The 71,840-nt window shown below is 40.8% G+C and overlaps 4 protein-coding genes across 7 annotated transcripts; all 4 read right to left on the reverse strand.

Moving 5' to 3' along the window:
• Positions 1-8,305: 8,305 nt before the first annotated feature.
• Positions 8,306-19,198, reverse strand: LOC125298467 (low-density lipoprotein receptor class A domain-containing protein 3-like). Of its 2 annotated transcripts, none has more exons than XM_048249220.1 (6): positions 19,024-19,198; positions 15,674-15,830; positions 14,883-14,984; positions 14,606-14,704; positions 12,805-12,851; positions 8,306-8,789 (listed from the first exon to the last, which is right to left on the reverse strand). In XM_048249220.1, the coding sequence occupies exons 2-6, from the start codon at positions 15,789-15,791 to the stop codon at positions 8,574-8,576; spliced, it is 582 nt and encodes a 193-aa protein (XP_048105177.1). In that variant the 5' UTR covers positions 15,792-15,830; positions 19,024-19,198; the 3' UTR covers positions 8,306-8,573. The 2 variants fall into 2 exon arrangements, with proteins under 2 accessions (XP_048105177.1, XP_048105176.1); XM_048249219.1 differs by having other exon boundaries at positions 15,662-15,830.
• A 2,494-nt stretch (positions 19,199-21,692) lies between these two features.
• LOC125298453 (CMRF35-like molecule 1) lies at positions 21,693-27,857 on the reverse strand. Of its 2 annotated transcripts, XM_048249201.1 has the most exons (9): positions 27,356-27,857; positions 27,103-27,198; positions 25,385-25,705; positions 24,000-24,083; positions 23,583-23,672; positions 22,688-22,792; positions 22,496-22,530; positions 22,255-22,395; positions 21,693-22,224 (listed from the first exon to the last, which is right to left on the reverse strand). In XM_048249201.1, the coding sequence occupies exons 2-9, from the start codon at positions 27,140-27,142 to the stop codon at positions 21,847-21,849; spliced, it is 1,194 nt and encodes a 397-aa protein (XP_048105158.1). In that variant the 5' UTR covers positions 27,143-27,198; positions 27,356-27,857; the 3' UTR covers positions 21,693-21,846. The 2 variants fall into 2 exon arrangements, with proteins under 2 accessions (XP_048105158.1, XP_048105157.1); XM_048249200.1 differs by having other exon boundaries at positions 21,693-22,395.
• A 12,630-nt stretch (positions 27,858-40,487) lies between these two features.
• LOC125298454 (CMRF35-like molecule 8) lies at positions 40,488-55,635 on the reverse strand. Of its 2 annotated transcripts, XM_048249202.1 has the most exons (7): positions 55,077-55,635; positions 52,431-52,751; positions 43,589-43,672; positions 42,531-42,620; positions 41,723-41,827; positions 41,525-41,559; positions 40,488-41,424 (listed from the first exon to the last, which is right to left on the reverse strand). In XM_048249202.1, exons 1-7 carry the CDS (start codon positions 55,114-55,116, stop codon positions 40,906-40,908), a joined length of 1,194 nt encoding a protein of 397 aa, XP_048105159.1. In that variant the 5' UTR covers positions 55,117-55,635; the 3' UTR covers positions 40,488-40,905. The 2 variants fall into 2 exon arrangements, with proteins under 2 accessions (XP_048105159.1, XP_048105160.1); XM_048249203.1 differs by lacking the exon at positions 43,589-43,672.
• Positions 55,636-65,919: 10,284 nt separating this feature from the next.
• On the reverse strand, positions 65,920-68,598 carry LOC125298456 (CMRF35-like molecule 1). The gene is made up of 4 exons (XM_048249205.1): positions 68,282-68,598; positions 67,605-67,703; positions 66,744-66,901; positions 65,920-66,671 (listed from the first exon to the last, which is right to left on the reverse strand). The coding sequence occupies exons 1-4, from the start codon at positions 68,589-68,591 to the stop codon at positions 66,081-66,083; spliced, it is 1,158 nt and encodes a 385-aa protein (XP_048105162.1). The 5' UTR covers positions 68,592-68,598; the 3' UTR covers positions 65,920-66,080.
• Positions 68,599-71,840: the final 3,242 nt, after the last annotated feature.

Raw genomic sequence — 71,840 nt, forward strand, 5'->3', positions numbered from 1 at the left:
AATTATCCATAGTCTAATTATCATTTTACTAGCGCTAATTTACTTACACAAATCTGTGTACACTTTGTGGCTCGAGTCCATGTCAGCACATCTACAGTGCTGATCATTTTATAATTTACCTGTGCCAGCTATCCATCTTGAGTAAAGATGGCTGCCAAATGAATGTATAGATTAAAGGTTTCATCAGTGATTGCAGGCCCCAAAAAGGCCCAAACATAAATGATCACATTCAGCTAATCTTTCCTAACGATCCGCTAGCTGTCTGCCTCATAAGCAGGTCGTCAAAAAAAACGTGTCTCTGTAGGCAGCCGAGGCTCTGAGATCTGCACACAAAAACTATTGCTACCAACAAGGGTTGGTAACGGGTTGGCAACCCACTCAAAGGCAAAATAAAGAGTTTCAATCAATAACCGACGAGAGTTTTAATTGCACGGGAGAGTTTTAATTGCACGGGAAGGACTTGCGAGCTAGCTCTCTGTTTTGTTTGAACATCGACAGAAGTGACGTATCCCCGCTATCGCTGATATATTTGCTTGTGTGTGTATAATTTTTTTTTTTACTTTGCCAAATGCCTTAGAATTAAGTGTGAATGTAAACCTAATGATCATGATGCAACTTTCAGGACGACGCAGGGAAAAGGAACATGGGACCACACAAAACCCCTCCACTCCTCTGGTGGCCAAGCTCCTCCCAAGACCTCCAACCCCACCCGGTACGGACATGTGTGTGTGTGTGTGTGTTGTGTGTGTGTGTGCGTGTGTGTGTGTTGTGTGTGTGTGTTTGTGTGTGTGTGTGTGTGTGTGTGTGTGTGTGTGTGTGTGTGTGTGTGTGTGTGTGTGTGTGTCTCCCATAGCTCCACCTGGTAGGGACATCAGCAAACACAGAACACATTGCATTATGTCCAGCTCCATAGCTTAAGAAACATTAAATAAATCACACCAGCATCACACTGAATACAAAATTATCATTATTTTCATTGGCTTTTTTTATTTTTTTGTACTTTTTTCACCCCTGTAATTTCCACATGCTTTATTATGATGGTGTAAATGAATGATGGAAAAGCCACACTTCCCATACGTTCATTTATAATGCACATTGTACATTATTATGATGTCTTCCCCTTAGAATTATAAGGTTCTAGCTGACATTTTTTGTCAAAACTGAGTAATTGGATTATCCTTAATCTGTGACACCTTAAAAAGATGCGGTGAGGTGTTTCTTGTAGTTGTATGCATTATATCTGAAGTGGTTTGTTCCGCTTATCAGTATCAGTATAACAAGACTTTGAAGCTCAATATCTCTGAACGACTCAGAACGTAGATACAGCCTTATAATTCTTAAGGGGCCGATGTGGTTGTGTGGATGCATGCAAACTAATGATTGTGCTTCCCTGGTTGTTGTTTGACAGGCATGCCTCTTACCATCCTCATCTCTATATGTGTGTTGGCTGCCTTTGTCTTCACGGCCACTGGCCTGACCATCATCCGGCTCCGTGGCAAACACACAGAGGGTGGGAATCACACAGCACTTTTTGGGGTTCATGTGGAGGGAAATTGTAAAGTATAATGTACTCTGCGTTATGCAGTCAAGCAGAGCCCCATAGCAGAATCAAGCCAGCAACCGTAGTCAGGGAAGCAAGGAAGCGAAAGCACATGGGTGCTGTTTTTTGTCAGTTACTTCTAAGGTGTGTGGGAGTGAGTTGTCCCCTCTTGATAACCATATATACCAGCTGCAGTACTAGTACTACCAGTAGCATTGCGTATATTATAAATGTCCAGGCAGTCGTCTTAATCTAGAGGAACAATCTTGTCATTCGGTTGCCATGATTAGTTGTTTTGAATGGGTTATTGATTTTCATTGGTTGTGTACATTATTTTTAAATAACTGCATAGCCATTAAGTAGGATTGGTTTGACTGTATCATGGAAGCAATGTCTGTGAACATGTTTTGCCGGATAATCATGTGTTTAAAATGAAGGACTCATACTTCAGTTGTGTCAAAATGTGATGTTTACCATCCTCTAATTTTCCTTTCAGGGACATACATCTCAAATGTCCCAGGAACCAAATTTGTGAGTTTTACCTTAATTATGTTTTTTGTTCTACACCAGTTGATTCATTGTTATTTGAATGGCATCACAGATTGCAGCTCTAGGTGAGATATTTGTGTCACTAATACCTGTATAAATGTTTGCATAGGCCATTGACGATTATGAGAATAATGGTCAGGATAAAAGCATCACCGAGTTGACTTCAGTCTACCAGAGCCAGCATCTCAACTTCACCCAACCTGATGCAGTTTACCAGCACCTGAACCCCAACACCACCCAACCTGATGCAGTTTACCAGCGCCTGAACCCCAACACCACCCAACCAGATGGAGTCTACCAGAGCCTGAACCCCAACACCACCCAACCTAATGCAGTTTACCATAGCCTGAACCCCAACACCACCCAACCTGAATCACTTTATCAAACCCTGGTCCACAACCCTGACCAGGGAGATTCAACCTACCAGAGCCTTCACCCCAATAGCACCCAACACAACCCTATTTACCTAAACCAGTAGCTCTGGCATAAAGCAGCTTACAGTAGAAAAAAGCCTTCCTGGTCTAAGGGTTGCTAGGCAAACCACAGCACAGCACATGGCTCACCTCGTCTCCCATCCAACTTGGGAGTTAGGCCCTCAAGGACAACACTCTTCTGAACTATCCTTTACATGCATACTTACATACTAAAACAGGAACATCTAGTCAAATGTACATATCATTGTTTAAGGAGGTAACCTGTGAAATGTTAATGTAAAGGCATATCCAGACTGTATATATAATATTATTGTTTTTTTTTTTTTTACATTCTATGCAACAATGAATATGTTCATATCACACAGTGCGTTTGCATTCACACTTCTCTAACCTTTACAGAGACAACAAAATCTGTGTTACAGTTAGAAGAGTATTCAGTATTTACTATTTATTAAATGCAGCAGAGCCATACAGACAGAACATATTCAAATACATGGCTTTGTGTGTGTGTGTGTGTGTGTGTGTGTGTGTGTGTGTGTGTGTGTGTGTGTGCGTGTGCATGTGTGTGCGCGTTGAAATGATCTTGTGTTTGCACAACATCGGTAACCGCCAGCGTCCCCTAGTGTCAAGTTGCAGACGGTGACGGTCACAGTCACCACGCCGCTCTGGTCTTCATCGCAGAGAGAGTATCTGCCCGTCGACGCGCACATTCCTCCGCGGGCAGACTCGATGACCTTGTGTGAGAGGCCGCTTTGGTCTCTCTGGAGGTACTTGGAGTAGGTTGCAAACCGCTTCTGGAAGGAACACAGCATGACGATCTCACCTCCCACCTGTCCATGCTCCTCCAGGATGGCAGCGTAAACTACGCAACACACACCTTGTGTAGAGTGGGGGGGGGGAGAGATAGAGAGAGAGAGAGAGAGAGAGAGAGAGAGTGAGAGAGAGAGAAAGTGAGAGAGAGTGAAAGAGTGAGAAAGTGAGAGAGTGAAAGAGAGAGATTTTAGAATTCTGGAGACAACAGGCAGCAGAAGAATGAGCTGCTGAGACAACTTTGGCTTTTTGCCAGAAAATGTATGTTTTGCTCCCAAATTCCAAATTCTACGATTGAAGACATTGAAGTAACCAACAGAGGCAAAAATCTGTGAAGGTAGGACCTCTGTACTACTTGACAAGACAGTGGAAATTGAATGAGAAGACAAAGTGCTAAACAAGCTAATCAACAGTAAATGTCAGTTATGGCCAAAGATTCTAGAGCGGAGCGCTCTAGAATCTTTGGTTATGGCTGTCGATGACATCATAATGGATGCTTCTTTGAAGAAAAATGAGCCCAAAGCAGAGGCATTTTTTAAAAATGAAGATGAAATGGAGATAACATATCCCAAAGACATTAAATTAATGGACAAAAAGAAAAAAATGAAGGAAGCACTAGTGAGAGACCACCCTGAGACCCTTCTCCTAGACTACAGTGGCCCAGAGAATAAAAGAGTTTGCTGCAACCTGCTGTTTTTCACTAAAAACACAGATGCTTGGCATTGCACACTTTTGACTGAAATGAACTGCATTAGAAAGGGAGGTATCTGTAAAGGCAGGCAACTGTCCCTTGAAAATGAACAGGGGGCAAGGCTGACCATCAACATATACCACAATGGCACAGTTCTGATCCAAGGACCAGAAGCTGGTCTCAGTGAATTTCAGGCTAAATTTGGACTATTAATAATAATAATAATAATAATAATAATAATACATTTTATTTAGAGCGCCTTTCATGTCACCCAAGGTCACTTCACAAATAAACAAAACAAAAAGGTTGTAAAATTATAGTCATCTCAAAAAAATAAATTAAAAGTAAAAATAAAAAAGTAAAAATCTAGTCTTAATCTATTGAAGAGAGAGGTCCAAAAGGTCCTGGAAAATCCTGAGAGAAAAGACCAAATCGATGAAAAGCCAGATGCCATCAAAGTGAGAATTGATGAATCTTGCCTCAACACACCCCTATACCAACCAAAGGCTCCCACTTCTCCGAGAATAAGAGCCCTACAAGACAACTTCTCTCTGCTGGAACAGGCCTACTTCATATTTAAAGAAGAAATACCAACAACATCTGCCAGCTCCAAGAGCGGGTCATCCAGATCAGCAACCCCAATGTGCAGCTTCAACAGCTATGCACTGCTATGAGGCAGCTGGAGGAGGCCAACAAGGAGATGAGGCGAGAGTTGACAAGTGTGAAACAAGAACTGTCCAAGAGAGAACAACATACACAGGCTCTGGAGAGTCAACTGGAGGAGATGAGGACCGAACTACATGTAAGGTCGTACACCTCTCTCACTAGCAACACCTCAAGCAGAGCACAGAAACAACATGTGACCTCACAGATGGACAATGCCTCTTCGTCTACACCATCACAGCATACCCAAAGTCTGATAGACGAAAAGGATTGTGGCAGAGAGGAAAGCTTACGAAGACCAAGTTCACTCATCGCAGGCAACTATTGCCTTAAGTTTCATTTAATAGTACTTTTCTGTTAATCTAGACTTACTTAATGAGAAGAAAATGCATTGGGTGTGTGTGTGTTGACGTGTTGCCAGAACACCAATCGTATGGACCCCAGGGCGATAGCACAAAATCAATACGTCTTACAAGGTGAAAATGTAGAAAGGCTAGATTCAGCGCTAGCTATCAAGGTAATCTCTCTGATCTAGAAAATATGATTAGACAAATTAGGAAAGAAACTGACCAGGAATTGAATCGTAATGTTAAACCAATGACCTTGCAACCGACTCTTGAATTAAGTTCACCTGAAAGCGTGGAAGTGAATGAATGTGTTGAAGCAGATGTTGAACAATGTGCAGGATTACTAAACCAGATCACCCTGACCTCAGAAATAGTTGATGATTATTGAATGTGAATAAAAGAATGGAAAAATAACCATAAATGCAAACAATGACCTCATAATAAATAATAAAGTGCGATGAATGAAATGTATCATTACAAGTACTTTAGTAGCCTGACCTTGTAAAGTCTAGGGAATTATGCATGTAAAGAATTGTATGTCTCAAACTGTGAAATGGGTAAAGTGCCTTAAACTGTTTAAATGAATGTAGTCAGATTGCATTGTGTGAAGAGTTAATGCCATACGTGTTTGTAACCTGTAAGAATGTAACCGATCTCTCTTGATGACTGTAAAAGTGTATGTTGCTAAATGTAATGTGTCACATGGTTATAATTGCCATTGAATGTAAACTGTTTGTGTAACCTCTGGAAACTATCTGTAAACCTGAATGTAATGTATCATCTCCGAAATGTAACCCGGAGAAGTATGTTAATGCGAGTCATCTTAAATTGTTGGTTAAGATCAGTGACTTCTAGAATGTATTAGCTACCGTGAGAATTTTCCCAGCTAACGTGAGAATATTCCCAGCCATCGTGGGAACTTCTAGAAGGTTCTAAACTGTCGTGGGAAAATATGATTGATTTGTCTCAGGCATGTGTGGGGGAGGGCAAGTCCACCTAGTATAAATAGGGGCCGAACCAAATGATCGGGGCTGCTTCTTCTTTTTTCCTTCCTTCAACTCGTTGGGTTTTTGCTTTATGATGTCGCGTGCGGTTGTTAGAATTCGTCCTCCGAAATTCGTTGAGAAGCAAAGTGTTGGACGTCGTGCCAGGCTGAGTCGCGGACCGAAACTCCGTGGAACCTGTTGCAGATATCAGACCTGCTACTCCGACAGAGAGTGACTGCAGAAGACAATCAGCTGACTTTTTCCCCTTTTTTGAGGACTTACTTTTTTCCTTCTATTCTCTTTTTCTCCATTTGTGGATTTACCATTTTTATTGTAATCTCTTCTCCATGTGTGGATTTACTATTTTCCTATTTTGTGGATTTACTCTTTTTATATTTTCTATAACATTGTAACCTGCAAGTGGATATTACACCGCATTTTGTAACATCACCAAAGTGCTGAAAAGTAAAGAACTCATTTAACCTTGGCATCCAATTCTTCAAGCAGTATTTTTGTCTTTTCTTGGTTTTTCTACGAATTCCAGCAGGAGGGTAAGATAACTGGTTTCTTCTGTGGTTATTCATCTGCTCTGTCTAAGACTTGGGTTAGTTGGACTAATAAAATTTCCATCCTTATAAAACCTGAGCAAGAAGTAGCCTATAACCTGTGTCTCTAGATAAATTCTAGGGTCAAACATCTTCGCACGTTAGCCAACTGTTCGAGACCTAGGCGTAGTCGCTCCTTATTTCATAAACATCTCAATAAATCCACCAGGCTTTGCATGTCTGTGTGTGTGTATGTGTGTGTGTGTGTGTTGTGTATGTTTTTCTAGATACATATTTGTATATGTATATCTATCTGTTTAGGTGTGTGTGTGTGTGTGTGTGTGTACAATTCTATATAAATCTGGATGTAAGTTTCATTTAAGTAAGTTCTTTTTTTTTTTAGATAATTAGGCCTATACTTAATTTTGATACAACCTAGCCTCAAGTTAACTTTGATTTAAGACAAAACATACATATTTCTTCATGGCAAAGACTAAAGATACACAATGACATCACTTAGAATTACTAGCTATAATATACAAGGGTTGTACTCATCTGCTTTTGGTGAGAAGAGTACACATCCTGACTTTGTAAATATTGTAAATAGTTCAGATATTGTAATACTGTTAGACACATGGAGTAAAGGAGGAGAAAAGTTTAACTCCATTCCACATTACAAGGAACTCTATATTCCTTCTGTTAAACATCCTAAAGTAAAATGTGGAAGAGAATTGTAGTATTGTTTAAAGATAATCTTACTGATCATATTTATCCTGTAAAGAAGGGAAAGTCACATATATGGATTAAGTTTAAAAAGGAGCTCACTTTCTCAGATTTTGACATCTATCTATGCGCCATCTATATACCCCCATATGAATCACCCTACTACTCTGAAGAAACCTTTGCAATTTTGCATTCAGAAATCATACAATTCCAATCTGAAGGATCAGTTTTGCTAATGGGAGACATGAATGCAAGAACAGGTACAGAAAAAGATTACATAAACCCAAATGGCTATGCATATATCACTGAAGCTCAAATAAATGAAAACAAATTTGAAAGATCACGTCAGAGCGCTGATAATATAGTTAACAAAAATGGCAAACAGCTGCTTCAGCTTTGTAAAAGCCTGGGTCTCACCATGACTAATGGTAGAATCAAAGGTGACTCTCTGGGTAGGTACACCTACTGCTCACATCTTGGTAGTAGTGTTGTAGACTATGCAATAACAGATATTGATCCAAGCTACATTAATTATTTTATGGTTGTGCCTCAAATTCCACTCTCAGACCACAGCCACATCACTCTGAGTTTAAAAACGAGAGTCAAACAAGAAACATCCCAAAAACATGAAACTAAACTTTATCCCCTGCCAACTCAATTTCGATGGGGAACTGACAGTGTGCTTCAATATGAGACTGAACTTAATAGTACCGAAATTGAAAACCTTATATACACATTTTTGTTCACAAAATTTCAAGAGGATAGAGAAGGCATAAATCTAGCGACAGAAAAGATTTCTGAAATTTTTAATTTAATGGCCAGCAAAATACTAAAAGTAAAGAAAAAATACAAGAAAAAGAAATCTAAACTTGTCTTGACATGCTGCCACTCTCGTCAGAACCGGAACATGTGTGTATCAAATGTATCCATATTTAGTTTGTTTGTTAATCCAAATTAAGTTGGGAAAAAAAATTAAGATGACCTTTCCCCATCAAAACCACTCATTACTCATAAACGTTAATGTCATATAAAATGTTTTATTTTTAAAATGATTCTCAGTGCCTGATGTGTAGGCTTCCTTTAAAACCTTGACCTCATTTCAGCTACAGTGAGCTGTGTGTGTGTGTGTCTGTGTCTGTGTGTTTGTGTGTGTGTGTGCATGTGTGTGTGTGTGTTTAATATGGTATGTCGTATGTGTGGTATGTTTGTTAAAATAATTGTCAGTGAATGTTTGAATCTAGGTATGAGTTAAGTAAGAGCGGAAGTTAAAGCAACCAGATCTAACTTAGAGACTGGCTGCATGCGATTGGCTAATGTGGGCATGAATGCATTGATAGACTGCAATTGATTGGTCCGTTTGGACTGCCAACTGCTGGTAAATGGGATACTGGATGCTCTCATAAACTGCATCACTGGGGTTGACAATTGGGTCCATTGTTTCATATTCGGACGACGTCTGTTCACCACATCCAGTTGAGTCGCATACATAATCATTTAAGTCCTGAAACAATAGAGACATGGATATACATTACATGGTTAGGTTATTTAGCTGACACCTTTATCCAAAGTGACTGACTGAAAATAACAGTAAACTTTAAGGTAACATTCAGAGAACATTAATTATAGTACAGCAATCATTATCATTGACACATAAACAGCATAGTTATCTGATTGCAAGTAGCAAACTGGTAACTAGAAATGTAATGCCAGAGGAATTACAATAGTGGATGGAAAGCTGCTGGCTTAATGTTGGTGGGGAGATTCCTGGAAAAAAACATTGAATCACTTAATCTTTGAGTTCATACAAACCCCCATACCAAAAAACCTTGTGTGTCAAGGCGTTCTTGAGATTTAACACTCAAGGTTTTTTTCACCTTGACATTTGACCTCCAACATCAATTCACTTTATCTTTGAGTCCATACAAACACTCATACCAAATTTCAGGCATGTATGTCAAGGCATTTTTGAGATATCGTGCTCAGAGTATTTATGGACTTGACCTTTGACCTCCAACATCAACTCACTTCATCTTTGAGTCCATACAAACACTTGTACCAAATTTGAAGCATATGGGTCAAGCCGTTCTTGAGATATAATGTGCAAAGAATGAGATATGGCTGTGATTTTTATTTTGACACAAGGGAAACACTTAAACAGGATGTGTAGTTTTAGGGAGCGCCAGATTGTATGCATTAGAAGCGGAGACAGTTGGATTCACAGGTGACACCTGTGCCAGTGTTCTGATTAGCCCGGGAACTTCTCTGGGAGCTTAACGAGTGCAGCTGGTTTTAGGCCATTATGACATCACAGCCATACAAGTCTATGGGGGGAAAATGAGCTTTTTGACATTTTTAACCCTTTAGCCGCCAGGGTTTAAAAAATATAAATTGGATTTTTACATCAAAATTTCAAAAGGCCATGGCTTGCAAGTGGTCAGAGATAAAGTCCTAATGTAAATGTGAAAATCATTGAGTATGACCAGAAGTTTATGAAGGGGGTAAATTTACTCATCTAATTTGCATAGTATGACGTCACTGGATGGCAACCACCGTGAATTATGCACATTTCAGTAAATACTAGATGTTGAACATATTTGAGCAGTTTTACTTTCTTTTTTTGTGATTTCACCGACATAACAAATGAACAGGAACACAGTCACATGTAAACCAACAATAGTAAACTATTACTATAATCACAAACCCTATGCTGCTATACAATAAAGTAGCCTGGTCAAATCAGTTCCATATCACGGGTGACTTTGAAGTTCTTCAGAGCCCTATTTTTACAACCCCTGCTGTCTATACCACGTCCATTACGGACACTATCACCACTATTGTCACTGGCACCTCCAGCTATGTTGGGCAGAGGGTCGAAATAAGCATGGTATGCTTAGTGAACACTGTCGAAAAAGACGCACCTCCATTCACAGACGCTCCGTGACTATCAGTCAATAGACGATCGATCATATTCTCCAAAAGGCAGATATTCTCCTTCAGAATCAGAATAGGTGAATAACAGACCCAATACTTCATCACACGTGAATTTTTTTTTCAACATTTGGTGTATTTCTGTTATAACTTTGATGTAAAGGTTATAACTAGATGTACCGCAGAGTGGTACAAAATATGACCGCCGTCCCAGTCCAGCATATTTTTTCCACAAAAATAGGTCACGCTGAAAGGCATATATGATTCTAACTGTCTCAATGAATTGCATTATGCACACTCAATTCTCACTGGTATCTGCTAGACAACAAGTACCAAACATGATTAGTTCAGATTTCACATGTAAAATGCATTTTATACAACCCCACCCCCATCTTGCCTGTTCATAATTCTGAGAAATTCTTGAATTGTGTGCATGTGTGTGTGTACATGTTTATGTGTGTGTGGGTGGGTGGGTGTGTGTGTGTGTGTTTGTGTGTGTGTGTGTGCATGTGCATGCATGCGTACATATGTCTACTGTGTGAGTATGTGTCATACGTATGATTACTGTGAATGTATGTGTGTGTGTGTATCTGTTTATGCACATGTGTGCATATGGAATGGGTTAACATGACCCCTAAGATAAGATAAGATAAGATAAGATAAGGATAAGATAAGATAAGACTTTATTGATCCCACAGCTGGGAAATGTACTTGTCACAACAGCCCAGTAGTATTTAAATGTACTTAAAAAAAAGTGGTAATGGAATGGGTTGACATGGCACCTTAAGACCAACATACAAAAAAAAGGTGGTCCTCCTAGGCCCTACGGTTCTCGAGATATTCACAGAAAACTGTGTCTGCCCTACCCTCCTTTCGGGGGGTCCAGTCCAGCGGGGGGGCTACAGATCAAAACGAAAAACGATGGCTCCATGCTATCCATGTGGGGCTACATGCCGGCCACCTACAGGCCAGTTGGAGTACAGTAACATAAATTAATTTATTGTATGGCCCCCCCATGAACGGAATTCCACGAAACTTGGCGTGCATTCAGAGGGTGTTCAGCATTCAGAGATCCTACACTTCCAATTTCGTGCAGTTTTGACTATGTTAGGTCACAGATACCTGCGATTACAACACCTCATTTTTACTTTTTTGTTTTTAACTAGGTGGCGCTACACATGAAATGAGTGGTTATGGAATGGGTTGACATGGCCCCTTAAGATCAACATACAAAAAAAATATGGTCCTCCTAAACCCTACGGTTCTCGAGATATTCACAGAAAACTGTGTCTGCCCTACCCTCCTTTCGGGGTCCAGTCCAGCGGGGGGGCTACAGATCAAAACGAAAAACGATGGTTCCATGCTATCCATGTGGGGCTACATGCCCACCAAGTTTCGTGTACCCCGGTCTTTCAGTGTCCCGCGCTTCGCTGCGCGACGGTCATAATAATAATAGGAAGAAGCCAGGAGATTTCAAGATAGTGGATTCCATCCACTATAATAAAAACTATTGACAGTTTCACGTCACACTGTCAGCAGCACCTTACGGTAAGTTAAAGTTGTGAATATGTGTGTGTGTGTGTGTGTGTGTGTGTGTGTGTGTATGAGCGAGTGTCTTTCTTCATTATCAGAACAGGATGTGTGTTTATATGTGTGTGTGTGTGTGTGTGTGTGTGTCTGTGTGTATTTGTTAACATGACTTGCCACAAGTCCAATGTTGACCTCTCACGTGCAGATGTTCTCACGAGATAGTATCTTTATTATGACCACCACGCAGCAAAGTTTTTTTTCATCCGTTTTTTGTTTGTTATTGTTGTTGTTTTTTTCGCATGAGTAATTTTCCGTCAAGGATTCCCTTGAAAGACCGGGGTGCACGAAACTTGGTGGGCATGTAGCCCCACAAGGATAGCATGGAACCACTGTTTTTCATTTTGATCCATCTACTCCCCGCCGGACTGGACCCCCCGAAAGGAGGGTAGGGCGGACACAGTTTTCTGTGAATATCTCGAGAATTGTAGCGACTTTTTTTTGTATGTTGGTCTTTTTTGTATGTTGGTCTAACCACTCATTTCATGTATAGCGCCACCTAGTTAAAAATGAAAAAGCAAAAATGAGATGTTGTAATCACAGGTATCTCTGACCTGACATGGTCAAAACTGCACAAAATTGGAAGTGTAGGATGTGTGTGTGTACTTGTTGACATGACTTGCCACAAGCCCAATATTGACCTGCCACGTGTAGATGTTCTCACGATATAGTGTCTTTATCTTCAGTTGTATGTTGAACGTATTTTTGTGCATGCGTACATGTGTAGCAGAACACAAATGTGTGTGTGTGTGTGTGTGTGTGTGTGTTTGTGGGGGGATTTAGAAAATTCTATTTTTAAAAATAAACATTTTGGTGACCACACAGGTTAAGGGGAGCCACTAGATGTCAGTAGAACACTGACATTTATTTTCATACATAACATGTTTTGAAATACTATCTTACTGTGATGCAATTTTACATGTTTTTATAGTATATGATTCAGAATTCATTATGTTTCATAAATGTGATTTAGAACAGTTCACAAAGTGCAATTCACTCACCACTCCAATAGTAGGTGGCTGAGAGATGTGTTTAAGTGGTGAGGCATCTGTCATTGAAAAAAAAAAACACAAAAATCAAAACAAATTAAACTGTAAATAATGTTGCAATTGATATTAAATACATATTATAAGTGGTCAGCCCAAACCAAAAGAGATACTTTGTTTATTATGCTTACTTAGGTTACAGTTTTTCTCAGTCACTTTTGTGCTTTTCTCACATCACTATTAACATTTGCACAGCAGTTAGTGCAGTTCTCAAAACAATTAGTGCAAACTGCAAAACCTAGTGGATAACCTGCAAAAGTAGGTCACTTATTTAAAATGGATATTCCATTCCTCAAAAGCAAGTATTCATGTCAATGAAAACTGCCAGTGTCATCAAAATGAGACACCATCGTTTATGAACAACATCGTCAAATGGCATTGTCACGTCTTCATTATGACTCTCAGGGCCAGATGTACGTACATTTGCGAACGTAGCGTTATCAGCGCCATGGACACACCGCAGATTGCGAGCGCTGTCAGACCCAAGTTTCCATCGTATTTATGTAAACTGCGCCTTTCTCTGCCCTTCTCCGCCCATAAACGCAATTCACAAACTGAATGGCAGCGCCTACAAGCGCAGTTGAATGAAGTTAACTGATGACAACATTAAAAAGAATCAAACGTTTAGCGATCATGAAATAATACCATACATGATAAGATGTCAACAAGCAGGGAGATAATGAAGATCAGTAGTTCTACTTAAACTACTTGTGCACGTAGGCTATGGAAGATTGGTCAAATCTAGCAAGTAAGAAAGTTTAAGTGTATGACGTGAAAGTGAAAGTAAGACATGCGAAAGGCCAACGAAAGTGGTTCTCTTATTGACGCATTGAACTGCAATGTGGATTAACACCTGCTTTTACAAGGCGGAAGTATTTAGGCGCAGAATAGACGTGCGCTTTCAGGAGCAGTCTTAGTACATACCGCGGAATACATATCTAGGCGCTCTTTACTCTTCCCCTCCCATCTTTTTACGCTAAACTCCCACTTTCCCCTGGATCCTCCCATGAATGCATATGCATGACATGACAATCGCAATCTGCCACTTTCAGCTCCCGCGACAGGCAGTTTGCGCTTTTACATCATTGCGGCCTGTTTGTACATACCTCGCAATGATTTTACACGCACATTGCGAAACAAATACGCCTGAAGTGGGTGCAAAAGCGTTAGTGCATCTGGCCCTCAGTGGTTTTCCAATGCAAAAAAGGTCAGAACTCGGTGACATACCTGAACATGCTCAAGACAGCACTATACACTACTTGTACGGCCATTTGAAAACTACAGTAAAGTTACACATTGCTGTAGTTAGGGGAGTAAGTGAGTACAAGACACTAAATATGTACATTTCACATTTTTACTGTATATGCTCTTTGCAATTCTACAGCATTGTGACAGAATTTGATAACTAGTTCAACAATTTTGGATTTAATGACTCAAGCAATGAAATGAAAACTATTAGTTTTATTGGGAACAACTATTCAGCATCCATAAGTATAGTTCATTTTGACTGACATGACATAAGCTAATGATAATGTTATAAAACAGCAAAGAATTGTATAAAAGCAACTGATACATGTCCAAAAGCATTTGCAATTTGTTCAGAGGAAGAAGAAATTGCTACTATGATGTGCACAAATGACTAAATATTGTGGAGGTTGAACTAATAGTTACGAGAATTTTCATTCTGATCTGAGAAAAGCGCCAAAGCGACTGAGAAAAACTGTAATAAGTATGTATATGTGTACTATATGCTTACTAAGGTTCTTCTTCTGTTTCCATTTGTAGAGGAAGAGGAGTATCACAGCACACACCACGGCAGCCAGACTCACTGAGCCGACCAGGGCAGGGGAGTTATCTACAAACACAGATTACATTCTCACTGTCCAATCCCAAATTTATTTCTTTTTATGTAGAAATACTGCCGGTCTATGAGTTCAAAAAATCTGTTTTGGGAACCAACAAACACGTCTGAGCATGTGCAACTCACATCGGGCAGTAACTCACATTAGGCAGCGACAGACATGTTTGTTTACCTAGCAACCATGGCTTCCCTGACACTGGTTGATGAACTGTTTCACTTCCTGCTGTCACTCTGCTTGTTGCCGTGCTTGCAAAATATGCTGGTGGTGGTTGGGCTGCATACCAATTAATCACCAATGCAATCCGCAGAAGAAATAAAACAAAGTCAATATATGTAACACTGTAAGTATTTGTAATGAAGGAAGTTATTTTTGAATTAGTATCATTGCATAGAGTTTACAATAGACATGTTGAATTATTACAAAACTGCTAAAACTATGGTATTATACTGTATGTTACGACTGTTATGATAAAGCAACACCAAAGAACTTTTCATCTGTTGCACACACGCTATTTGTTTATCACCAGCTCTGCGAATAAGGATGTCCACAGACAAGGTAGAACATGTTGCATGAGTTTATGAAAGTATGATGTATTGCGACATCAGATGCAAGTCAAATTTGTAGTTTCTTATGTCTCATTCCATCGAACTACAGATATGCTACCCGATCTGGCAAACTTACATAGTGCGGTTATAGCCGATAGAGGGCCGCGAAGCGAATGCAGAAGTGCCGTTCCACTGAAACGATTTTGGACACATTATTTTAAGGTACAAAACTATTTGGTGTTGCTTTAAAGGTAATATGGAAAGGTGCACTGTTACAAAAAATATTTCTCTGTTGATGTTACACTGTACCTACACACATACAGTATACAAATAGATAGATATAGATACAGTAGATAGTTGGATGGATGGAGATAGATATATAGATAGATAGATAGATGGACCAACAGGCAAATTTACCACAGCGTTCTAAGCTTTCATCGCTTTTGTCATCACAGTCAGGTTCTTTGTCACAAAGCCATGCCTTGGGGATACATTGCCCATCACCACACTTGAACTTGTGTTTAGTGCACTTCATCTCTCTGGATGGCAGTCAAGGGGGAAACTGTGAAGAGGACTTGAAATGAGAAAAAACGAACAGCATATTAACAGCAATATGAAACAGCATGTTAATAAGCTACATAGTTTAGTTTTAACTGATATAACATATTGATAGTGATTCAGCATAATGATAGTGATGCAGCATATTGATAGTGATTCAGCATATTTATAGTGATTCAGATTATTGATAGCTATATAGCATATTTATAGTGATTCAGCATGTTGATAGCTATATAGCATATTGATAGTGATTCAGCATATTGATAGTTATACAGCATATTGGTAGTGATATTCCATTACTATCAGCAATTTGCAAGTGTAATCCTAATCTTTCCATATATCAACACAATACAAATATAAACACAACCTAGCCTGACAAGACTAAAAACAACAACAACAACAACAACACAAACAATACTAACAAAAACAAACTCAATGCAAAGTATATTTCATGGCAGAACGTGACTTGGACCTCTGAGCGTATGACTGAACACCTAGTCAAGTAGCATTTTGATGAGTAAACATTGGTGAATATATTTGAATATAGTAGATCGATGAGCAACAAAGTGTGTTTGAGCGACATGTCATGCACGACCCTATGCAATTTTGACTGTTGACCCTGTGACCTCAAGCACCTTATCAGTTCATCAAGCCCTACACAAGGTTCTACACACGTGGCATGTTTGATTAAGATCCAAAAATCAAATTGCTTGGAATGTATTGCGCAAACACTATGGACACTTTTGATCTGATTAAAAACGGAATAATGGCTCAATTGGAACACCTTAACTGATCGGAGTCAGCCGGATTTAGCCTTGAGCTAAATGTTCTGTCCTGGGTCAACTCTCGTGGGTCCACTCGCCATGACACCATAAGTGGCATTTCTCAGTGGTGCCTGTCAGTGGAAAATGTGAGGACAGAATGCAAAGCGCAGCACCGAAGGGTGAGGTCATTACTTGGAGTTCCTCAAAACGATATACGTCCCTCCCACTCTGCTCAGCCAACACAGCTACCTTTGAGTTTTAATAAAGAGAGGCTGTTTCAAAGTGTACTGTAGGTTGCACATCACACTACTGACTATTTCTGACTAGGCGTTGCCACTATTTTCACAAAATGACAAAATATATATTTTTAACTGTACATTGGTCATTGGTAGCCAAAACAGTGACTTGATCCTGTACATTGGTCATTGGTAGCCAAAATGGCGACTTGATCCAGTAGATAAGATAACTGATACAATATATAGTGTTGTCTGATATTGCATATTCATAGTGATAGATCATATTACACTGAGCCTGATCCTAGTTCTAATATGTCAGCGCAAATATACAATGACTGACAACATATATTGTATATATGTATATATATACATACTGTATACAACTCATACCTTGTAGCCATATTGTAGATAAATGAGCAGTGTTTGAGTAGCATGACCTTATGCAACCTTTATCTTTTGGCACCGTGACCTTGAACACCTGATCAGTTCATCAAGCCCTTATAGGGATTAAGCATGGCATGTTTGATTAATATCCAATATTCAATTAGCTTGGATTGGAAGATATTGTGTCATCATAACAGACGATGCCTGGCATGCCCGCACAGATGAACGAGTGGACGCCAGTATGTCTGGGCAGAACCTGATCAATAACAGCTGTTTCCTTTCATGAGTTGTCTTGTTTGCTATTGTCCGAAATAGCTCAAAGCCCATTTTCCTTGACAACGGTCTGTTATACTTAGCAACGGTCTGTTATTGAGAAATATCAGACCACTGAACGTTGGGAAGGCCCATTCAAATGAATGGAGCATTCTGCAGCATTATGAAGAGCCGTGTAATAAACAGTACTACTTCCTATGTATCACATTTCCTAACTCCTTGAGAATCTTGAGAGCAAACCAAACTTCAGTGGTCTATTGCATGGGGCCCCTGATCTTGTCCTTGTTGACCAAGGTCATTGTTGACCTCATGTGGGGTATTTCTCAATGCTGCCTGTCTGTGGAAAATGCACCAAAGGGTGGAAAATGGGTTGAGGTCATTACTTGGACTTTGAGTTCCTCAAAACAATATGGACCCTTTCAAGAGAGTTCCATTATCAGCATCATAGTTGGCCCCACAAGACTTCCTTTTTAACATTCCATATGTTATCTTAATGCAGAGGAAGTAGATTGGGACCCAAATAGAACGTTCAAGCATTGTTTTTGTTTACCTTGTTGAAAGGGTCTATACATCCCTCCCACCCTGCTCAACTGCAGGCCGCAGCTACCTTTTTTTCATAGAGAGAGGCTGTTTCACAGTTTAGGTCACAGCTTCACACGATACAGCAGCCCTATTCAACTTGTGGCCCGCGTGGCAGATCCAGCCCGTTTAGATTTTTCTGCGGCCCGCAAGCTACCGTCAAATCTGGCTGCCATGCGTAGCCCATAGTATGATCAATAAAACTAAGATATCCTTGAACTTTGCATGGGCACACATGAAATGAATGCACCATCATGTTACATCGTCTGCTCTGATGGCCCACAAAGATGCACAAGTTGAATAGCCCTGCTATACAGACTAATTCTGGCTAGGTGTTGTCACTATTGTGACTAAATTAATTAAACAAAAATATGTTATTGACAGTTTTAATATTTTTATTTACTGATTATAAGTCAGCAGCAGGCTAATTACTTATTGATCTTGGCACTGTAAATGGTAAACAAACCTTTCTCTTCCAGCTAGTATTGCTTCAGGTGCACTGAAGGAGCTATTGGCTGGATTGTTAACTAGGATCAAGGACTGTACCTTTAAGTAAACAGGAGATAAACACACCCGTCCATCCAACTACCTGCAATGCCTGATAATTATGTAGATTTGTGATGCTAACTGTAGCTTTCAGCTGTGACAGATATACTGCTGTTGGTGTTTTCCATCCAAGTTCCAAACCTTTTTAGCAAGTTAGCTCACTAGTGTAAGACACAATATCCTTTCTGTCTCTTTATTGTCACATACATGATATGTATGGATTGAGAAAAAAACATAGACTAGTTTTCTACAACACTGAAGGCTGTATACCACTGCATGCGTAACCAGTAGTTTGAAGCAACGAGTAGATCAGGAGTAAAGTTGTAAAGTTATCAACAACCACCACAACTTTTTTGCCATCTCAAAGTGCTTACACATCAATCCATGACACCTTCAATTCACTCCAGCTATGTTGAAAAACACTTACCTCTGGATGAGTCTTGGCCTGACTGGATTATTTCTATAGTCGTAGTTATGTATTCTGGGTCGAAACACTTATGATTCACTTGCTCTGGGAGCCTGACTGCTATATCCTCCTCTATCTCTTCCTATCTCTCTCTCTCTCTCTCTTTCTCTCTCTCTCTCTCTCCCTCACTCGGTACTGAGATGCGATGTTGCTGACATCACATGTGTTACTGTCGCAATCATGAAGCTCGGTAGTGTGACCAGTTTCCTACCGCTGTTTATTTATAGCACAAACGGGTTGAAAGCTAATGTGTCTCATCTCGTGCTCTATAGTGATTGCTGCCGTAAACAGACACATCTTGTTTTTTTTATTCTCTACTTGTTCTCACACGGTAGCAGAAAGAGACATTTTAAAGAACGATGATGTAGAAATTCCCCTTTTCTCAAAGTAATGTTAATATAAGTTGCACAAATTGCCCCCCACCCCCCTTTAAAGTGACAGACCTAAATCAACAGTGGTGTGATAATAGTCTCACAATTAGAGGAATGGAGAAAGCCTGAGTGAAGTGAATGTATTGTATAGACCCTTTCAACAATAAAAACAAAAACAATGCTTGAACGTTCTATTTGGGCCCCAATCTACTTCCTCTGCATTAAGATAACATATGGAATGTTAAAAAGGAAGTCTTGTGGGGCCAACTATGATGCTGAGAATGGAACTATCTTGAAACGGTCTATAGTAATATAGAGACACCTGTGTCTGGTAGGTCCAGTCACTGATCAATCAGTATGGCTGGCTACAATTCCATGATGAAGACAAAAGAACACTCTAAACAACTCAGAGAAAATATTATTGGAAAGTATAAGTGAGGGGACGGGTACACAAATGTTCAAATCCTTCTTTAAGGAATGTAAGGAGTGTGGAGTCTGTTGCAATATACCATCTCACCGCTAGATGGGAGAATTTCCCCCAGGAATTTACCCATGAAATTACACTAAATGTAGCTTTAAAGAGCTTTTTGTGTATTATTGTAAAAAAAGACCAAATTAAATTGACCAAGATTCCATTTATAAAAGCAATTAAAGGGGGGATAGCTAAAAAGTGGTGAATATGTTTTATAGCCACTGTACCACAGATAGCCACACATACACATACTGATGTCCTTCCTAGTGGTGGTGAGTGTAATAAAAAATAAAATAAAATTCACAATAAAGCCACGTGTATCGTACTCCATGCTTTTATCTTTTATGTGGATGTGTATTGTGAGAGACGGCATACAAGCAGCTCAATGAGCTGAGCTCATAGTTAATAAATCGGATCCTGATAAACATTAACAAAAGCAGCACATACAATTACACTCAAAATCATAACTTGTGGACATTGTTGACAGAACTGTGTTAAGTAAATCCAACAAGGTCTTTTTGGGAGTATCCTGTCTTTGTTAATTACATTTGTCATGTCCTTGTAAGTTGTTATGTGAGAAATACATTTAAAGCTGGACTCAAATCTGGAAAGACATTCTCGCATGTCTCTTAATGGCTGGGCCCCAATTTTACTGCAACTCTGAAATGCTGCAATACTATTTGGTACATGGCTTTCTGGGTATATTAGAAACTGCATTCAAACAAATATTAATCTTTTTCATTGAAAATAAAACACCAGTCTGCCCTATAACTGAGTTAATTGTGCTTTTAACAATCGGACAGTTCTGCAACAGTTTCATGAAGCTAGATCTGACATGACATGTATGAACTTAACAGTGCTTAATGGCAAGGCAAAGCAGCATGAGATCAGTGTTTTGGACAAGTCAGTGATTGTCACTCTCATGACAGTGAAGTTCAATACAGTCTGGAAAGGCAACAGAATCCACAAGTTCTGATGTTTCTAGGACAGTTCAGTGAAACCCGATCAGTCTTTTATAGAAGCCCTATGCAGGTCTGGTTCCTTTGCTGTTTCTGGGTTTTCGCCTGATTTGGGCTCGCATTTTTTCACGACATAGCTCCCCCTGCAGCTTCGGTAGCAAGTGACTGCTACGCTAAACCCCCACTAGCTAGCGAGCTAGCCATCAAGAAACCAAGCTAAAGACATACAGGGCTCACAATACAAAAACGAAGTTCACCCAAGGGTAGGCTACATACAATTTCAACAGCAACAAAGCCAAGTCGGAGTCCGTTTTGCAGTCTTCTTAGAAACTACAATCTGAAAACTACATTTTAGAGCCGCGATTGGATACTTCCGCTGAGTTACATCCGAATTTGTTCGGACCGTGACCAGAAAGTTGCATATTCGGTTTTTCCGCGGAGAAGCACTAGGGAGAGACGAAGCACCCACCAAACGACCCAAAAAGTGTTGTAGAACCACCAGAACGACACTCAACCTGCATAATTAAGGTCATTTTTTCTAAAATTGTTGCATAAGGCTTCTTTACATGACCCTGGCCTCATTGTCTGTCATGACCTTAAGATTCAGACCACTCTTTTGGATTGGTCGGCGTTTATACGTCATGACAGTCATGACAATGGAAACTATTACAGTCCTTAATGGAAGTGCATGTTACACTGTTTCGTAACAGTCATTCACACGAGTCTGTGTTGGTCCTCACATGATACCTTTTTATGCCTTTAATGATAGGACAGTGGAGAGAGACAGGAAGCGAATGGGAGAGAGAGCAGAGGTGGGATCCGGAAAGGACCAGGGGCTGGAATTGAACCCGGGTCGCCGGCGTACGGTGCATGTGCCCCAGCCAATTGCGCCACAGCTGGGGCCACCAGGAGGTGTTTTAATGTTTTTCCCCACTTGCTATTGGCTAAGATCGCCCCCTATTAAAACAGCTCTAGCTGCTCTCTACAGGGGGGAGGCGCCACTTTTGGAGAAACTGACAGAGGCAGAATCAGAGCCAATTGGCTCATCCCTGAAGACAACCGTTGCGTATTCAGAACCATCTGGATTCTCATTGGCTGAGGTGAGGTTGCAGTAGATGGCAGGGTCAGACTGATGATTGGTTGTTGACGATACAGATGTTCTTGTAGGCAGAGATGGCATCAGATTGATTGCTATGGAGTTGATGACATCACCACCAGTGGCTGCAGTGGCAGGGCCAGGCTCATGCTGATTGGTTACTGAAGTCACACCCGAGTGCAGAGCCTGCGTCAGATTTGTTGCTAGGGAGTAGATGTCATCACTGGCAGTGGTGGGTTGAGGGAGCTGATTGGCTGCTTTATGGTGTTGAGGAAGATGATTGGCTGCTTTATGGTGTTGAGCAGGAACAGGAGCTGGAGGTGTTACCAGGGCGTAGATGGATGTCAGAGCTGGACTGCTCCGTTGGTCACTCTGGTCGGGTCCATCAGTGGCATGCGGAGATGTAGGCTGTATTTCTGAGTACACACACGAGTCCTAGTGGACAAAGAAATTAAATTAAAATCAATAAGTCTGATGACACACCACAAACATGCAGATGTAAAAGTGGTCACATTTAAAAAAGGGTTTTACTCACTGGTCTGATGTTTCCAGAAAGAGGTGTGGGTAATGCTAAATATGGAGTAAAATGTAGCCAGATCATGTTCTTTATTTAATCTTCATTGTCTTTATAAATGTTCTGCATATTCTTTGAGATAATCACATTTAAAACTTCATCTTGGTGTGTGTGTGTGTGTGTGTGTGTGTGTGTGTGTGTGTGTGTGTATACCTCTTTTTTTCTCAGCTCTTCTCTTCATCAGCCTAAAAGTCACTACCAGTAGAGCAAATATCACCACGGCAACAACAAGACCCCCAGAGAGATTAGCTAGATGGCCTGTGGGACAGCACAGCTGATCAACAACACGATTCTACCAGATCAGAGGTCAATAGGATATGCACAAACAAGAACAACTTTTAATACAATTATTATTATGCAGGATATTTGCATTGCCTGTGTGTGTTTGTGTGTGTGTGTGTGTGTGTGTGTGTGTGTGTGTGTGTGTGTGTGTGTGTGTGTGTGTGTGTGTGTGTGTGTGTGTGTGTGTGTGTGTGTGTGTGTGTGTGTGTTTGTTTGCATATGTGTGTGTTCAGCAACCAACATACAGCAACAGTTTGTGGGGTGGTAGGTTGAGAATGAGAGTATTGTGGTTGTGGTCTGTATAGTGACCAGGTGAGGCTTCACTGAGTGACTGAGAGGAGATAATCTCACATTTGGTAGTTTCTAAATTGGAGGGGGATTAGGGGAGTTTGTATATGCGTGTGTGTGTATTTATTTAAGTGTTTGTATACATGTGTGGCTGTATGTGTTTACATGTGTTTCTGTGTAAGGAAATTAGTAAAGGTTTTTGGGTAGGTTGAAATTACAGTATGGTCATTTTGGCTTCTGACGAGAAATAGGCATTGTGGCTGTGGTTTGTATAGTTGAATAGTAAGCGTGCACTTGAAAGCAAGTTCATGCCATGACCACAAGGTGTCATTATAACTTCTGCATGAAAGTGTGTGTGTGTGCGTGTGTGTGTGTGTGTGTGTGTGTTGAAGAGAGAGAGAGAGAGAGAGAGAGAGAGAGAGAGAGAGTCTGTGTGTGTAAGAAATAAAAAAGATAAATGTATTATACATGTCCTCACCGCCTGATGCAGCTGATGTGGGATCAGACTCTGTCCTCTCAGACTCTGTGATGTTGGTCAGCGGTGCAGTTGTTGTGTTATGGGTGGACACTGACACAGGAAGAGACATTTGAAATGGGAGATTAAAAATAGACACAGAACTCTAGGATGAGGAGAAAGAGAAGTGAAAGGACCACAGTGCTGCAGCTCTCTATATTCCCACAGTGTGTCTGGCTTAGTCTAGTGCCACCTCAGAATTGATCTCTAAAGATTAATGGTATCTGCATACGAATATTAAACATTTTCCCTATCAAATAAACCCTACATACTTGATATTACCGGTTATATCCTTGAATCAAATTAATCACATTTTTGTGTAACATCTTGTTAAAAAAATAATAATGACAACTGATTATTAAAGTAGCTGTATGAGCTTACCAGGTACAGTGTTGGAGAGAGTAACCGTGGTGACCTCTGCAGTGACTGTGGGAATGGCAGCTGTCGGTTTGTTGGCCTGTCTAACTAAGAGCCAGAAAGAGAGAGATAAAATGTTATGTGAAGTTCCTTATTGTCACACACACACACACACACACACACACACTCTCTCTCTCTCTCTTTCTCTCTCTCTCACACACACAGGCACAAATAAATGCAACCTTCATCTTCATCTTCATCTTCATCTCTTCATCATCAGCAGTGAGCCCTATATACACACAAGCAACACGGTGGCAGGAGAGCAGTGGGGCATTAAAGCAATGATCAACCTGTTGGGTCTATTCATGGATGAGTTCATGAAAAAGTTTGTTTTTTTTATTCACACAATCAGGGGTGTCAAACATCAGGCCCGCCAGTAGGATTCATACGGCTCCCCAGATGTTTTGGAAAAAAAAACATATTCAAATCCAGTTGTCTTCAACAATGTGTAATAAACAATGTCTTTATGATATGATACATTGATTAAATATAGCAATATAAACCATCCTCAAGAAGGCTGAAAAAATGGAAGTAGAGTATTTCAACAGGAAAAGAGCAGTGTATGACAGCACAAAGCAGTGCATAATTTGTACTTGTTTGCTCGTGAATGGGGAAAGGAGTATATCATTAAACAACACTCTGATTGATACCCATGCAGAAAAATGATAATGACCATGACAATAACGGCCCCCATGAGGTCTGCATAAACTGATGCATCAGGATGTAGTCACGCCCATTTCCAGGAATGCACAAATATTTTGTTTGTAGTACCAGTTTGCAACAATTATTAGTTAAGTTGTAAACATCAATAACAAAAATATTAAAAACTTTGGAAATAAAAATATTTTACGTACTCGCTTTCTGCCAGGACTTTTACAGGCTTTTCCCAAATCACAGAAGTAACTTTGATGCAGAGGTAGCTAGCAGCAGAGAGCAGAAGCCATAGGGCATTAAGCTTCTGGGGGTGTGTTTCACTCCAAACCATCACTTTAAGTCTATTTTGCGCTTCTCAGTGGTTTAAAAATAGTCAAGAGTCCATATAATAATAGTTCTATGGACTCTTGATTTAAGTCCAGATCATTGCTTTAAGAGGACAAGGATCCTTCGGGTGAGGATGTTGAGAAAACAACTATGTATTCACTCCTCACTCATTTTTTGCTCCTGATCCAGGCGATCAAACCAGACACAATTTAGTGCAAGCTGCATAGCTGTTTTACTATATCATAAAACACCAAGGAGCAACTAATACAACACAAATCATACCACAGAGTAGCTTGTTGGCTTCCATTATAATAACTGAATACTTCTAAGGGTTATCTAAATGTTACATGTTAACTTTTTTGACTTACCTACTGTGAGCTTCACTGAGGTGTACGTATCTCTTCCCCATGTGTCAACTCCACACCAATATATCCCAGCATCCTCTAGGGTCAGGTTATGGATGGTCACAGTGAACTTGTTGTCCTTGTTGTCCTGCAGAGACACTCTCCCTCTGTCAGTCCATTTTCTCTGGTCATGAGACCGGATGATTTCAACACGGTCTTTAAACTCTCCTTTCGTTAGGTATTTTGGGTAGGACTCATAACCCTTCTGATATGGACAGTTGATGACAGCATTTCCTACCTCATGTCCTCTCACTGTGATCTCCTTACAGCTCACACAGCTCAACACTGACAGACAGACAGAGAGATAGATGGGGAGATGAAGAGAGAGAGAGAGAGAGAGAGAGAGAGAGAGAGAGAGAGAGAGAGAGAGAGAGAGTTTACAGTGATGTTGTAAGTAACATCACACTATTTCCATGAGCCTGGTAAAGACCAGGTCCATATTTCATTTTGCATTAGCCAGCTACTAAAGGCGGTATTAGTGTAGTGGTTAAGGAGCTGTGCTAGCATGTAGTCGCCTGAAAGTTGAGGATTCAATTCCTGTTGTGCCCTTGAGCAAGGCCGTTAATTCCCGTTGTGCCCTTGAGAAGGTCGTTAATTCCCGTTGTGCCCTTGAGCAAGGCCGTTAATTCCCGTTGTGCCCTTGAGAAGGTCGTTAATTCCCGTTGTGCCCTTGAAAAGGCTGTTAATTCCCGTTGTGCCCTTGAGAAGGTCGTTAATTCCCGTTGTGCCCTTGAGAAGGCCGTTAATTCCCATTGTGCCGTTAATTCCCGTTGTGCCCTCGAGCAAGGCCGTTAATTCCCGTTGTTCCCTTGAGAAGGCCGTTAATTCCCGTTGTGCCCTTGAGCAAGGTAGCCTCGTGAGACCATCCTGATCTCGCATGCTTCAGTTTTCCACTCACAGATCAGTATGGCATCTTTCCAATAGAGAAAATTTGGAGCAGTTCACCAAACGAACGGCCAATCAGCGTTGGTTTTGAGGCGGGTTTAGGTGTGACGTAACTAACAATATGACGGCATCCAGATGAGATGATAGTAGGTAGCATGCAAGTTTTATTCGAATTAGAAATTAATCCTGGGGAAGCTGTGAAGCTATGAGTCTCAGCCATGCAGCTGGGAGGAAGGAACGACACAGACATTCTCCACGGCCGATTCCAGTTCATAATGGAGGAATATACTTTCTTCAGAAGTGTAGAGCCTACCGTGAAAACTTGGTGGGGATTGTCGTTGATGAGTTTCATGTCGCATACAAATGGTAAGTTTAAAAATGTTAACGTTAGTCATGTTACCTAACTTAATTGTATGTTAAACGAAGGCATTAGAAGAAAACTTATAGACAGACTGATAGACAGATGGTTTATCCAATCAGCTAACCAGTATTTTCGCCCCTTCCCAAAAGTTCTCCAAAGGAAAGTTCCCAGATGGACATGCAGAGCAAATGCGAAGCATCCATCTGGCGGAGTCAGGTTATGAGCAAGGCACTTAACCCTAAGTTTAATTGAAAATGTAATACCTTGTAATATAGTTGACATACTGTATGTAAGTCACTTGGGAAAACAGTGTCTGCTAAATGATTATATGTAAAGGTACCACACACACACACACACACACACACACACAAAAATAGGCACACACCACCATACTCTCTGTCTACCAACAATGGCATGATAATATTATAGCTCTTACCAGTAAGGGAGAGGAGTGTGAACTTGCTGGAGGTTTTCATTTCAAATATATCTTCTTCCTCACTGATTTAATCCATAGCAGTCTCACCCTCTAGATCTGACCAACAATCGTCACATACATCATGAATCAAATATAGTCTCTGAAACAATTATTATTATTATCATTTTTAAAGCTCATCAAAAGAAATGTTACAGATCTGTCTGCTTTCAAAACAATCTCTGGCTTCTCTTTCAACTCTCTCCAGCCAGCTCACCTTTGCTTTGCCACAGAATGGTATTTTATCGTCCTATCAGCTCGATGTCCAGATCGCCTGGTGATGATGGCACCTGTGTCCCCCAGTCCTCCTGTCTGAGCTGAGGAGAGTCCTTCTTGATGAAACGTGACGCCTGATTGGTTCAGTCACCCTGAGAGGTGGCCACTACCATCTCTGTTGTGTATTTCCTCTCTTTACTAAACAATTCACTGCCTTAGACGATTACCACTGACTCACTCTCTCTCACTGACCTCATCAGTCTCTTTGTTGTCCTTATTTTGAAGTAGGTTTCTGTACCACTCCCTCCACTCGTTTTACCGTCCCCTATTTTTTATCTCTCTCACTTTCACTCTCTCCCTTTCTCTATATCTAACAATGTTTCTCTCTCTCTCTTCTTCTTCTTGTTCTGAAGTGTGTCTATCCACTAGCCATTCGTCTCTCACACCTTCTTTTTGAACAGCTTCTTGACCGCTAGTCTACCCAACACAGCACTCTGCACCTTGCTCTCAGTGCATCTCTCTCTCTCTCTCTCTCTCTCTCTCTCTCTCTCTGATGTCTGACTGGTTACACACTAACTATCTGTCATATGTCTCTTGTTGCTCTGTGTCTGTGTTTTGTGTCTTCCGTTCTCTTCACAGTTTCGGTGTCAGAAGGGGATGTGGGGAGGAGTGTGAACTGGTCGCTGTTCTCTCCAGCCCATGTTCATCTTCATGGCTAATAACCACCAACATGACCTTCAGTCTAATAACTACCACTGACGTGAGGTAAGAATTATCAAATGATCTGAGCCAATCAGAGAGAGCTAAGAGCGGGGCAATTGGGCTTGGAGTTTTATTTTCCACTCAGAACAAAGAAACTGATGATGGAAATAGACATACAAATCGAACATGTTTTATGTTTTATGTTTTATTGTGTTTGTGTTTGTGTGTCTGTGTGTGTGAGGGTGTTTGTGTATGTGTGTGGGGGGGTGTTTGTGTGTGTCTGGATGCATTGTGAAGACTGTTGCTCCAGGAAGCTTCAGTTAAACTATAAAACCACAAGGTATTCTGACCAAACTGCTGCTGGTGTAGCTCTGCTCTGTCCTTTAGCTGCAGGGGCCTTCAGTTAAACCACAGGCTATTTTGGGGGAGAAGGTCTGTTCAGTACACACACACACACACACACACACACACGCATTCGCACTTGGACAGGACAAGGTTTGTTCAGTACACACACACACTACACACACACACTACACACACACACACACACACACTCTCTGTCTCTCTCTCTCTCTCACTCTCTCACACACACACACACACACACACTCAACACTTGAGGAGGCCAAAACATAACGGCTGTAGCGAAACTTTACAGTTACAGTTTTTTTTTACAATTGCTTAAAGACTAAAATCAAAAGTATCCCACAGTTAGTGAAACTTTAACACTCAAGGAGTAAAATGTCAGCCCAGATTTGCACAACTATAACTGTAAACTAAAAACTCAGTCCTACACAACAGGTGAGCCCTTGTCAACTACAGAAATTGAAAGCAATTTAGCACATAGAGGAGTCAAAGGCTGGGAATTAGTGTGTGGTTTTGCAGATTTGGTATGGGAATATGGTATTATATGGGGTAATGTGGTTATAGTGACATGTTACAGTTACAGTTACAGTTTTTTCTGAATGCTTAAACACATTTTTTGTAACTATGGCTTTTTTTGCAAAACTCTACACACAAATGGCAAAACCACTTACTGAGTTCGCAAAACTAAAAGCACAAAAACTGCTTTGCACACACTTTGCACAACTGTAGGCACAATGGCTATTATTTACACTATTTTGCCAACTCTCTGGCACACTTTCTCATGTGAAAACTGTTTTAGATAATTAGTTCACTTTGCAATCAGCCTAAGCACTATAAATAAGCCACAGGTAATGTACAATGGGTACAATGGAGTGAGCAGGAAGAGTGAGAAGAGAAAGAAATAGCCCTTTTACAGACAAAAAAACAGTCTACTGTACATGTGGGGATATTGTCATGTCAGGCCTGGATACATCATTCCAGAATATATTTTTCCAGGTGCCTTGGACTAGGACATTGCATGTGATGTAGACAGAATTTTGAGAGAGACGACCCGATGTAGACTGATTTGTTTTGTCTCAGTGAAATGCTATTTTGTGTTTTGACTTGGAAAAACACACTTGTGTTTGTTTTGATGTGTGTAAATAAACACTACAGTAATACTTGAAGTTTGGATCCCTGTATGTTTACAGAACTATGACAAAAGTATGACCTCAAACTGACATAGTCTACCTTGTGCACAGAGAAAGCAAAAGCCAGATGTGTTTTTTATTCATACCATCAGTGTGTTGTTGGCACATTGTGTGCTTACTATTGTGATGGCTTATGTTTACTGTTAGATACGAAAACACAATTTTTACGAAGGTGTGAAGAGTTAAGCAAGGTGTGTTAGCTTTTGCAAGAGAACTACAATGTTTTGCTGATTGGGTGAGAGGTTTTGCCATTTGTGTGTAGAGTTTTGCAAAAAAAGCCATAGTTACAAAAAATGTGCTTAAGCAATCAGAAAAAAACTGTAATATAATTTGCACAAATTCCCCCGCTCCCCCCTTTAAAGTGAAAGTGGTGTGCTAATAGTCTGTTTAAAGTGACAGACCTAAATCAACAGTGGTGTGCTAATAGTCTGTTTAAAGTGACAGACCTAAATCAACAGTGGTGTGCTAATAGTCTCACAATTAGTGGAATGGAGAAAGCCCGAGTGTAGTGAATATACATTGTGTAGTAATATAGAGACACCTGTGTCTGGAAGGTCCAGTCACTGGTCAATCAGTATGGCTGGCTACAATTCCATGATGAAGACAAAAGAACACTCTAAACAACTCAGAGAAAATATTATTGAAAAGTATAAGTGAGGGGACGGGTACACAAATGTTCAAATCCTTCTTTAAGGAATGTAAGGAGTGTTGAGTCTGTTGCAATATACCATCTCACCACTAGATGGGAGAATTTCCCCGAGGAATTTACCCATGAAATTACACTATATGTAGCTTTAAAGAGGGTTTTTTTTTGTGTATTATTGTAAAAAAAGACCAAATTAAATTGACCAAGATTCCATTTATAAAAGCAATAAAAGGGGGGATAGCTAAAAAGTGGTGAATATGTTTTATAGCCACTGTACCACAGATAGCCACACATACGCATACTGATGTCCATAGTGGTGGTGAGTGTAATAATAAATAAAATAAAATTCACAATAAAGCCACGTGTATCGTACTCCATGCTTTTATCTTTTATGTGGATGTGTATTGTGAGAGACGGCATACAAGCAGCTCAATGAGCTGAGCTCATAGTTAATAAATCGGATCCTGATAAACATTAACAAAAGCAGCACATACAATTACACTCAAAATCATAACTTGTGGACATAGTTGACAGAACTGTGTTAAGTAAATCCAACAAGGTCTTTTTGGGAGTATCCTGTCTTTGTTAATTACATTTGTCATGTCCTTGTAAGTTGTTATGTGAGAAATACATTTAAAGCTGGACTCAAATCTGAAAAGACATTCTCGCATGTCTCTTAATGCTGGGCCCCAATTTTACTGCAACTCTGAAATGCTGCAATACGATTTGGTACATAGCTTTCTGGGTATATTAGAAACTGCATTCAAACAAATATTAATCTTTTTCATTGAAAATAAAACACCAGTCTGCCCTATAACTGAGTTAATTGTGCTTTTAACAATCGGACAGTTCTGCAACAGTTTCATGAAGCTAGATCTGACATGACATGTATGAACTTAACAGTGCTTAATGGCAAGGCAAAGCAGCATGAGATCAGTCTTTTGGACAAGTCAGTGATTGTCACTCTCATGACAGTGAAGTTCAATACAGTCTGGAAAAGCAACAGAATCCACAAGTTCTGATGTTTCTAGGACAGTTCAGTAAAACCCGATCAGTCTTTTATAGAAGCCCTATGCAGGTCTGGTTCCTTTGCTGTTTCTGGGTTTTCGCCTGATTTGGGCTTGCATTTTTTCACGACATAGCTCCCCCTGCAGCTTCGGTAGCAAGTGACTGCTACGCTAAACCCCCACTAGCTAGCGAGCTAGCCATCAAGAAACCAAGCTAAAGACATACAGGGCTCACAATACAAAAACAAAGTTCACCCAAGGGTAGGCTACATACAATTTCAACAGCAACAAAGCCAAGTCGGAGTCCGTTTTGCAGTCTTCTTAGAAACTACAATCTGAAAACTACATTTTAGAGCCGAGATTGGATACTTCCGCTGAGTTACATCCGAATTTGTTCGGACCGTGACCAGAAAGTTGCATATTCGTTTTTTCCGTGGAGAAGCACTAGGGAGAGACAAAGCACCCACCAAACGACCCAAAAAGTGTTGTAGAACCACCAGAACGACACTCAACCTGCATAATTAAGGTCATTTTTTCTAAAATTGTTGCATAGGGCTTGTTTACATGACCCTGGCCTCATTGTCTGTCATGACCTTAAGATTCAGACCACTCTTTTGGATTGGTCGGCGTTTATACGTCATGACAGTCATGACAATGGAAACTATTACTGTCATGGAATTTACCTCGACATATTAGACACAAGAACCACAACACGTAGTATTGGTTTGCTCACAGACTCTTGGCGCCACGAGGAGAGAGTGCTAGTGAAAGGTTTGAAACCCCTCACCATCAGTCTCTGAACCTGCAGCCCAAAAGCTATCTTTTTATTGTACAGATGCACACAGAAAAACAGGATGCCATACATCTATCTCCTTCAGCTTGATTTCCTCAAAAACCCACGCACAGATGTACACAGAGGCGGGGGCCTCTTCCTATGCGTCCCAACTCGAATTCTGTGTCCTTGAAACTCAGCATAATATTTTTGCTTACAGAGGTGATTTATATATCTACTTACACAAGTGTTTTATACAATGATAATAATAATTCCTCTACATTTCCCTCCTGTTTATTATTGGTAACTTTCACAATCATCTGTTCCATTGTAACATCTCCAATACAGGTTTTCTGTAACAACTTCATTGCTGATCATGTCAATTAATCATTACACGTCACTGTTGTCCTCAGCGAGGAGCTTATATGCCTCTTCTTGCAAAAGCAAAACATTCATTTTAGCAGTTACAGTCTTGGTTATAAGCTGGCAAAAACAAGGTAATACACATGTTGTGAATACACAGAATAAGATTAATACAGCAAGTATAGGAGCGCATATTTTTAAAATGATCTGCAGCCAAGTACCGGACCTAAACCATGAAAGAGGATTCCATCCTTGGTTAACCGTATCAGTAATCATTGCTTGTTGTACATTTTTCATTTGGTGCAAAGCTTCAGTAACATCATGACTGTTCGCCTCATCCGGAATGTATGTACAGCATGTATCATTCAGCATTGCACAAACACCTCCTTCTGCAGCTGCCATTAGGTCAAGCACCAATCTATTTTGTATCAACATTAAGCGATAGCAGATATTTCAACATTTTGTTTCTCATCTACCTTAATAGATGAATTTACAAACAATCCAATTCTGTATTCTTGTGTTTCCATTCTTAACAGTAACTTCCCAACCCCTACCCAGGGGAACAGACTTAACCATTTTATGACTAGCAGACCACAACTTATGTTCATCAGGGACATCCTTTCCCCAAATAGGATCATGTGGTTTCACATCTACTACAAATCTGCAGTTACGACGGTGGTGGGTAGTCTGAGTTATAATGTAAGTGTGGTCAGTCAGACGCACCGGAGCACAAATTCCTACCCACTTGGATGGAAGATTTAGGTAGACTTTGTGGCCACACATCCAATAGATACCGTCTAATGGGGTCGTACCATCAGGACTAGGCAAAACATAGTCACTCCAACACCTGCACCTGGTCTTATTTCTAGGGTTGGGCCATGGACAGATATCACCACCTTCATCAAAACTTCTACTTTTCTTTTGACCTTGCATCACGCACATTTCCATAGGAACCGCTGTCTGACGACACCTATAGAGAGGCAAACTCCCCACAGGCACTGAACCATTTCTGAAGAAACACAGCGGGAATATTGTTCTAGGTCTAACAGTGGCATAAGGGGTCAATGTTACGTTAGACTATGTACTTCAAAGGGTATGTCACCGCACAGGATTCACTGATAGAGTAAGTGCCATTGTCATGAACGGTTATGTGGGATGTTTTATAAACGCTAAAAACATCTTGTTCGATAGACGTCCGTTCGTCCGGATTTTGGCGACTGTTAAACGGGGATGAGAAGCAGATATTGGCATCATAGAACATACATAACAGTCAGACACATTATTCAAATCAGCTAACATTTGAGCATAGCGATACCACAAATTCAAATGATACACATGTGTTATGTTGTAGGTATGCAGATCTTCAGACAAAACCCATCTTTTCCATCTTCTGTATTGGCTTCCTTTTGTCTCTCACAAAAAAGTCATTGTTCAGTCCTTGTAGCAACAGTCTCAGTAAGGTGAGGGCAAAAACCCCTCCGAGGACCAACCTCCACATCAAAGGCCCGTGACCCCCAGGCATCGTCACTAAACCGTGGAGGCTCTGTAAAAACACTGACGTTGAGACGACTAGATTCTATACCTCTAGACCCCTTTGTAGTCAGATTTCCTCTCCACAGCGGTTGACTCTGCAGCTGGAATGTCCCGTACCTTACAATGCGAGATGTGTGTCCAAGAGATTGACGCGCACCTTCACTGCAGTAGGGGTGGCTAGAACAACCTGGTGTGGCCCCTGCCAACGAGGTTCCGCCCAAGATTTCCGCTTTATGAATTTGATGAACACCCAGTCTCCTGGTTTCACTTTAGGGTCCTGTGGAAAGAGAGAGAGAGAGGGAACAGTATTCGTGTCTACACATTTTTTAGACGACAGAGTCTTGATCAATTGTCCCACTACTCCTTCATCATCATCAGGCGTAGACTTACTACAAGAGAAATCAGGAATGGTGTAAGGTCTGCCATACAGCATTTCAAACGGGGATAGCTGTGTGGCCGCATTAGGTGTTGTTCTCATACTTAATTGTACAATGTCTAGACAATCTGGCCACTGCCATCCCGTCTCAGCCATTGTTTTTCTTAGTTTCGATTTAATCGTCCCGTTATTTCGTTCCACTAAACCCGCAGATTCCGGGTGATAAGCAGAGTGTCTTTTTAGGTCAATACCAAAATGTTCACCAATTTTGTCAATTACCTCATTAACAAAATGTGTTCGTTATCACTGAATGAGTCTGGGCACTCCATGGCTTGGGATAATCCGCCTACAGAGTGCTTTGGCTCACGGGCAGCAGCATCAGGCGTGCGACATGGGAATAACTTCGACCCACTTAGAGAACACATCTATCACCACCAACACATATTCTAGGTTATGAACTTTGTTCAACTGGATGAAATCCATGTGTATTGTATGAAACGGATGTGGGGGTGAAGGGAATTGTCCTCTCTTTGGTCGCATGTCCCTGTGAATTATTTTTAATGCAGATTATGCACTGGTGGCAAAAGTTTTTGAGTGGGTAGTAAAACCAAATGTAGTATAAAATTCACGTAAAACTGTACACATTCCACCCGATGACACATGGCAGCGGCCATGTGTCACTAAAGCTGCCCATTTATACATAGATTTAGGTAAGACTGGTTTGCCACTTGGACCGGCACGTAGATATTGTCTTTTAGGTAGCACCCATGTTTCTTCCATAGGTCTCTCTCTTTAACAGACGCTTGTTGCTGTCGTGTTTTGTAGGATTTCGTCAGTTTCCGTTTGCAAGAGGAACACGCCTGTGGCTTTCCTTTGCACATTCATCTGCCAGGGCATTTCCTCTTGAAACAGTATCAGTTTTGTTGGTATCGCTTCACATTTACAAATGGCAAGCTTTTTTGGTAATTGAAGAGCGTCATATAATTTCAGAAGTAAGTCTTTATGTTTTACTGGTTTTCCAGTAGAGGTTTTGTAATACGTCTTTTCCAATGTACACAAAAATGTGAGACGAGCAAAAGCATATTGACTGTCTGTGTAAATTGTTACTTCCTTTTTGCAAAAAGCTCACATGCTCTGGTTAGGGCTGTCAATTCAGCTGCTTGTGCAGAGTATGAAGTGGGCAAACGTTTTGCCTCTATTTTTGTAGTTAGGGTAGTCACTGCATAGGCTACTTTATTTACACCACATTTATCTTTTTACGGCTGATCCGTCGGCCGAAAATTATTTCACCTTTTTAGCGGTTGATCAGTTAAATCAGCTCTAGGTTTCATGTTCGTTTGTGTTATCTCCAAACACTTATGCTCCACCCGTCCTCAGCTGTTGGCAACAGAGTGGGCCGGGTTCAGCACAGTCTGGCTCGATAGTGATGTGTGGTTGCGATAACAACACTGTCATGCCACGAGAGGTGTCTTGCGGGAGATAAGAATGACATGTTGGTTTGTAACAGCAGTAGAGACAGCATGTGGAACTTTCACAGTCAGTGGGTGAAAAAGCACGACTTCAGCTGACACTTGTACTGCCATTGCTGTGGCGAGTACAGCCTGCACACACACGGGGCCCTCGCCACGGATCAGTCGTGAACTGTAAAATGCCACTGGTCTATTTTTTGCTCCCCACTGCTGTGTCAAAACAGAGGTCATGAAACCATTTTTGTATCGACCATTTGTGTGAGCGGCTTAGTGTAATCAGGCAAGCTAAAACAGTGGATCCAGCAATTAATTGTTTTATGTTTTCAAACGCAGTTTCAGCCTCCTTAGTCCATTTTAGTTTATCGATGCGCAGCCATAGGTTCGTCAAAGATTAATGCTTGTAAGGGGGCGTCTTTTCGCATAGCTTGGGACCCACATTCGACAATAGTTACAGAGCCCTAAAAATGACATCATTTGTTTCTTTGTCATCGGTTTTGGTGCTTCTAATATTGCTTTTTTACGGCTAGAATGCACATGTCTGCCATCCTTTGTCAGTGTGTGTCCCAAATACTTTACTTCAGATCGCCACAATTGCAATTTGTCTTTGCTCACTTTATGTCCGGTTTTGTGCAAATATTTTAGAAGTGCCAGTGTATCAATTTTGCATTTTTCTTCGTTAATTCCAGCTATGAGCAAATCATCAACATAAGCCAAAATTTGACTTCCGCAGGGCGGGATAAACTTTGCCAAGCAGTTATGTATTGCTTCGGAAACTCACAATACCCTTGGCTTAGGCGTGTAAATGTGTAACGTTTCCCTTCAAATGTGAATGCGAACCAATGTTGACTGTCTTTATGGACGGGGATAGAGTAAAACGCGTTTGAAAGATCTAATACTGAAAATACTTTAGCTTCTGGATTTAATTGGTTCAACAGAGTATGGGGATCAGGCACATTTGGAGCGCGAGCTATTACTGCATTGTTTACAGCTCGGAGGTCTTGTACCATGCGCCAACCAGTAGATGGGGCCGCTTTCTTGACAGGAAATATTGGCGTATTACACGGTGACTTAGGGCATGGCACAATAACCCCAGCTTTAATCATTTCTGCTATCACAGGTTTTATCCCCGCTTCTGCGTCAGGTTTAAGGGGATATTGTTTTTGGCATGGATAATAACCTGTTTTTGCTCTAATTTGCACGGGCTCTATGTCTTTAATCAGACCCACGTCCGTAGGTCCTTTTGACCATAAGCCTGACGGAATTATTTTTAGCGCTTGATCCTCAGCCTCTGTCAAAACCATCAATCATGTCTCTGTTTTGTCATGTAGTATTACTGTTGGTGTAAAAGTCACCACATAATTTAGACTGGTGCGCCTCCAACCAGTGGTGGGGCTTTTTTCAACATCTTGGCTTTCAGTTCCCCAATCTTGTATTTGTGTTACAAAGTTCACATGTTTGTCTAGACGTGACTGTTTCTCACTTGGGCTAGTGGACAGCTGCATGTGGGGTTTCAGTTCCCAACTCATCAGTTTCTCTTGTGGGCGGTGGCAGAACTGCTTGACAAAAGATTCTCTGTCCAACCAACACAAATAAGTCAAAGTCACCCTAGTGGGTCCTAGTTTATGCACTAGTTTGTCATACTCTGGGTCTGGCCCAGGTGTAGGTTTGCGTCTTAGGTCAATTCTTAATTCGTCAGGGGGTATCAGACTAGCCAGTGGGTTAATTCTTTCCTTAACCTTTTGTACTATCGTCTCTATTGTTTTTCCTGGGTCCTGGTGCGAAGGTTCTAGGGCCCAGACGTAATACGGCGTATTTTTCCCCTCGACTAAGTGTATGTCAATTTCATCACATGTCCTAGCCTCCATACCCCCCTGTAGATTTGGATAGATGGCTAATTTTAATTTTACCATTAAATCTCGTCCTAACAGGTTGTAGGGACAGCCAGGGGCCATGACTACAGGGGCGAAAACAGTGCTTCCTGTTTCTGTCAGCTTGACAGCCACAGGCTTACTAAAATATTGTTTTTGCACATGACTGTTGGCTGATTTTACGAGAATAGCTTGATCTGTTTTTTGCAGGCCATCTATGTCTTTCATTACAGTTCTGCATGCTCCAGTATCACATAAAAAGATTACAGGTTTGCCATTAATATGTATCACTTTCTCTGGTTTTTCATATAAACACACATCAGCTAAGTCTAGAAATTCTTCACATATTTCTAGCTCTTCCCCTTCTCCATTTCCTAGTCAATTGTCATATTGATCCTGATCATATTTTTGTCCTTTCTTATCCTCACTGGGGCAGTCACGGGCCCAATGCCCTCGACCCCCACACTTGTAACACTTGTTACTATCATCACCCTCATTCTCATAATCTCTACGTCCTGGCTTATTTTCACCCTGTCCTCCTCTTCCTCTGCTATTGCCTCGGCCTCGGTCACGACCTCGGCCTCTGCCTCGGCCTCTGCCTGTTTGTCCTCCTGTTCCTTGCACTGCCGTTACAAATGCTTCTACCAATTTCCCTGATTCTTTCTTTTCCTTCTCTTTCTTCTTGTTTTGTGCTGTCTTCTCTGCGTGTTTAGCTTGTTCCATGATCTCTGGCATAGCTGCTGTCCTAAAGGAGACAAAATGTTTTTCTATCCAACCTTTTATCTCTGGCCTGAAACTCTGGAGTAATGCTTGTTTTAATTGTTGTTCATAAATTTTCTTATTGTCTTCAGTATCTGTTTTTAAACCACTATAGGCTTTAAACACTTTTTCAAATCTGTCTCTAAACTCCCAAACGTCCTCATTATCTTTTTGTATTGTGGCATATATTTTGGTGTAATCGCAATGTTTTTTGAACACTAGTCTACATTTATCCTCTAAGTTCTGAACTTGTTGATTTAGTTCCATGGAACCGGGGGCATATGCTGTACCACCTGTATGGGCTACAAAACTGTCTTTCACGCGGCTCCAATCGGAGCCCATTTTACAGCGGAACATCCTTTCGACCTCGAAACCATTCAGGTGGTACACAAGTATTATATTTTTTCATTTAAATTAGCAGAATTAGCCGATCTGTGCTTTGTGAGAGGCTACTCCCTCAATTGCCTTCTTCACGTCCTCTTGGGTCCATGTCCTGTAGACATGCATTATTGACGGTTGTCAGCACTTTCTTGTTAGCCTGGCCTAAATGTTGGATTAGGTAATTCTACCATTGGGAACGCGTTTATTTTAGGGCGGCTGTGGAGGCCAGCTTGGCGTTTTGTCATCATAATCAAAATCATCAAGCGTCATCGTCATACAGATGTGTATGTGCAGCGACTGGTGTTTTTCTTCACTTAATACTTTTCTCACCCCTCCGTCCATCCTAGGGGACCAATCCCACATCGGGTTGTCTTTAGTGCGCCGTGACCGTGTTTTGGGGGCTTCTCTATCTAGAGACCGTCCTCGTCTCAGCGAGGGATACAGGCGCTAATGGAGTCACAGTGGCGGACAGTGACCACAGAGGCATTACCCACAGCTGCTTGTGGTTGTGGTCCGTTGTGGGGAGGTGGTGAGGTGCAAGGCATATTGTCTTCTTCTTTTACATAGCTTCACGGTACATTTTTTTCCGTTCTTTTATTTTATTTTCGCGCTTTCTTGCTTCCTCCAACCATAATTTAGCTGCATCAATTTCTTTTTCGAGTGGTGCATCATTATGTCGCGTAACAATTTCTAACAGCCAGGAACTGTTAATTTGCCTTCAAATTCGAACTTATCTTTCCATCGTGTTAGCCAATTTTCAATTCCTGGGTGAATTTTGGCCATAAATTTGGCATCGCCTTTCAAAGCATTTTCTTTGTCTTGGGTATTACCCATTTTTACAAATAGGGGGTTATACTGTATCGTCCTGAAATGGGCAAACAACAAATCTAGAAAGCAAGCTTCTAGGCCCAAGGCGTTAACCTAGGGTCCGGCTTTCTTCTGGGTGTTTTCCACATATTCTGTTGTTCGTTTTAACTTACAGATAATCCCCTCATTCACTCACATTCAAACACATTCAAAACTTTCCCTTTCTTGGGAGACTTTTTAGGCGGGTTCGAACCCCCTGTAGTACTCTCCGATAAACTCAGGTGGGACTCCAACCCCCCTGTAGTAGCTACTTAGTTTATCGTTAGGCCTATTTTAACAGTACTGTATACAGAAAAGAGCAACTTAATGCGATCTTTCCCTTTCAAACATAGTCCCAGACTAGTTTTTACTCACGCTGTTATGGTTCTGCTCTGTTGCTATTCGGATCCCGTCAATCCAGTCCAGGGCCTGGTCGCCCGTCGGTTGGCCAGCCGCGAATTCACCGTACTGGGCTTTCCACGGTCCCCGGACCGCGGGCTGTGCACAGTCTTCAACTTCCGACGATCAGTCCCAGGAACTTGGGTGTCTTGGGATCCGGCTCGAAAGGACCAAGTAATGTCATGGAATTTACCTCGACATATTAGACACAAGAACCACAACCGTAGTATTGGTTTGCTCACAGACTCTTGGCCCACGAGGGAGAGAGTGCTAGTGAAAGGTTTGAAACCCCTCACCATCAGTCTCTGAACCTGCAGCCCAAAAGCTATCTTTATTGTACAGATGCACACAGAAAAACAGGATGCCATACATCTATCTCCTTCAGCTTGATTTCCTCAAAACCTACGCACAGATGTACACAGAGTGGGGGGCCTCTTCCTATCGTCCCAACTTTCGAATTCTGTGTCCTTGAAACTCAGCATAATATTTTTGCTTACAGAGGTGATTTATATATCTACTTACACAAGTGTTTTATACAATGATAATAATAATTCCTCTACAATTACAGTCCTTAATGGAAGTGCATGTTACACTGTTTCGTAACAGTCATTCACACGAGTCTGTGTTGGTCCTCACATGATACCTTTTTATGCCTTTAATGATAGGACAGTGGGAGAGACAGGAAGCGAATGGGAGAGAGAGCAGAGGTGGGATCGGAAAGGACCAGGGGCTGGAATTGAACCCGGTCAGCCGGGCGCACGGTGCATGTGCCCCAGCCAATTGCGCCACAGCTGGGGCCACCAGGAGGTGTTTTAATGTTTTTCCCCACTTGCTATTGGCTAAGATCTCCCCCTATTAAAACAGCTCTAGCTGCTCTCTACAGGGGGGAGGCGCCACTTTTGGAGAAACTGACAGAGGCAGAATCAGAGTCAATTGGCTCATCCCTGAAGACAACCGTTGCGTATTCAGAACCATCTGGATTCTCATTGGCCGAGGTGAGGTTGCAGTAGATGGCAGGGTCAGACTGATGATTGGTTGTTGACGATACAGATGTTCTTGTAGGCAGAGATGGCATCAGATTGATTGCTATGGAGTAGATGACATCACCACCAGTGGCTGCAGTGGCAGGGCCAGGCTCATGCTGATTGGTTACTGAAGTCACACCCGAGTGCAGAGCCTGCGTCAGATTTGTTGCTAGGGAGTAGATGTCATCACTGGCAGTGGTGGGTTGAGGGAGCTGATTGGCTGCTTTATGGTGTTGAGCAGGAACAGGAGCTGGAGGTGTTACCAGGGCGTAGATGGATGTCAGAGCTGGACTGCTCCGTTGGTCACTCTGGTCGGGTCCATCAGTGGCATGCGGAGATGTAGGCTGTATTTCTGAGTACACACACGAGTCCTAGTGGACAAAGGAATTAAATTAAAATCAATAAGTCTGATGACACACCACAAACATGCAGATGTAAAAGTGGTCACATTTAAAAAAGGGTTTTACTCACTGGTCTGATGTTTCCAGAAAGAGGTGTGGGTAATGCTAAATATGGAGTAAAATGTAGCCAGATCATGTTCTTTATTTAATCTTCATTGTCTTTATAAATGTTCTGCATATTCTTTGAGATAATCACATTTAAAACTTCATCTTGGTGTGTGTGTGTGTGTGTGTGTGTGTGTGTGTGTGTGTGTGTGTGTGTGTATACCTCTTTTTTTCTCAGCTCTTCTCTTCATCAGCCTAAAAGTCACTACCAGCAGAGCAAATATCACCACGGCAACAACAAGACCCCCAGAGAGATTAGCTAGATGGCCTGTGGGACAGCACAGCTGATCAACAACATGACTCTACCAGATCAGAGGTCAATAGGATATGCACAAACAAAAACAACTTTTAATATTATTTTTATGCAGGATATTTGCATTGCCTGTGTGTGTTTGTCTCTATCTGTGTGTGTGTGTGTGTGTGTGTGTGTTTGTTTTCATATGTGTGTGTTCAGCAACCAACATACAGCAACAGGGTAAACTCCCATTTGTGGGGTGGTAGGTTGAGAATGAGAGTGTTGTGGTTGTGGTCTGTATAGTGAACAGGTGAGGCTTCATTGAGTGAATGAGAGGAGATAATCTCACATATGGTAGTTTCTAAATTGGAGGGGGTGTAGGGGAGTTTGTATATGTTTGTGTGAGTATTTGTTTAAGTGTTTGTACACATGTGTTGCTGTATGTGTTTACATGTGTTTCTGTGTTAGGAAATTAGTAAAGGTTTTAGGGTAGGTTGAGAATTACAGTATGGTCATTTTGGCTTCTGATGAGAATAGGCATTGTGGCTGTGGTTTGTATAGTTGAATAGTAAGCGTGCACTTGAAAGCAATTTCATGCCATGACCACAAGGTGTCATTATAACTTCTGCATGAAAGTGTGTGTGTGTGTGTGTGTGTGTGTGTGTGTGTGTTGGAGAGAGAGAGAGAGAGAGAGAGTAAGAAATAAAAAAGATCAATGTATTATACATGTCCTCACCGCCTGATGCAGCTGATGTGGGATCAGACTCTGTCCTCTCAGAGTCTGTGATGTTTGTCAGCGGTCTGGTTGTTGCGTTATGGGTGGACACTGACACAGGAAGACACATTTGAAATGGGAGATTAAAAATAGACACAGAACTCTAAGATGAAGAGAAAGAGAAGTGAAAGGACCACAGTGCTGCAGCTCTCTATGGACCCTTTAAGGAGAGTTCCATTATCAGCATCATAGTGGACCCTTTCAAGAGAGTTCCATTATCAGCATCATAGTTGGCCCCACAAGACTTCCGTTTTAACATTCCATATGTTATCTTAATGCAGAGGAAGTAGATTGGGGCCCAAATAGAATGTTCAAGCATTGTTGTTGTTTTTGTTGTTGAAAGGGTCCATTCTCACACTGTGTCTGGCTTACGGTACGTGTCCATTATTGCGGCTCGTAGACGCTTGCAGACGCCTAGCCCTCTCTCCCGTCGCCGCTTGTGGGCGTGTATAGGCTAAAGTGTATGGTGTAACGTTTTAATTTTTGTAATTACACAATGCCACAATGCTTAACGGCTTCGCCACTAATATATTTTCATAAAACCAACACGATTATCAGGGGGAACAAATATTTCTGGCAGGCTATTGTTCCGGACCGGAAGACTAGAGCAAAGGAAAGAACTTGTTTACCTCGCGTTAACCGCTCTCATTTGCATAAACTTCTTGACGCACCGCCTCTGTTCAAATGGCCGCACCGCCTTCCCAAGGTGCATTGCGGAAGCGTAAACCACGCCTTGCCGCTCTCCATAGGAAATGAATGGGCTACAGTATGTGCGGCGCGGTGGGCTTTGCCGCGATAATGGACACAAGCCGTTAGTCTAGCTCAGAATTGATCTCAAAAGATTAATGGTATCTGCATACGAATATTAAATCAAACATTTTCCAATCAAATAAACCCTACATACTTGATATTACTGGTTATATCCTTGAATCAAATTAATCAGATTTTTGTGTAACATATTATTGAAAAAATAATAATGACAACTGATTAATAATGTAGCTGTAACTGTATCAGCTTACCAGGTACAGTGTTGGGGAGAGTAACCGTGGTGACCTCTGCAGTGACTTGGGGAATGGCAGCTGTCGGTTTGTTAAGCTTGCTCACTAAGAGCCAGAAAGAGAGAGATAATAATGTTATGTTAAGTTCCTTATTGTCACACACATGTATGCACGCACACAAAGAAATGCAACCTTTGACTTCATCTTATTTCATAAGAGCAGTGAGCACTATACACACACAAGGAACACTGTGACAGGAGAGCAGTGGGGCATTAAAGCAATAATCAACCTTTTATTTACACATGTTAAACATCAGGCCCAGATGTTTTGGAAAAAAATATATTCAAATCCAGTTGTCTTCAACAATGTGTAATAAGCAATGTCTCTATGTTGAAATGATAAATTGATTAAACATTGCACTGCAAAACATCATCAGGAAGGAAGATGCCGGAAAAACTGACAAGAAAACATGGAAGTAGGGTATTTCAAGAGCAGTATATGACAGCACAGCAGTGCATGATTTGTACTTGTTTGCTCATAAGTGGGTATAGTATCATCAAACAACACTCTGATACCCATGCAAAAAAATGATAATGACCATGACAATGATGGCCCCCATGAGGTCTCATCCCAACAAATCCGGCCCACTATCTATATGAGTTTGACACTCCTGACCTAGGGTCTACTTCTGGATGATGACAAGTTAAAACTGTTATGTATTGGGGTAGTTCTCATGTGCTGACCACCGTAGTTATAAGAACTGCAGTATTCTAAGTTGTTGATGTATACCAGCCACCGTAGTTATATTAGGAAGAGTCCTGTTGTATGCTCGAGCTTAGAGAACTCGGCCGAGTGTGTTATGCTTGACTGTAATGATGCAGTTTTCTCTAATAAAAGTTCCTGAACATTAAGCCTGGTGTCACCTCTTCACTCTACTACAACAGACATAACACAAACATTCATTTGTGAGCAAAAATATGTTAATTTGAGTAGTTTTTTAATTAGACTGCTGTTTGAATTTGCAATGAAATGGCTTATAGGTTGTAGCAGCGGGCATTGGCTACGTCAAAATAAATCGGTATTTATAAACGGAGTGTCTATTCGTACCCCTGGTACGAATAGCCTTGGCCACACAACTGGGCTATTCACACCCTGTTACATAACAACAAAAACATGTTGCTTGCGTGCCCAAAAAACATGGCCGACATTCGTTTTTTCGTCAGCAGAAAGTGAAGAATTCTGAACGGTTTCAGCACTAATATCTGTTCAAATTAAAGTTGAGATGGAAAAGTTGTGTTTTATTTTCATAATCTTTGTTCAGTGAACACATACAACCGTCAGTTTGTTAGCTAAGGGACCGTTCGTTATTTATAAACGGGGCCACCGGAGGAAAATAGGAGAGGGTCATGTCTTTTCATTCTTTGTTGAGGGGAGGGTCACCTAACTTTTTTTGTCTAGGAGTGGGGTCACCCATCTTTTGTATTAATGAAAACAGCAAAAAATCAGAGTGGCTTGTTTGATTGTTGATTTCTGTTGCCATATAACCTTCTCTTTTGTTCCATAGCTCTGTCAACATTGAACAATGAAAATAAGGGAGATTTCCCGGGTTTCTCACGCAAAATACGGAAAATGTCAACATCCATCCCCATTAACGTTGGAAGGGTTGGAGCAACAAAGTAGTCTACTTTATTCACGCCTAACAGTCTATATCCATTTGGTCAACTTTATCCAGTCCTAAAAAAGCTAAATTTAACTTTGGTTTACTTGTAGTTTACTGTGTAGCCTAGCCTAACTTTAAACAGTGTGCATGCTTATAAAGCATACTTGTGCTTCATTCATCCACACATCCAGCTCCTAACGTTTTGACAAGCATTTCTACCAATTGACCTTGTTCCTGCCCATCTCTAGCTTTGCTGTCTCCATCCTTTCTGTTTTTGTTGTTTGCAAAAAAAATATATATAGTAGGCCCTATTTATTGGTAGCCAGCAACAAGTGCAATTTGTTAATCGCTGTCATTCTCTCTCCTGCCAACAAAAATGTGTTACGTTCCAAGTAGCAGTGCGTAATTCTGCTTCATAAAGTTGAACAAATACATTGGTCATATAAATAGCCAGTTTATGGTCTACAGTGTAGAGTTGGTTAGTTATGGTAGGCCAACTTGGAGTGAATATGGGGGGATTTCTTTGGCTCTTAGCCTGGCAGGTGCGCCGCGTAGACATAGCCTCACGGCCCGAACACTGCAAGCGCCAATGAATCGTGCTCTCACGACAACCACGTTGTTAACTTAAATAGGCCTACTGTAGGTTAACATCACTCTGAGTTCGCATTCAAGCAGGCAAAACGATGATTTGAATACATCTGTTTCTCTGGAAGGGCAAGGGGTAACAACAGGACAACATAGAGACAGGCCAGAATGCAGGACTAATGTTGAGAGTATTACAGTAATATGGGATATTCTACGGGAAAATATTAAAACGGCAAGACAGCGGGAAAAGTTAAAATGATTGGCCTAAACCCGGAAAAAGTTGGCATGTTAGGTATTTTTCGGTCCCTGTGATTATTTGTGAAATTGTGCAAACGGCCTTTTCAAGTCATTTGAGAAAGAAGGAGTGTAGCAAGCTCCCAAATTGACGCTCGCCTGAGAAATTGAGTTTTGGATAATGATCAGCTTCGGCAGCTTTACAATGACTGAGGAAGCCTAGAGACGAGTCCATAGCAACAAGTTCATATGTTGAATTTGTTATTACCCAGTGTGCTTTGTTGAATGGTCTCAATGTTTTATTGTTTTATTTCATGTGAATACTTACTAGAGGAGTAACTTATTTCAAGTAGGCTAATGCAGTTGCAGGAAGTGTGCATTTAGTTTCCATGCTTATTGTGTTTCCACAACAATGTTAGTGAGTAAATCTACTGAAATGGCCACCATCTTGGTGAAGTGTGATGTGTAACATAGACATAATATACATAGACGCCGCATCGACCGCTACTCCTTACTAGCGCTGACGAGATTTGGAGCCACCATCTTGGACCGGTCTTCTACTCCACTCAGTGTAATCTGTTTGGCCGGTGAGATGAGCTGTCAGCGCACTTAATTCATCTATATAATATCTATAATATCTCACTGAATACCGAACAGATTCTCACGCGTTTTTTTTTGCTGCAAAGGTCATACATGTAGCTATGATACAGGACACATGATTTAGCGTATTTTAATATTCATAGTGGGTTTAACAGTAATAGAATATTCTGATATATGATATAAAGTGACCTGACGTCCGATATTAAAACTGGGAACATAATCCATGTTTGACAGCATAGACAAAACTAGTTTGATACAAGTTTAATGAGTTAAATATAGTTCACAGTTGACAGAAAAGTTCCATCAACAGCATTATTCACAGTCCACAGAAAGGTTCCATAAACATTTAAGTGAGATCAGTGCCATTCAGACATCTGAGGGGTATTCCAAGTAGGCCTATGTGGTTTAGTGACAAACTTGGGTAAATTGACTCAGAATAAGTTGTAAACCTCCCAGTAGAAAAGCTGTATGATACAGGAAACATGGTTGTGTGTATTTTAATATTCATAGTGGGCTTAACAGTAATAGAATATTCTGATATATGATATATTATAAAGTGAGGACATCCAATATAAAAACTGGGAACATAACTTTTGACAGCATAGACAAAAACTGGTTTGATACAAGTTTTAATGAGTTAAATTTACAGAACAAAATCCATTAACATTTTCAGTTCAGTGCCATCAAAAATAAAGTGATGAACAGACATTGGTGTGGCATAAAGGAAATGGAGTAACTGGGTTCAATATCAACAGCATTTGTTAGACAAGTTCCATAAATATTGTAAAGTGCAAGTTTGTAGGTTTGTTTCTGATCCTTAAAAAACAGACATTGGTTTGGCATAGTAAGTGTAACAGTTCATCAATTCAAGACAAAAAGGTGACTTGTCACTTGTACAGTGTCAATGGGTTCATCAACAGCATCTGTTATTTACAGTTCACAGAAAGGTTCCAGCCCCAATGAAGAGATTAAATAAAAAGGAATTAAGAAACATTTTAGAAACTGCTAAGATCAACCCGTTCATTGCAATCAGTAAAGAATCAGGCTCAGTGAGACAGAGTTACCGTCATGCAGTTGGTTCTATGATTTCGACAACTGGTGCATGTCATTTTGTATGTTCCCACCTTGCTAAAATTGCTTGGGTACACTTTGGCTGAGAACAAAAGTGCTTCAGACAGCAGGTGGGCAAATAAGATGGCATAGTAAACTGGGTAAACTCCATAAAAGAGGACTGAGTCAACCAGACGATGGGAAAATGGGACACAGAGTGGCAAATGCAGGTGATGAAGGTGGAGCTCATAAATCAAACATTCAGTCACAGTGTAGCAGATGCCCTGCAGTACTGCAATGAAGAGCTGCACCTTCCTCAGTTCCAGGGGTGTGAGGAGACCGTTCAGTTCATTCACAGTCTTCTTGAACAAGGCAGTTGTTCTGGAGAGATACAAAATAATAAATAAATGAATGAAAAGGAATTTGAGAGGCATCTTATTCTTGTTAGGGTAAATGACATGTGAATAATACAGTGTTGTGCAAGCTACTTCGAAATTTTAGTGAGCTAAACTATCAGTTACTCTGCCATGTATAAAACGCTACACAAAACTACCACCCAGTCAAATGTATTAGTAGCCTAACACAAACACAGCAGTAGGCTAGTTCACTACATAGGAAGCTACTTTAAATTGTGCTAATTTCACATGACAAAGAAAAAGTGTAGCTTGTCTGGCTAAGCTACTTGATAAATAAAGAAGTTGAGCTATTGAAAAGTTACTTTATTCAGGAAATAGTGAGGCTACCACCAACACACTTAGGCTACAAGTAGCAGCTAGCGATTGCCCAATAGGCTAGTCTGTGCCACTTGTGTGTAAATTCGCCGCCAAATATAGTATGATTTATTTCTACAATAGCCTTCTTGTGTCAGTTGTAATCTAAGTCAGTGTTATGGAATATGACTTATCAAGTCTCAGTTCATTGCCGAGTGAACACCGAGTAAACATAGCCTAGCTAGATGGCTACGATTTTCATACAGTAATATCAAAGATTGCTCCTTCTCAGCTCTCTGGTAATATTCTATTCACAAAATACAACCAATGAATACGGTTATGTTAAATCTTACTTGTGAAAAGTAAATCCCCCGAGTATGGTCCGCCGATTTGAGAAGGAACATGCTGCACAGTGCTGTCATCTTCTGTCTTCTGCTGCAACGCAACGAGGAGTATGACTGGTTCAAGATGGCGGCCGCATTTCTTGTTTCCAGCAGCCAATGCGGCGTCTATGTATATTATGTCTATGATGTGTAAGATCAGAAAGCAGAGGGTGAGTTTAGAATGATTATTGACGTTGATGTGTTTTCATAGCGCTTTATAGCGTGGGTGGAAGATATTGACAATTGGCCGGGGAGGATCATGTCTTTTTTGAAAAGACTGCTGGAGGGTTGTTGAAAATGTTCTTGCAGGCAGGGGAGGGTCATGCAACTTTTGATTGAAGCACTCAAAATCCCTCCAGTGACCCCGTTTATAAATAATGAACGGTCCCTAACAGAAATTTCGTGAATATGACATGCAGGCCTATAAACTATAAGTTTACCTGCAAACTTCAATTTCTTGTCAAAGCAGATAGTGCAGTGATCACAGGCAATGGCTGGCACGTGGCAGACCGGGGTTCGATTCCCATGTGATGCGTTTTGGCGGAGTGAGTGTGCATGTGTACCAACGTCTCTGGAGAGAAGACACGCAATTTGAACAAGAAATTGGTTCTCAAACGGAAGTTTTGATTGCAACAATTAGCTAGTTCATGCACCAGGGTGTAAATAGCATGCAGTACTATAAACACCTGGGTACGAATAGCATCCACTTCTAACTGTACATTGATGCAAACAGCATACCTTATTCAGAGTGTCTATTACACAGCTGAGCTATTCACACTCTGTTATGTAACAACAACAAAAAACATGGTGCTTGTTTTTAAAAAAATATATATATATTATTATTACATTGTGTGATCAATATGCCAGATTAAATGCACAGGGGTGCAAATAGCATACACTGATATTTGTATCAGACAAGGTACTAATAGAACACATTGCTGTGTGCACCGGGGTACGGATAGCATACATTGATATTTGTACCAGACGGGGTACTAATAGGACACATTTCTGTGTGCACCGGGGTACGAATAGAATTCACTTCTTATTGCACCAGGGTACGAATAGCATACACTGCTAATTGTACCAGGGGTGCAAATAGCCTTACCCAGAGCCATATAAAGGTAGAGTTGCGACAACTCCATTGACGCTAATGTTCCATTTTTTTTTCAACAATGGCGGCTAATGGAAGCCTCAAATAGTTCCCGAAAGTTAACAATTTATAATAGCAGCAGTGCAGTTACAGACTGTTTGTAGCCAACATTTCAGACTCAGATTTACATTATTGGCTCATCCGAATAATAATAATAACAGTAACAACAGTAATAGTAGTAAAGTAATAGTATTAATAACCTAATTATAATAATAAACTATTTATGTATCGACTATGACAGCTTTTCTGCTGCTCAGTTTTTATCAGTTCCTTATCAAATAAATTAAAAGAGGCTAAAGCCCAATAAATGTGCCACACATAATAACCTAATATAAGATAAACCTTGCCTATACCATTTCAATTAGGCAGCACTAGGCAACACCACAAACGAGCTGTCATTAAGTTTTTGCTTTTGTGGCCTACAACGTTTATGACGTGACGTGTCTTGGGCATTTAGCGTTACCAGCATGTCAACATAGTTGTAACGTTATGCAATGCTCATCTAGGCTATGGATTTAAGTGGTTTAATTTTAAAAAGGGCAGCAAAAGTGGGATAAAGCGCAACTGCTTCCCCAAAACAATTCCTCCATAACTGTGGATTTAATCGTTTGATATGTGGATAACTTTCAGTAGACTAAACACATAAAAGGTAAGATTTTGTTATCACAAAGCTAGCTGGTTCGTTAAATATGGCGAAGCATATTTACAGCCAACTTTGTAGGCCTACTTGCAGCAGTGAAACTGAGTTTGTTAACATTGTTGGTAACGTAAACGTTTCTTCAGTTCGGAGCAGGACTGTTTTTTTTTTATTTTGCATTCATTTTCATTGGCAAAAGCTAGCCTATGCATGAGAGAACCTAGATTTGAGGGAGCTGCAGCTGTTAGCATCAGCAGGTCATATTAACACAGCAGGGAACACTAGCCCAGTGATGAAGGATCGTGTAAAATCCCCATCCCCAGAAAGTTTCAAACCAAGCTTGCGCTGATGATGCATGATCACTGATCAAATTATTTTGTGACACTATTGTGACACAATGCACACCATTTCCAGGTGCTCACCTGTCTGAATCTCAAGCTCTTTAGCCTAGCATCTGCTGTTCACAGCACGGTGAATGACAAACGATGACAAAATGCTGTTCATGTTTACAGTATGAATTCATATCCTGGTTATTTATTGAAGGACTTACATGTCACGTTTTATATTTTATTATGATCACTCGCATTACCATGGGGTTACTAAATAGGTAGGTCTAATGCTACGGTTAACTTAGAATGCCCACCATTACACTGGAGATGTTAAAAAACTTTTAAACTTGTTTTATTCTGCCGCGACGATAGGCTAGGCTTGGCTAGGTAATTCGCTCATTAGCTCAGATCAGTGACTACCAGAGGAAACGCGGGGTAGAAAGCTCAAACAAGTAATGTTAGACTAGCTGTGTTACAGTTTCTCGTTGCAATCAAAATTTCACAGGAGCTCCCATGCTTTTTGTAGGCTACACGCAGTCTCAAAAACACTGTTTACAGCTTTTCGAGTCACTGTACGAGGTCATTTATTTTATATAGCGATAATTTAGATACACTTATGGGGTGGGTGCAATTGCGTTTTCTAAAGAATCTCTTCTTTTGTACAGAAATTAATATTAAGTGACACATACATAAAAGGGCGGAAAAAAACATCACCTTATATAGCAGGCTAAGATATAAGGTCTGGAATTTAATTTAATATTGTTGTAATGGTAGGATAACTACATAGTTTACACAATAATTACACTGTGTTATAAATATTGTATATCAATGCATTTATTGACTGTCAATTAACCAAAATCGTGGCTCTATCATTGAACAGTAGCCTATTTAATGCATTCTAATCCATTGTCACTTCCGGGAACTATTTGAAGTTTACATGAACCACGTGACCTTAACGAATTTTGAACACCCATTGTCGCAACTCTACCTTTATATGGCTCTGGCTCTGGCCTTACCCATTTATAAATCACTGACTAGGCTCCAAGAAGCCTTACAATACAGTGGTAGTGTGAAGTCCCTGTAGACTTCTCTGTACATTTTTAAAGTTTGCTATACTTTGATATGTCTGTAGGGACCCTTTCCACACTACCACTGAAGTGTGAGGCTATTTTGTGCCTTGTCAGCGGTTTAAAAATAGTCATCTATTTTGACGTCGTGCCATGCCTGCTGCCACAAGTTATATGGACTCTTGATTTACGTTCGGATCATTTGCTTCAGGTGTGGATGTTAAGGAAACAGCTGTTTATTCACTCCTCACTCCCCCATTTTCCTCCTGGTCCAGGTGATCAAACCAGACACAATTCAGTGCAAGCCCATAGCTGCCGTGTTATAAATAATACAACACCAAGAAGCAACACATATGACATTCACAAATCATCACAGAGTAGCTTGTTGGCTGCCATTACACGAGCTGAATACTTCTAAGGGTTATCTAAATGTTACATGTTAATTTAATATGGCTTACCCACTATGAGGTTCACTGTGGTGTAAAAATCTTCTCCCCATCTGTCAACTCCACACCCATATGTCCCAGCATCTTCTAGGGTCAGGTTATGGATGGTCACAATGAAGATGTTTGTGTCCTTCTTGTCCTGCAGACATACTCTCCCTCTGTGGGTCCATTCTGCCCGGCCATGAGACCGGATCATTTCAACACTGTCTTTATACACTCCTTTCAGTAGGTACTTTGGGTAGAGCTCATAACCCTTCTGAGATGGACAGTTGATGACAGCATCTCTGTCCTCATATCCTCTCACTGTGATCTTACAGCTCACACAGTTCAACACTGAGAGAGAGTGAGAAAGAGAGTGAACCACACAAAGGGCTCTAATTTGCACAACACCATGCAGTGCGTTCATACCATCCCTCACTAATGCAAATATGCAAACTAAGGCAACACCGGGTCAGCAGAGACATGAAGGTCCTCAGAATTCCTTTACAGTGACATCACACAATTTCCATGAGCCTGGTAGACCAGGTCCATATTTCATTCTACATTAGCCAGCTGCCAAGGGTGGTGCTAGTGTAGTGGCTAAGGAGCTGTGCTAGCATGCAGGAGCCTGAGAGTTGTGGGTTCAATTCCCCGTTTCCACTGTTGTGCCCTTGAGCAAAGCACTCAACCCCAAGTTGCTCCAGGGACAATGTAATCCCTTGTAATACAGTTGACTTGTCACTTGGGTATACAGTCTGCTAAATGATTATACCAGAGGTGGGACCAAGTCACTGTTTGGCAAGTCACAAGTAAGTCCCAAGTCTTAGCACTCAAGTCCAAGTCAAGTCCCAAGTAAATACAGAGAAGGGAAAGTCGAGTCCAAGTCCAAGTCCCAATCTTTTTCAAGTCCTGAACAAGTCATCAGGTACTCTTCACTTAATAATGGCATTATTAGACTATCGATCATAATTTTAACACTTCCATCTAATCCACAGAATTATTTTTTATAAATACAGATTAAAATATGTTCAATGTTTCTGTCTTGAAATCTTTTACGATATATGCATGCGCATACAATATACACATGTACATACCTGAGTAATCTGTACAAAACGGATAGCTACATGACAAATAAAAATATTGTTTTTCCAAATTTCGGAGCCCACTGTAAGGATGAGTAATAATTTGACTAATGACATTTCACTGCGCTAGGCCACAGATTTGCCTGCAAACAATTTATTAGGCTGTCTGCCAGTGGCGACTCATAAGGGAAGCCAAGGTCAACACTTTTATATTATTTAAAAGATAATAATGACACAGTAATTTTGTTTTAAAGTATTCATTTCTTAAGAAATACTACACATGTGATGCTGTTTCTCATTTGTAAATGGTGCACTGTCACTTTAAGCCCATTGTGTGCCACTGTCCACACATTCTCATAATGATCTTTTTTACCAGCTCCATTCCTATGGCTAGTCCACAAACTCAAACATTGTTTGTGCCACATGAATAGCACAATATTAACAATGATAAGCATTATATTAAGTTGGCACAAACAGCTTTCATTCCTTTGGAAATAGATGCATGTATGACATGATGCTTGCTTGACATTTTCTGTTTGCAATTAAATGTGAATTATGAGCCTGGTAGCCAGTAGCCACCTAGCTAGCTGAGTGGAATGCGTTTCAATCGGCATATCAATGTGCTTCATGTAAACAAATTATTGAATAGGCCTACTTCAAGACTCACCATTTCCATTAAACAAAGGCAAAGACAACTCTTCATATTCTTGTCCACTTTCCAAATCACAGTGAGTGCAGCCTATGTCATAGTGACCTGGATCTCATAGTTTATAACAGTAGTGAGAACCGGATAAATCCGCAATTTCCCCTAATCTCGTATTTGTTGCCTTCATGATGTCCTTTTATACGTTTCTTATATTTAAAAGAAAATATCAATCATCATCAACAATGACAAGCCAGCTGGAACCTGCCACTCGTTTTTCTCTCCCTCTCGTGCGTGCTTAGATGGGGTTCTCAATTAAATGGAGTAGGCTAGCATAAGTTCAAGTTGGATCTTAATGGAGAGGACTCGAAAAGTATCATCTTTATGTAACATGCTGTTGGTGCATTTTGACATTGTAAACGTTCTCTAACAAGAGTGCAAATCAGTTTGCAGTAAAGCTACTAGTTATTAGCTAAATGTTGGTCGTTTCTCTGTCTCTTGGTGCCCTACACACAGTGCGTAGCGATGTGGGGGTAGCGACAGCACTGAACTGTGCTCTGGACTGGCCGCTTGTCTCCCTAATTTTTTTTTTTTTTTTTAGTCGCTGGAGGGAAAGCATCTCTGGGGTGACTGGTCCACGATCAGGAAATTTAGTTTTGACTCGAGACATGTCAAGTCGTCACAAGTCAAAGAGGCAAAGTCCGAGTCAAGTCTCGAGTGAATAGTATTCAAGTCCAAGTCGAGTCGCAAGTCATGCCGAATTTTATCAAGTCAAGTCTGAAGTCATTAAAATCATGACTCGAGTCTGACTCGAGTCCAAGTCATGTGACTCGAGTCCACATGTCTGGATTATACTGTATGTAAAGGTACCACACCCACACACAGTCAATCTCAGAGACACACACCAACACTCTCTGTCTACCAACAATGTGATGAAAATATGAAATCTCTTACCAGTAAGGGAGAGGAGTGTGATCTTGATAGAGGTTTTCATTTCAAATATATCTACTTCCTTGATGTTTTAATCCATAGCAGTCACCCTCTAGATCTGACCAACAATCGTCACATACATCACAAATCAAATATGAAACATTTAAAAAAAAAACTCATCAAAAGAAATGTCACATAGCAGATCTGTCTGCTTTCAAACCGATCTGTGGCTTTCTCTTTCAACTCTATCGAGTTGAACGCAGAACATTATTTTATCGTTTTATCAGCTCCATGTCCAGATCCCCTGGTGATGATGTCATCTGTGTCCCCCAGTGCTGTCTGAGCTGAGGAGAGTCTGTGCACCACTCCCTCCACTCTTTTTACCATTCCATAGTTCTTATCTCTCTCACTTTCTCTCTCTCACTTTCTCTGTATCTAATAATGTTTGTCTTTCTCTCTCTCTCTTCCTCTCTCTCTCTCTCTTCCTCTCTCTTGTTCTGAAGAGTGCCTATCCGCTAGCCTTTCGTCTCTCACACCTTTTCTTCAGCAGACAGTCTACCCAACACAGCACTCTGCACCTTGCTCTCTCAGTGCATCTCTCTTTCTCTATCTCTCTCTCTCTCTCTGATGTCTGACTGGTTACACATCAACTATCTGTCACATGTCTCTTGTTGCTCTGTGTCTGTGTTTTGGGTCTTCCGTTCTCTTCACAGTTTCGCTGTGAGTCAGAAGGGGATGTGGGGACTGGGGAGGGGTGTGAACTGGCCGCTGTTCTCTCCAGCCCATGTTCATCTTCATGACTAATAACCACCAACATGACCTCCACTGATAACTACCACTGACGTGAGTTAAGACATATCAAATCATCTGAACCAATCAGAGAGAGCTAGGAGCAGGGCAATTGGACTTGGAGTTTTATTTTCCACTCAGAACAAAGAAACTGATGATGGAAATAGACATACAAATCTAACATTATGTTTTATTGTGTGTGTGTGTGTGTGTGTCTATGTGTGTGTGAGACTGTTTGTGTGTGTGTGTGGGGGTGTTTGTGTGTGTCTCTGAATGCATTGTGAAGACTGTGGCTCCAGGAAGCTTCAGTTAAACTATAAAACCACAAGGTGTTCTGACCACACTGCTAGCTCTGCTCTGTCCTTTAGCTGCAGGGGCCTTCCGTTAAACCACAGGCTATTTTGGGGGATACGGTTTGTTCAGTACACACACACACACACACACACACTACACACACACACACACACACACATAGTGGAATCCCCAATGACGAAGCAGGTCAGACGTTGGTCCGCCCAATCAGAGGCCCTGCTGTACGACGCACTGAGTGATGTTGATGTAGTGACATCATTTATCTACAACCTTTACAATGGCATTGTTCCAATGGTCACTGTCAAAATATTTCCCAACCAAGGACCGTGAATTGATAGCTCAGTCCGTAAGGCTCCGAAATCATGTACTGTTGCTCTTCCACACCTCTGAACATCAATGCCCCCCAGGGATGTGTCCTGAGTCCACTTATCTATTCCCACTATACCACCCACAGCTCTAACTCCATTGTGATGTTTGCTGAAGACACAGTGGTTGTTGGCTTAATCTCTAACAGCAGTGAGGCCACCTACTTGGAAGTGGTGGATAGGCTTACATCAAACCATGTTGACCCTCATAAGGACGACTTTAATAACCACCAAATACTTTTTTATTTGAATCCACTAATCACATTTCTCTCACAGTCTTGATGTATTAGTGTGTGTCCTCTGTGCTCTCTGTGTCAGAGGAGGATGTGGGGAGGGGTGTGAACTTGCTGCTATACTCATCACCCCATCACAGTAAATTTAGCTGTGTCAAATTAACACTATTTCAGAGTGTATTTGGTCCTACTCCAAACTGGTGTTAAAATATTAGAGTAAAATCAACTCTAAATAGAGTTAAGAATTAACACTGGTGTACACTATATAGTGTTATTTAAAGTCAACACTACATGTTAAATAACTCTATGGAGAGTAACTTTAATTCTTAAAGGAACCTTATGTAAGAAATGAATTTCAATTAATCATAAAATGGCCCTGATATGTCACTAGACATTAAGAAATCATGTTCATTTCAAATACTTATATACACAGTAGTCCGGCCAGGATATTGTCATTTTTAAAGTGAAGTTGCAGCCCTCAACTGATGTTGATGTTGTGTTTTGTCATGTCATGTTGTTTTGGCCTGATGCGCCACCCTCCACTTATCTACTAATCACAAAGTCAGTAGTGTTTCGGCATCCGGGTTGGCAACCTCGAGTCAGGGGGGAGGGGGAGGGGATACACCTCTCTACAGTAATTTGAAAGTGATTGCAGTAACACAATCTTACATATGGTTCCTTTAAGAGTGTTGATTATGTACTATAACTAGAGTTAAGAATCAACACTGTTGTACACTATATAGTGTTATTTAAAGTCAACACTACACGTTAAATAACTCTATGGAAAGTAAATTTAATTCTTAAGAGTGTTGATAATTTACTCTGTTATAATGTCAAACCAGCTCTAATATGAGTTTAATTTATATGTTCAATAACACTGCATTGTTGTGCATTTAACACTTTAAGTCAATGAAAATCACCACTATTTGTTAAAATAGGTCTCTGAGGTGTTTAAAGGTGCTTTAAGGGATGTCACACGTTTTTTAGGCTAAAACATTTTGTCACTTAAAGCAAACATCACCTCACCATCCGCTAGCTGCCTGTCCTGAATACACTGTAAAAATGCCATCTCTGTGGACAGCCCAGGCTCCAAAAGCGGCACCAAAAACAACCTGGGCAAACCTAGCCCATAAAAAACATAACTGTTACAGCAAATCACCAACGAGATGCGTGTTTAGGAGAGTTTCAATTGCACGGGATGGAGGGGGAGGAAGTAGCGAACTAGCTTTCTGTTTTCTTTGAACGTCAACAGAAGTGACGTTATCCAGCATCGTTTAGAGCAACTTTAACTAAATCAAATTACATAAGACACATTTATCCAAACAATCGAAGTTACAAACATAACATGAAGTAGATAAAAATGACAATCACATAATACATTTACAGCTTTATTTTAAACTGACTTATCAACATATAATCACATCTTATAAATAAAAAGTCACTCTTTTTTAAACTCTTTCTGGAGGCAGCCTTGAATACATGGTAATGGTGATCAAAACAAATTATTTACATCAGTTGTCCACAAAGTAACACATCACACAGCAATTTTACAAAAAAAAAAAACGGCATCTCAAATGTTACGCAATACTGAGTCAGTACAGTACTCTGTACCATGAAAACACTGGTTGACAAAGAAGTTCCAAATTCGGAAGCACAAGCACGCACACATAAAACATACACACATGCACGTGTGCACACACACACAGACACACAGACACACAAACACATAAACACACACACACGCACGCACACACACATAAAGACAAACACGCACACACAAACACACAGACACACACACACACACACACACACAAATACACACATGCAGGCACAAAAAGACACGCATGAATGAATGCATGCACGCACACTCACACACTCACAGGCAGGCACATGCACGAACGCATGCACACACATCCACACACACCCCTTCCAAATTTGGAAGCAATCTCTTGACCACTTTCAAGATCAGCACCTGTCACCTCCATCATTACTGAAGATCTCCTAATACACGACTCATCTACATTAGTCGTCACTGCCTTTCCATAACTGTTTATACAGACGTCAGTGTCAACTTGCTGCTCAATACTGTCTGTGTGTTTGGTGTTTAAATGTTTACTAAAACCAGAAAATGTATCAAACACACAGCTGCATCCAGTCTGAAGAACACACCTCAGACAAAGGTTTTCCTCCCCAAAAAATAACCACTAACAAGTAAATAAACACCTAACAAGCATTTGAACCATCCAAGCCAGCATCACAAACAAAACCACTTCATTATGAAGAAATAGAACAAGAAGTAGACAAGAAGTATTCACAACCAGCACTCAGTTCTATCGAAGCAGTCTTGCCCTAATTTCAGCTACACGAGGACTCTCTTTGACTTGACAACATCTATGTTGTACACTGTAGTCTGAATAAAAACAAACATGTTGTGCAGCATCGAGTTGTACAAAGTACCAAAGACAAAATGTGCCTTGAAGAGTTCATCAAAGGCACCGAGGGATGAGGTGGACCTGCATGGTATGGCGTTCTGGTCAAGGACTATGAAGAATTGGTGGAGCTCACTTTTCTTCGGTCCGAGGGCCAGGAGATAGGGCTGAGTGCTGGTCCTGATGGCATCGAGATGTTCTTGGACACTTGTTCCACTCTGAGAAGACAAATACACATGGAGTGGCAATTAGAATATTATGTCTGTAATAATATCATAAACCTCTAGTCATGAATAATAATGTATACACACCTTCTTGAAAACAACAAGATGTTTTTCTGCTTGGGAGGCCGCCACTTTCCCTGGTCTCTTCCGACCCTGCGCCATCGGTGGAATTAGATGTAGCAGCAGTAAAATTGATGCCAGATCACTGTCCCAACCTGTAAATAGCACAGGTTTCAATTAAGGTGAATTAAGAGTTCTAGGGGAAGGTGCAATATTAACATCTATGCATCTATTGACATCTAAGAGGGACTGTGCAATATAACTGTGAGTGTGTACTATTATTATTTATTGTGCCGTACAACTACCCTGGAAATCCAGAATTCACGCGAGAGCTCAATGGAATTGCCTCTGCGACACACTCTGGCAATGAGCAATGATTCATGTTACTTTTACCCCTTGCATCCCAGGGAACCAATCAAATCGGCGTATCTGAGATATGCTGGCCAAACTGATGCTAAACTGATGACGACAGCGCTGCAACGTTGGAGGTCAGTAAACATTGGTCTAGTGTTATCCAATTGCGTCAAAGTCCGAAATCATTCAGAGTAAACATTGGTCTAGTGTTATCCAATTGCATGCAGTGAGATTTTCAAATGCATGCTTGGTGCCGCCCCTCAAGTTGGGCCATTACATTGTTCGTGGCCAGACCCTTAATCTTTCTAGATTACCAGGGTCTGGATTTTCCAGGCTACCATTCAACAGCACCTTAAAAGAAACTTACCAGAGTCAAAATCCACTTCAGTGCCATCTTCAAGAGGATCAGCGGCCAGCAGGAGTTCTTCAACTTCACTGATGGACGGAAGCTTTCTGCACTCTTTGATTATCTTTTTCTTAAATGTGGTTGGCCACCGCTCCAGAAGCTTGCCTGATACATCCTCTCCAAACATCAGAACAAAATCCTGTTCAATCTGGGTTTTGGGACAATTTCAGAAGTATTCAGAAGTTAATAGCAGCAGGTTATTCTAGTTTCAATACTAGTCTACTGCTCAAAAATATTTTATATTGTGCCAAGATAATTACCAAGCCTTTGACATCTTTGAAACGTGGGAAATCTGACAGTAAGTTGTTTGACTGCTGGGGGTTGAGGACCAAGTTGTGGCGATAGGCAAACGTCAACTTCATTTTTTTCATCACGGTGTCCTCATCCGTCAAGTGTTTCATCAGCGAGATTGCTTCCTTGCACTGATCTTCACTCAGGCTAGTCTCCGGTATGTATTGGGGCTCTCGTCTGACAGTTGGTCCTCCAGAAATGTCTTTACCTTATGGTCCTTCTGCTGAATCTACGCAGAAGGGAAAGTGTAGACATATAATTTCTATAACATGTGTGATTGTCCAACAGGTTTGGTCATTACATTTCTACAATATTATCTTTTTAAAGTTACCTCCAAAAGATGCTCGTCTGTCTTTAGCAGTGCCTCTCTGAATCGTTTTAATCCTCCAAGCAAGGTATCCAGTGCCACTCTCACCATCATAATAGTGCTCCTTGAAGGATAAAAGGATACCATAAATCATATTTCCTCATTAGTAGGTTTTGAAAGTGGAAAATGGTTAACACACTGAATTTAAAACATGTAACTGTTTCATTCAATGTTTAGCATTTACCACAACCAACTGAATGTAACTTACATAGCCATTCTTAGAGAATGGATCACCGAGGTAAAAAAGGGGGAAAACATTTCCCTTATACATTCATTCATTCATTCATACAAGCATTTCCATTTAAATATACAGATAGCCATTTTATCTGAAACAAACCTGTATCAAATTTGATGGTTAACACCCCAGTTGAGGGATCATTTACTATATCCTCAAAAACATCCTCATCGGTCCCAGAACTGTCAAAAACCTTCACACCTTCCATTACAGGTGGGACACCAAATTTAGCAAATGCTAAGAAATGAGCACAAAAGCATAGATATTTTAAGGAGGGGTTACTTTTTGTAAGGGGTTACAATTGACTTCACTTTAATGCTACCAACTTATAAAGCTGTCTAAAACGTTACAAAAATTGACAATAAACGATCAACACGGTACACGTGTCGATAGTCAAACTAACATTAATTTAGCTAGCTGCTAATTTAGTCTACTGCCCACACATGCAGGCGTTGCCATTTTCAAAATCACCATCCCTCCATAATGTAGGATCACAAGGTTATGATTACCTCGACTGGCTTGGTCTAATAAGACGTAGTTTGCCTAATGTCAAACTACTTCAACATTAAACTTACGTGACAGCCCGGGCTTTTAGTTTAAAATACAGCTAACGTTTGCTATTTTAACTAACTCCCTTCATGTGCAGCCTTTGCTAAACCATGAATGTTAACAAACAGGATCTGATCACCCCTCTAACGTTACACGTTATCTCTACCGTTAATGCTAACATTGTCTAGTTAGCAACTAGCTTGCCTCATATTACAACATTACATTACAACATGGGGGATTTATTGAAAGACTATTAAATTAGGCTGCATTAACTTGTCGCTACATGTGATGTAACATAACACATATAATCTTACATTAGCTCTTCTAGATAATTTTCCTGTGGTGGACTGTTGCACCGTTCAACAAATGTTAGCCATCAAGTCGCATTGGTAACGTTAAGCACTTCAAAATCTGTTATTTTAAGACCAAAGACAAAGCCGGAGTATAAGATTAACATTAATGCAAAGTCATTATATCATGCGACTTCTATTCAAATAACGTGAATTTTTCGTTTAATATGTGATTAGGAGACACTTACCGAAATCCTTGCAGGTGGAAAAAATGGCGCTGGAAAACTTCTGCTTCATTTGAAAACTGAGAAAAAAGTAGGCGGAGCTCTCCAGAGCACTTCTGACACTACGTCTTTCAACTACGTGATTTTTCACTGACACTGTAAAACATCTTACACTATGTGTTGTTGTAATTGCTCGGAAAGAGTAAATGTACTTTTACACTGCATATTTGACACTGGTGAATTTACTGTTGAACCTCATGAGGGCGGCTTTATTAACCACCAAACACATCCACACCCAAATGAAAGTGAGCAACTTACCCATTAAACCATTCTGACTTATCAAATAACTGTCAGCAATATTTGTGTTTTGCATTACATGCGATAGCCCTTCTTTAACTTAGTTCATTCGGTTGTTCATGTGCATAACACACAACCATAAAAGTCAAATATAAAACGTACAGTGATATATGAGCTGATGGACAGAAGTTCCTGAGGTAGCAGGAATCTCGTTGGGACACTTGAACACTTTAAACAACAGTATCATAGAAGTAGAATGGCATGAGTGGGATTCTAACAGAGAAGAAAAGGACATTGACATCTGTCAATCAGATCATCACCACCAATCTGAGAGGGGAGGGTGGAGCTACTGGACATGCACTTTGTTTAGACAACAACTCACCATTCACATTGTTGAGGAGTTTTAAGTGTGTGTGTGGGGAGAGAGGGGGTGGGATGAGATGGGGTGCATGCACGTGTGTACACAAACGTACAAACTTACATTTCCCTCTATCTCTGTCTCTCTCTCTTTTTCCTTCTCTCTCTCTATGAGTGTGACTGTTTGTGTGACTTTGTGCATGTGTGAGTGGCTCAGGCTGAATGTGTTGTGAAGACCGTGGCTGCAAAGAGCTTCACTAAACCACAGGGTAGTTGACCACACTGCTGGGACAGCAACACTCACACAAACACACACACTCTCTCTCTCTCTCTCTCTCTCTCTCTCTCTCTCTCACACACACACACAAACATACACATACACACATACACATACACCCTCTCTCTCTCTCTCTCTCTCTCTCTCTCTCTCTCTCTCACACACACACACACACATACACACACACACACATCTCCATTTGTTCATTTGTTTTCAGCATTTTAAAGTTGACTGATATTTAGAAGACATTTTCAAACAAACGATTCAACGATTGTTAGTCGATGACATTACCGCTGCTCCACCACACCCACATACCACTACACCACTAGACCACATTTCAACTCCTCCAGGGACAGATTGAAAGGGTCTACAAGTCTTAAAAACAATCATAAATAATGGCAGGGAAGTATTGTGGTCTTGAGGTACAATTCTCTAACAATGATCATAACATTGTCATCATTTATATGTAATTGTTTGTTGTTTATTCATGTGGTGTTTGGGTAAACCTCTTGACAATGGCGCCCTCTGTAGACATTTAAGGTTACAACAGGTGAAACTGAGAATTCTTCATGAGAATGATAGCTGCTGTTATGGTTCAGGCTCCTGCAATAGCCTCTCTGTTGGTAGGCTATGATTCTTTGTATGGTGGGTCTTACGTCATACGTTTGTGCAATGGTCTTCAGTAAAAGCCCATGAAGAGATCTCCGTGTTTTATTAAGCCCAAACACTAGCTAAGACACACCATAACCTCTATGAAGATTAATTTTAAAACTGGTCCACTGGAGCTCAAAGCGGGTTTGTACACGCAGCCTTACAACACTGTACAGCTCTTCGAGTCATGGTAAAATGTAACTTTTGGTACATAGCTAATTTAGATAAACTTATGGTGTTGGTGCTTGCATTTCTTTAGGATTCCGCCGTATTGGTTTGTATAGAAATGAATATTAAGTGACACATACACGTAAGAGGTTGGACATACGTGATGGTTGGTAATATGTGACGTTCCGATATAGGGCAAATTATATTTTTATTTTGTTTAATGAAGAGAGAAAAATACTTTGGTATAAAGGGAATAACATTATTACAGACACACAGAAACAAAATATAAACCACATACACATACTCCTGTCGAAACATACACATACTCCTATACAATAAATATAATATTACCTAAACGATACACATGAACCTATTACAAAGAGAATTATGGGATTGCATGTTATTAATTACACAGTTTCTACATTATAATCCACCATAGATATATAGATGTGTTGTGGTCTAAAAATGTATGGGGATATTAGACTTGGACAGAATACAATTTCTTACAGATGTGCATGTAATGAACTAGTTAACAACACCGCCCCCTGTTGATGTTATAAGGTAACTGCAAGTGGAATTGAGAAGGCCATACAGACGCCTTGACGCTGTGTTGAGCATTTGGAATGCAGATCTTTCAGAATATTACCTTTGAGTGTCATTCAATTCCAATTCAATGTCATGATTTCCATTGACTGAGTCTCAAGAATGTTTCTAACGAATGAAGCATAATGAATTTAGAAATGTTTTATCATTATGTTGGAGTAAACTCTGAATTAGATTTACATAAATGTAACGTGGCCATTAGTTGCACATGAATTAAATGTGTTCAATCAATGCAGCATTTATCTTTCATTTACCAAATCGATTCATGTCTTGATGACACAATATGACTAACTAATTCCAGTGAAATAGTAAAAAGTTTACATGAAATATAATTTGTCATTTCAATGCCACTGTGTGTAAAATGGCTATCACCTAGGGATGCACGATATATCGGCGGCCGATATATTATTAGCCGATAAGTGAAAAAATTAAAATATTATTATCGGTCCGATAACAGAATTCTGGCCGATAATTTGCACCGATATTTTTTAAAGTCCTAATAAAGGCCTACGTAAGGTCCGTCTGGCTACACTGAGCTAGCCTACTTGAGCTTGTTTGGCTATACTTTTTCCTCAATATAATGTCAGCGGTGTGAATGTATTTCACCACTCTAACAAAATCTGTGGATATGCGTTCATTTGGGAATCTGTGCATCTCAAAATCCTCTCGTGAATGATCCGCCATTTAACCTTAACAGAGCGGAGCTCAGCCCTATCTAGAGCCGTCTTGTGCTGGTGTGTTTGCACTTTACCGCACTGGTCGATGAAACAAATAAACAAACTCGTTAGTGGGACGAGTACATAAGTAGGCCTAGTTCTAAGTTGTGTTTTAGTATTATATTTGCATTACTTTAGCTTGGGTTTTGTATTATTACCTAGAAATATGCTAACCATTCGTGCTTAAGTTCCAGACAGGTCATCATAATAAGTTATTAAAACCTTCGGGGCTAACACCTTTCATTTCTGCTGCAGCAGGTTGTGCGCAACAGAGTAGACGGACATAAGATACAGTCTGAGGAGTTGCAGCTTTATTCAGTTATCCACAGTTGAAACTAAACCTAAGTTTCCCTCACAAACTCTGATTTGGTCGCTATACTGTAGCTTATTCCAAGCTGAGCTGTTTATGAGCGTTTAGTCCTAAATGAAAACGATTCAAACTCTCTAGCCACTCACTCGCAATTCACTGACGTCAGGTTCACTTAAAGGAGCCACACATACTGTAGGGCTAGGCTACTGTTATGTTGTTGACTGCCGTACTATTGAGGATTATTAGTTCTATCCATCATTTGGTGGTAGGTAAAATTACTGCAATAAAATTATGCTTATTAAATGCTTATCGCAAATCACTTTTCACAATTTTTTTTCAAGAGTAATATTATCGGTTATCGTATCGGTATCGGCCACAACAAACCAATAAATATCGGTTATCGTTATTGGCCCTAAAATTCCATATCGGTGCATCTTTTGGCTAAGATCTCCACCCATTTCTAGCTTGGGAGAGGCGGCACTTTTGGATAAACTGACAGAGGCAGAATCAAAGCCAATTGGTTAATCACTGAAGACAACCGTTGCATATTCAGAACCATCTGTATTCTCATTGGCCGAGATTTTGTTGGAGTAATTGGCAGGGTCAAGCTCAATCTGCTGATTGGTCGCTGAGTATGCAGATGCACCTGTCTGCGGAGACGGTGTTGGATTGGTTGCTAGGGAGTAGATGTCATCACTGTCAGTGGCAGCAGTGGCAGGGCCAGACTCACAGTGCTGATTGGTTGCTGAAGTCGTACATGAATGCAGAGCTGGCATCGGATTGGTTGCCAGGTAGTAAATGTCATCACTGGCAGTGGTTGGAAAATGATTGGCTGCTTGCCTGTTGGAGCTGGTGGGTTGAGGGAGCTGATTGGTTGTGTGCATGTTGGAGCTGGTGGGTTGAGAGAGCTGATTGGCTGCTTGCATGTTGGAGGTGGTGGGTTGTGGGAGCTGATTGGATGCTTCAGCACTGGCAGGGTGTTGATCAGGAGCTGGATGCGTTGCCAGGGCGTAGATGGATGTCAAAGCTGGACTGCTCCGTTGGTCACTCTGGTTGGGTCCATCAGTGGCATGCGGAGATGTAGTCTGTATTTCTGAGTACACACACGAGTCCTAGTGGACAAAGGACTTAAATTAAAATAAGTCTGATGACACACCACAAACATGCAGATGCAAGATACTCACTGTTGTGATGTTTCCAGAAAGAGGTGTGGGTAACGCTAAAGATGGAATAAAATTCCATTTTGTCACGGTTTTTCTCTTCATCAGCCTAAAAGTCACTACCAGCAGAGCAAATATCACCACGGCAACAACAAGACCCCAAGAGAGATTAGCTAGATGGCCTGTGGGTTTAAAGAACAGTACAGCTGATCAATACAAAGACGCTACCAGTTCAGAGGGTCCATAGGATACACAAACAAGAACAAATTATAACGTTTTCATACAATTATTGTTATGCATGATATTTGCCTTGACTGTGTGTGTGTGTGTGTGTGTGTGTGTGTGTGTGTGTGTGTGTGTGTGCAGCAAGCAACATACACTGAGTAAGAGAGTCAACTCTCAATTGTGGAATGGTAGGTTGAAAATGAGAGTTTTGTGGTTGTGGTCTACATAATAAACAGATGAGTTTTCATTGAGTCATTGAAATGTTGTAATCTTACATTTGTTACAGTAGTTTCTTAATGTGAGGAGTGTAAGGAAGGTTGTATATGTGTGTGTGTTTACATTTGTACAAGTGTTTGTATAAATGTGTGGTTGTATATGTGTGTTTACATGTGTTTCTGTGTGTGTTCACCTAGCCACATAAGAAAAAGAGTGGGTTGTGGGTTAGGTTGAGAATTACAATATGGTCATATTGGCTTCTTTAGGTAAACATGTGGACAGGCATTGTGACTGTGGTTTGTATGGTAAGCATGCACTTGAAAGTAATTCCATGCCATGACCACAAGGTGTCAATATAACTTCTACATGAAATGGAGTGAGAGAGAGAGAGAGTGTCTGTATGTAAGAAATGGAAAAAAGATAAATGTATTATAAAGACCTCACCGCTTGATGTAGGTGACATTTGATCAGACTGGATGTGTGTGGGCCTCTCAGACTCTGTGGTGTTGGACAGCATTCTGGTTGTTGCGTTATGGTTGGACACTGACACAGGAAGACACATTTAAAATGAGAGATTAAAAATAGACACAGAACTCTAAGATGAAGAGAAAGAGAAGTGAAAAAGATCACAGTGCTGCAAGATTAAACGTCTCAAGATTAAATGTATCTGCAAAATAATATAAAACGAGTCCCCTATCAAATAAAACTTGCATACAGTACTTAGTACTAGTAACAGTTATATCCGTGAATCAAATAAATCACATTTTGTATAACATCTTGTTCAAAATATAGAAATGATAGCTCTTTATTAAAGTGTACTAACCAAAGATTCTAGAGAGTTCTAGAATCTTTGGTACTAACTGTCTTAACCTACCCAGTGTGTTGGGGAGAGTACTGTAGTGACCTTTGCAGATAGCAGAGGTTTGGACTGGAGTCAGACTCAAGACCAACGCTCGTGTTGGTGATTCAATGCAATATGCGGAGCGGTAACTAGCAGTAAAAATCTTGAGTGGCGTTGTGCTGGGATAATATCGCCGCTCGTGATGACTCATAGAATGCCTCTCGTCCAATCAAAAATTAATAAATAGCTTGACTGTTGTATAATAATTGATATGACTTACCTACTGTGAGCTTCACTGTGGTATAAATATCTATCCAAAACCATATGTCAACTCCACACCCATATGTCCCAGCATCCTCTAGTGTCAGGTTACGGATGGTCACGGTGAAGATGTTTCTGTCCTTCTTGTTTTGTAGAGATATTCTCCCTCTGTGGGTCCATTCTGCCTGGCCATCGGACCGGATGACATCAACACGGCCTTTATACTTTCCCTTCAGTAGGTACTTTATGTGAGACTCATAGCCCTTCTGAGATGGACAGTTGATGACAACATTTCCTCCCTCATGTCCTCTCACTGTGATGTCACACATCACACAGCTCAACACTGACAGAGAGAGAGAGAGAGAGAGAGAGAGAGAGAGAGAGAGAGAGAGATGCAAATCTAATTCCTGGTTATTTTAATATCAGGCAACACCAGGTCAGCAGAGACAAGGATGTTCTGAAATTAATTTTAAATCACACCATTTCCATGAAGCTTGTTCATTCTACATTACATAAACACACAGGCTGCTACACAGGCAGGCCTTGATGCACAGTTATGATTTTCTGCCTATACATAATTTTTTGGACTGTCTGTTCACATCTACGTTTGAGAGTGGCCCATATCTGATATCTGTGTTTACATGGTTCACTTTGTAACACTTGAGACAATCCGCATGCACATCAGAGGAATTGTGGTCACCGAAACGAAAACAAACAATCAGACGAAACTGCAAATGCATGAAATAAGGATTAGGGACGGCTATTTCAGGGGATAGTTGTTTACATTTGTTTCCAAAGTACACAGACTCACACACACACACACACACACACACACACACACACACTGTCTACCAACAATGCCATGAAAATATGAACACTCTTACCAGTAAGGGAGAGGAGTATGAACTTGATGGAAGTTTTCATTTCAAAAATAAGTTTTCTTCCTCACTGTTTTAATCTATAGCAGTCTCACACAGTATGGTTCTAGATCTGACCAAGAATCATCACATACATCATGAATCAAATATCGTCTCTGAAACAATTAAAAAAAAGAGTAAAAAGCTAATCAAAAGAAATGTCACCGATCTGTCGGTTTTCAATTTGTGTCTTTTCTTTTAACTCTCTCCATCCAGCTCACCTGTGCTTTGCCATGGAACGTTTTTTTATTGTCCTGATTATCGACACGATGTCCAGATCGCCTGATGATGACGTTATCTGTCCAGTCTGAGATGAGAGGAGTCCTTTTTAATGAAACGTGAAGCCTGATTGTTTCAGCCCCTCTGAGACATGGGCACTACCACCTCTGTTGTGCATTTACTAACCCATTCACCTACTCTCTCTCTCTTGCTCACTTCCTCCTCAGTTTCAGCCATCTGTGTCTTTGATGTCCATCTTTTGAAGCAGGTCTCTGTGCCCACTCCACCCACTCATTTTACTGCCCCCTAGTTCTTATCTCTCTCACTCTCTCTCTCTCCCTTTCTCTATATCTAACAATGTTTGTCTCTCTCTCTCTCTCTTTCTCTCTCCCTCTGTTGTTCTGTAGTGTGTCTATCCACTAGCCCTTCGTCTCTCACACCTTCTTTATGCGCAGCATTTAGACCGCTAGTCTACCCAACACAGCACTCTGCACTTTGCTCTCTGTGCATCTGTCTCTCTCTCTCTCTCTCTCTGTGCGCATGTCGGAGTGAGTGGGCGGAGCCGAGCGTTTGAGTGAGTGTGACTGTTGGCCGCTGTGCCAGGAACAGTGTTTTTCTATCTTTTTGCTATCTTTTCTATCTCCTTATTATTATTATTTTTTTTTTTTTTTTTCTTTATAGTGTTAGGGTTGGTTCTGTTTGGGTTAGTATAAGTAACACTGGCGTGGGGTTTTGTTGTTACTTGTTTTACCTGGACGTCTGCTTCCCGTGTTTGGTTGCAGCCGCCCCAGGTATGGAGAGTTTTGAAAAACTTACGCGGCGTCATGCTGTTAAAATAGCATCGAATGCCAGTGTAGAGGTTTGTAGTTTAGCAGCAGGAGAAGTTGTAGGGCATGACAATATTCTGTCAGCGGCCCGCGTGAACAATGCGATTGTGCTGTTTCTGGGCACGGTTGAGTTGGCTAATGAGCTGGTTGAAAGGGGTTTAGTGGTTGACGGCATTTTTACTGTCGTCCTTCCTCTCTCCACTCCATCAAAGAAAGTGACTTTGTCAAATGTTCTCCCATTTATTAAAGATGAGGTTTTGGCTGAAATTTTTATCACGGTAAGGTAAATTGGTTTCCGCAATTAAAAAGATTCCAATTGGAAGCAAATCCCCACTTCTGAAAACACGTGAGTGTCGTTCAGGCGATCCCAGATTTATGATTCTAAAAGATAACAAAGATGATTTGGACCTAACTCTAAACGTGAAGGTGGATAACTTCAGTTATGTTATCTATGCTTCAACAAGTGTCATGAAGTGCTTTGGTTGTGGGCAATCAGGGCACCTTGTTAAATCGTGTCCTAAGGCAAAGGGGAATTCGAGAGATGTGCAAATAAATCCTTAAAACACCAGTAGGCCTATGCCTAATGAAATTGTGGTAGATGAGCAGTCTGCCGAAATGGGTGCGTCTACTGCTGCGGTTGCAGCACCCGCTGTATCCAGTGGGCCTTCGTCTGCCTCAGCCGAGTCAGTAGGGGCAGATCATGCTTCCCTTTGCGGGGAAGAGGTTAACGGGTAACCCGATTGATAAGCCAGTAGGCTGAGAACAAAGTTCTCCCACAGATGACGCAGTGAACGCAGAATCTGAGAGTCAGTCCACACAGAACTCGCAGAGCAGTGCTTCTGCTGTCAATTATGACCAAGTTCTTGCGTCTCTAGATGAATCCCTCATGGAGACGGAGGAAAATGTTTTTAAAATGCCCCCCAAAAGAAAGAGATCTAAAAGGACTAAAAAGAGTGATAATTTAACAGATCTTAGCGGCACAGATAACGAATACGAAAGTGATTTCTCTGACTGTAGTGTTACCTGTAGCTTACGTCATAGTGGGTTTGCTAGTTGCGATTATAGTGTGGAAGACATAAAATCCTTCTTGACAAAAACAAAACATATGAGAAATGTTCGGATTGACGACTACTTCCCTGATGTGGAGCAGTTCACCACGAAAACTAAATCTTTTTTGGGTGAGGGCTGCTTTACAAATCCAGAGTGCTTCCGTCTCAAAAAGATAATGACCAAGATTAACGGTTTGTTAAATAGCGATGTCTGATGTTGGTCTATTTTTCACATGTATTATGATGATGGCGTGTACACAACTCTTAAATTTTTTTCTTTTTATCATGGGTGAAATCAGAATTGCTTCTTTAAATTTAAATGGGGCCAGGGAAAGAAGCAAGAGAGCCTTGTTGTTTGAAACGATTAAGAAGAATAGATTTGATGTGCTTCTTGCTCAAGAAACTCACTCTGACGCCTCAACTGGGCAAGTGAGTTTGATGGCCTGTCTATTTTAAGTCACAACACTTCCAATAGTGGTGGTGTTGCCATTCTGTTTTCTCGGACCTTTACTCCCATTTCCTACCAGACTGAGGAATTAGTCAAGGGTAGACTCCTAAAAGTCAGA

Source organism: Alosa alosa, chromosome 7 (assembly GCF_017589495.1).
Source record: "Alosa alosa isolate M-15738 ecotype Scorff River chromosome 7, AALO_Geno_1.1, whole genome shotgun sequence".
Lineage (NCBI taxonomy): Eukaryota > Metazoa > Chordata > Actinopteri > Clupeiformes > Clupeidae > Alosa > Alosa alosa.

Coding starts and splice junctions, on each gene's coding strand:
- LOC125298467 (XM_048249219.1), bottom strand. CDS start 15,791: ATGAAGTGCACTAAACACAAGTTCAAGTGTGGTGATGGGCAATGTATC. Junction 14,985..15,661: donor ACGCTGTGGTAAATTTGCCT/GTTGGTCCATCT, acceptor ATTGGTATGCAG/CCCAACCACCACCAGCATAT. Junction 14,705..14,882: donor AGGGAAGCCATGGTTGCTAG/GTAAACAAACAT, acceptor CTGTGTTTGTAG/ATAACTCCCCTGCCCTGGTC.
- LOC125298454 (XM_048249202.1), bottom strand. CDS start 55,116: ATGAAAACCTCTATCAAGATCACACTCCTCTCCCTTACTG. Junction 41,828..42,530: donor CACATCAGCTGCATCAGGCG/GTGAGGACATGT, acceptor GCTGTCCCACAG/GCCATCTAGCTAATCTCTCT. Junction 41,560..41,722: donor AAGAGCTGAGAAAAAAAGAG/GTATACACACAC, acceptor CTCCATATTTAG/CATTACCCACACCTCTTTCT.
- LOC125298453 (XM_048249200.1), bottom strand. CDS start 27,142: ATGAAAACCTCCAGCAAGTTCACACTCCTCTCCCTTACTG. Junction 23,673..23,999: donor TCTCTCCAACACTGTACCTG/GTAAGCTCATAC, acceptor TTCCTGTGTCAG/TGTCCACCCATAACACAACA. Junction 22,793..23,582: donor CACATCAGCTGCATCAGGCG/GTGAGGACATGT, acceptor GCTGTCCCACAG/GCCATCTAGCTAATCTCTCT.
- LOC125298456 (XM_048249205.1), bottom strand. CDS start 68,591: ATGTGTGACATCACAGTGAGAGGACATGAGGGAGGAAATGTTGTCATC. Junction 67,704..68,281: donor CACAGTGAAGCTCACAGTAG/GTAAGTCATATC, acceptor TTCCTGTGTCAG/TGTCCAACCATAACGCAACA. Junction 66,672..66,743: donor TTTCTGGAAACATCACAACA/GTGAGTATCTTG, acceptor TTTGTCCACTAG/GACTCGTGTGTGTACTCAGA.